Source organism: Nymphaea colorata, chromosome 8 (assembly GCF_008831285.2).
Source record: "Nymphaea colorata isolate Beijing-Zhang1983 chromosome 8, ASM883128v2, whole genome shotgun sequence".
NCBI classification, from domain to species: domain Eukaryota; kingdom Viridiplantae; phylum Streptophyta; class Magnoliopsida; order Nymphaeales; family Nymphaeaceae; genus Nymphaea; species Nymphaea colorata.
The window spans coordinates 18,979,438-19,040,385 of NC_045145.1; the positions used below are offsets into that span (position 1 = coordinate 18,979,438).

General features: G+C 39.3%; 5 protein-coding genes across 13 annotated transcripts; 2 read left to right on the forward strand and 3 right to left on the reverse strand.

Annotated features, from left to right (window-relative positions):
• Positions 1-7,374: 7,374 nt before the first annotated feature.
• On the reverse strand, positions 7,375-8,468 carry LOC116259582 (transcription factor WER-like). The gene is made up of 3 exons (XM_031637437.1): positions 8,324-8,468; positions 7,970-8,099; positions 7,375-7,867 (listed from the first exon to the last, which is right to left on the reverse strand). Exons 1-3 carry the CDS (start codon positions 8,466-8,468, stop codon positions 7,375-7,377), a joined length of 768 nt encoding a protein of 255 aa, XP_031493297.1.
• Positions 8,469-15,282: 6,814 nt separating this feature from the next.
• LOC116259583 (transcription factor MYB114-like) lies at positions 15,283-16,347 on the reverse strand. The gene is made up of 3 exons (XM_031637438.1): positions 16,197-16,347; positions 15,865-15,994; positions 15,283-15,775 (listed from the first exon to the last, which is right to left on the reverse strand). The coding sequence occupies exons 1-3, from the start codon at positions 16,345-16,347 to the stop codon at positions 15,283-15,285; spliced, it is 774 nt and encodes a 257-aa protein (XP_031493298.1).
• A 9,030-nt stretch (positions 16,348-25,377) lies between these two features.
• On the forward strand, positions 25,378-28,710 carry LOC116258331 (transcription factor MYB1-like). Its single transcript, XM_031635426.2, has 3 exons — positions 25,378-25,541; positions 25,616-25,745; positions 27,848-28,710. The coding sequence occupies exons 1-3, from the start codon at positions 25,406-25,408 to the stop codon at positions 28,356-28,358; spliced, it is 777 nt and encodes a 258-aa protein (XP_031491286.1). The 5' UTR covers positions 25,378-25,405; the 3' UTR covers positions 28,359-28,710.
• A 2,601-nt stretch (positions 28,711-31,311) lies between these two features.
• LOC116258646 (protein CTR9 homolog) lies at positions 31,312-46,334 on the forward strand. Of its 4 annotated transcripts, none has more exons than XM_031635916.2 (25): positions 31,312-31,451; positions 31,582-31,800; positions 32,678-32,744; positions 32,922-33,116; positions 33,693-33,793; positions 34,323-34,376; positions 34,527-34,643; positions 34,763-34,826; positions 35,083-35,297; positions 35,437-35,521; positions 37,048-37,148; positions 37,235-37,327; positions 38,447-38,515; positions 39,288-39,380; positions 39,676-39,942; positions 40,328-40,408; positions 40,500-40,658; positions 40,792-40,887; positions 41,522-41,623; positions 41,710-41,817; positions 41,894-42,118; positions 42,829-43,095; positions 43,202-43,273; positions 44,745-45,035; positions 45,823-46,334. In XM_031635916.2, exons 2-25 carry the CDS (start codon positions 31,660-31,662, stop codon positions 46,033-46,035), a joined length of 3,276 nt encoding a protein of 1,091 aa, XP_031491776.1. In that variant the 5' UTR covers positions 31,312-31,451; positions 31,582-31,659; the 3' UTR covers positions 46,036-46,334. The 4 variants fall into 4 exon arrangements, with proteins under 4 accessions (XP_031491776.1, XP_049935056.1, XP_031491777.1 ...); XM_031635915.2 differs by lacking the exon at positions 31,312-31,451 and adding an exon at positions 31,465-31,480; XM_050079099.1 differs by lacking the exon at positions 31,312-31,451 and having other exon boundaries at positions 31,458-31,800.
• An 8,002-nt stretch (positions 46,335-54,336) lies between these two features.
• LOC116258593 (growth-regulating factor 4-like) lies at positions 54,337-58,053 on the reverse strand. Of its 6 annotated transcripts, none has more exons than XM_031635792.2 (6): positions 57,844-58,053; positions 56,931-57,163; positions 56,341-56,848; positions 55,724-56,111; positions 55,072-55,545; positions 54,337-54,603 (listed from the first exon to the last, which is right to left on the reverse strand). In XM_031635792.2, exons 3-5 carry the CDS (start codon positions 56,513-56,515, stop codon positions 55,092-55,094), a joined length of 1,017 nt encoding a protein of 338 aa, XP_031491652.1. In that variant the 5' UTR covers positions 56,516-56,848; positions 56,931-57,163; positions 57,844-58,053; the 3' UTR covers positions 54,337-54,603; positions 55,072-55,091. The 6 variants fall into 6 exon arrangements, with proteins under 6 accessions (XP_031491652.1, XP_031491653.1, XP_031491655.1 ...); XM_031635793.2 differs by lacking the exon at positions 57,844-58,053 and adding an exon at positions 57,268-57,744; XM_031635795.2 differs by lacking the exon at positions 57,844-58,053 and having other exon boundaries at positions 55,724-56,108; positions 56,931-57,744.
• Between the last annotated feature and the right edge of the window lie 2,895 nt (positions 58,054-60,948).

Consider the following 60,948-nt stretch of genomic DNA (forward strand, 5'->3'; position numbering starts at 1 on the left):
AGACAGCATCTACCCTCCCGGTTTTAATGAACCCAGGCCAACCTATCCGGCTGGGCAAGCAACTTTCTGTTTCTGTACGCATATAAATGAAATGTCGAATCTTTGTCAGATCTGGTAGGTGAATTTTGGTTCATATTTTACACTCGCCGAACAAATTTCAACTAATCCATTGCGTGGAATCAATAGTTTCAGTGGTTCCTTAATCAATTTGCCTTAGAAGAACAGAAGACGAAGAATATAAAACCCCCCATATAATGACAAACATGTGAAGGTGAAAAAAATTCACATATTTCCAACGGTAAAACTGGTTTTAAAGAACAATAAAAATGCCCTATGAGAAGGCCATGTGATGGCCTTGTGAGGGATCGACAATCGAAGTCGGTGGTTGGCCGCGACTAGTGCAGGGTACATATCACGTTGGAAGGATTCAGGAGCATTCTTCTTTGTATTTTCCTTTTTTATCGAAAGTAGTTTCGTTTTTTTATAAATTTTTTTATTATTTTTATTCTCCAATCACTGCCCCTGCTTTACTACTGCGTTCCAGTCTCATTCTCTGCAAAAAAAATTTCCATTGACATGAATTCATAAAACACCCGCATAATATTTCAACTACAAACTACCTGATAAAATTATCTTTTAAACGTCATATAACTACAGATGTCACGTAGAAATGCACAGGGATTTAGGTCGTGAATAATCTTTTTCATTGTAAAATTCCGAAATCTGCTGTCATGAACTAAGATTGGGACGAGTTATGGGTATGATAATCTATTATCGTAGCTGGACCACTCTTCTTCCCTTCCCCACTTATAAAAATAGGCATCAAACCTCTGCGCGTCGATCTTACGATACCTGGTCCGGAAGATTTTAACAGAAGCACTTTATTACTGTATTTTCCATTTGTGGTAGAATATTCTGAACCAATGAGCCTATGCATTCAAAATGATGACAAAGATACGAAACTCTCCTGTAGTTCTTTACCCCATAAGGTAGGAGAATAAGGAAATTTTTTTTACCTTGAGATAGAGACAAAACAGAGAATAGGGAATCTGCATCTCTTCATCAATCAATAATTCAAACACGTCGACAAAAAAGCACGGCACCTCGGCGCTGTGATTGGAAAAGCGAATGAGGACAAACTCTATTATTTTCTTTGCATGTCGACATTTCTTTTTTTTAAGTTTTAAAGTCGACAAAAGAACTTCATTAGAGTTGGTTTTCTTCCTTTGAGGATGGCATGCCTTATTCTAGAACACCATCTCTCTCGTTTTTTTCTTCTTTGCTCGATGCACGTCAATAATACATGCAAAATGGGCTAATGCGTGTAGGGGTGCTAGAGCCCGTGTGAGAAGCAGGTCCAAAATCATTCCATTTCCTTCTCTTCGTGTAGCTATTCGCGGGATCACTGTTCTTGTTAAATCTACTCAACTGCTCACCATCTGCGGCTTTTCTCATGAAGAACATGGTTTCATGAAAGTGGCAAGATGAAGTGCGGAAGATTTTCAGAGGTGGGCAGCAGAATCAGAACTTTGTTTCATAGGCTGGGTTCACTATCAATGTGAAATTGTTATTTACAACTCAAAGATAAACATGACCATATCAATGGTCCTATTTGGCTGTGCATGCGAATTGTTCACAAGGCCGCCGTCAAGGAGCCAACAGACTGTGGTTTCACAACATAAACGAATGAAAATCTCTGGCTCCAAGAATAACAGAAAGAGACGAAACCATGTCCTGGACGTAGACTTGATATGACCGAACCAGGTAAAAGCCAGTTTCTTGCGTCTTCGATCGGATGATTTTCTTCGTTTGGTTCTATTAGAACCAACCTGCATGCAGAACAATGAAATTAACAAAGTAAAAAGTTAAATCGATTTGTATATTTTCAGAAAATTATAGTACTGATGGATATGAAAATTGTGTGGGAGATCTGATTCCACGGCAACCCATTAACATCCTGACAGTTCATTGCCTTTGCCCTCTGCGCGAATCTTCTCCCATTCAGTAGCAGTCATGCGGCGGCTTATACAGTGGGCACCATGAAAGATTTTGGCTTGGGGCGAGTCTCTTACCACGTGCATGTAGATTACAAGTCAAGCTTTGAAGTTTAGGTAGGAGAGTGTGTGTGTATTATATATATATATATATATATATATATATATATATATATATATATATATATATATATATATATATATATATATATATATATATATATATATATATAAAGTAACTAAATTATGGGCTTCTGCCAACTAATTAAAGTCACTCCCTGGCGAAGGTCAAGAGTCCATTCAATCAGAGTTAATGACCCTAAAATCTTACTTGCCCGCAAACGTTTCAACGTGATATAATATAGTTTCTTCTCGTGCAGTTGAGCTCAATTATCTGACGCAGCTACAGAAAGTTTGAGCTCATGTTTGGAACTCACTGCGAAGTAGTTGACATGACGCTTTCCTGTATACGATATATGATGGAAGACTATTTATCTGTCCAGTCAGCAAAAAATTATATTACTATATATATCTATCTGTATGCGTGTGTGGGAAAGCAATATGACGAGGGAGTGACAGCAACCAATCAACTTGAAATCTAAGGGACCTCTTTTCATAAAGCTTGTATCGGTTCGCCCTGCAAGTGATATCCACAAGGTACGCACAGTTGGTAGACGTACTCAATATGTAATTGGGATATTGTACTTTGAATGAATTCAGACAGGAGTCGCTTCTTGTCCATTCGCTAAACGTATACTACTCAATCGGACTCGAGATTACAGCGATTCGGATTTGGTGGAGTTCGGAAGTTCTAGGAGCGATGCTTCTATCTTACTGCAAATGCAATCAAGCGTGAGTCCAACCATGGATTTCTCCAGCGGCATCACACATATGATAGGCCGGAGCATCGAAGATTTTTGTTCTTTGTATATGGATTTATGTGTGTGTACAAGAACAGATCTTGTAGCTTCACGAATGCATGCTTTTTTTTTTCTAATTTATTGTGAATTGTGAAGAATTACATAAGGAATGGAAGGTTGGCTGCAGGAATCTTGCCATCTTTATCAAAGCTGACAAAAGGCACGTGCACCGTCTCCAAGTATTGCGAAAAGCTAGGCAAAAATGAAAGAAGAAAAAGACGCGCACAAGACAAAGGAAAAGAGGAGGAAGGGGGCGGAGAGAAAAAGTTAGCGACTTGTTTGGGTTTTGTGTCGATCGGAGTCGGACAGGTTACATGCACAGCCTCACGCATAACGCACAAGAGCGTGTGATGACTAAAAGAAAAGAAAATTATAAAAATATTAGAAGACAAACGTGGATACCTTTATACGAAAAATTTAAGACGCCCTCGTCTCCCTTCTTTCTTTTTTATGTGCACAGAAGTGTGCAAACAACTCAATTTTCGATCGGACATGCAAAGTAGCTAAAGAAAAATTACGGGATTTCATACTGGACTCTTGATCTTAGCAAAGTTTATCGTGCATGAAGTGTACGCGAACTAAAAGTTATCGCATCGTGTAGGGCCTTTCAATGCAAAGCACTAGGATTGTCTCCCCTACAGATGTGGCGATGAAAGGATTTTGGGTCAGCCAACTAACCTGGCTCAAGACCAGTTGTTGGTAGTCGTCAAAATGAAAGAAGTCCTATCGTCAGTGGCGGAGATATAGGATTTTTCAACTGACAAGCATCTGAATTAAACATTTTAGTTTGGTGTGAGCACCATATATAATTTTTGACTCATCTCAACTAAAATTTAAGTCGTCCCAATGAAATTTTTGATAAGGCTGGTGTAGAACACCAGCCCACATGTAGCTCTACCATTGTCTATCCTATGTATATAAGGGGTTCTATTTATCATTAATAGAGTCTAATCATTCAGATTGCGCCACCATCATTTAGGTTGCATTTGATTACAGCGGATTTGACCACGGTGATCTCAGATCACTGCAGATTTGAAACCAGCGGTTTTCAAATCCGACCCCTCTATCAATCAAATTTCAAATCCAGACTTTTCACATTAAAGTGTGGATTTGAAATCCATGTTGAGGGTATAAACTGAAATCCTTGAGATACAACGGTAGATTTTGGATATTTGAGATTCCCTCGGATCTGAGATCTGCAGGGAATCAAACACACCCTTAGATTTTGTGGATGCATGACTTATAAGACTAAGTCCTCCAGCCGTGGAGACCTGAGAGATATTTCATAGTGCACCGTCAATTGATTTTTCAAGAGGGAGCTGGTCTTCCGGTGGGGAAAGCAGATGCAATTACCTGCTAAATTTGGCTTTTTTGCAGGTATGTATATAAATTATACGCTCACCGATTGTCCCATCCAATTTCTTATTGACAGAAATTCAACGGAATTGATAGATTGTTGGATGAGCACGAGAATTAAAGAAATTGATAGATTAGTTACACGATCTGATCGGTGAATTAAAAAACTATGTCGCACTGATTGGATCGGCTATACTTCGACGTTCCTTCTCCACCACCTTACTGTAAGACCTATCAACTTCACAATGTTCTGAAGAGCAGTGAAAATACTAAATAATATTAGTTAGATCCTCTATGCATTTTAGGTCTTTTGTTTTCAATTAATAGTAGGCTATATACTCCTGGCAGATGCACTAACATACACACACACATTATATATATAACTTGAAGGTCATATGGCTGGGAAATCGTCTAAAAAATATAAGATGCTTCTCAGTACGTGAACCTCTTAGATCCAATAAATTGTCACCACGGCTTGGAATGGATGAGGGGAGACACCATCAAACAAGGTGAACTTTGTCCGAAAATAAAATTTATCTCCACACTATCGGACCTTTATCGGATCTGCTGCTGCATCTCTCTCTGTCTTTGCTAGTGGCTACAGTTTTAAGATCTAAGTACAATTTCAGCGCAAGAGTGGCTGAGCGTCATAAGAAGGTTGGTATTAATGTATTCACAAAAAGGGAGACCCCAAGTTCAAATTCAACTGCACATCCAGTTGCCACAGGACACTGGGTTTGTTTCATTGGCGGACCTCCATTAATCGGATCCGGGTTTGCAACTGTTGGTCGGATGAATCTGACTTGCTGGATCCAGATCCGTTTGCGACCCATGGAAGGGAGTCAGTGGTCAGCAAGAAGATTCCCCTTGCAGGAACTTTGCTAGGAGAAATATTTCTTTTCTTTTTTTAATTTGTATGGCATGAAAAAAATGAATTGAAAAAGAAACTTCAAGGCGACCTTATCAGAAGACACTAATACAATACAGCGAAACAAGATTCCGCTGAGAAAACTTCAATTTTTCTAGCATTTAAGATACTTGTTTAGAACCCTTACCAAAATACAAGTGGCATAGTTAAAAATTTTTAGCTGAGATTGAGAGGCACCACATATCTAAGCAAGTAAATGACTAAGGTCTAAGGGACATTAATATAACAATTAATCAGTAAATTATTCGGCCGACTATAAAAATCGACGTTCTATGAAACCAAGTTTTGTGATAACCTAGTTTGATTGTTCATCTGTAAACTTAGATTCTCACAAACTCAGTTTGATTGTGATCCAAACATCTGAAAATGACATTTTACCTTCAAAACCCCATTTATGGGTGTCATCCAAACACGTCGTAATATCTAGAAATAGGAAGAGTTCTATTGCACCACAGTACTGTCTGAAAGAGTTTGTCCGAGTCTGAAGGAGGCAGTCTGGGGTTTCATGAGTGCCAATGATAGGGGGTCATGTGCTGCCAGGAAATCCAGGAAGGCTTTATGGATCTAGTGCTCACTGTAGTGTGTAGCGGCCAAGCTCATCATCAAGCATCCAATGCATTTAAAACAGGCACTCAACCTTTTTTAACAAAAAGGATGAGCGCCGGTGGGGCCTCGCCGGCAGACCAAATAGCCGGTGACGCCCACCGAGACCTTGCTGGCGGACCTGGACCACCGGTGAGGCTCTGGCAGACATCACCAGTGCTGCAGAGGGGAGGCGACACCAGTCGGCCGGCCCGGCAGGGGCGGCAGATCGCTTACATAGGCTAGCCTCAGAAATATTCCCTCGAGATTGGCGTTGAAAGAAGCTCGATGGCTGGGCCCCAAAGAATATCATGTATTGGCACATATCAACTTGTTGTTTGCTAAGCACACCATAAACAGGTGGAATCACCTTCTTCTTCTTTTTTTTTTTTTAATTTGTACATAAGTGCTGGCTGATGCAAAATACAGAGACGAGACCCAATCTTGCTTTTGTTAGTATAGTCAAAAGAAAGATTGCAATTTTATATTTAAAATTAGAAGTACAACTCCTTGGCTGAAATATATAAAGAATGAAATGTATACGTAATCGTAATGCATTGATTTATGTGTTCCGTCGAATAAGAAATCTGTTTCTCGAACTTTATATGTGCTTATTATAATTAGTCATCATCCCTCTTGAAGCTGGAGGCCTACGGAACAATTATATTTGTTTAGAACATCAGGAGTGATTATAATGGTGTATCAGTACTTCTCTTTTTACGTCTATAAGGCTTACAAACTAAGCTTGTTCTTAAGGAGTTGAGTTCAAACTCTGGCCAAGGATTACAAGCTCGGTCACAATTTAATTAGAATTTAGATCACACAAATAGTCCTAAAACTAACAACACAGAGTGGTTTGCAATGGTGTATCAGCTTGTGATGTAAAATGAAGGTAAGTCCTGATCTAAGCACTCAGAGATTAGGAGGGATGAGTACGACTAGGGCAGACTTAGGCCACATCTGGTATCATGAGTCTCTCTTTGTTGTATAATGACGAATAAGGAAATTCCGAGGGAAAGGATTAACATGTTCTACACAAGTGCAAAGTACATGCTCATGACGGAGAAAGAAGTTCATGGTGCGGAACCGTAGGACTAAGAATTGCAACGCCAATCTTGCTATAAGCTCATTAAAGCAAATTGAGCAATGAGATAAATTAAATTTTTTAAAATTGCCCATTTTTATGATAAGTTGCCAGTATGAGCGCCCGTGCAGCCTTTTCATGCTGCGTCCAGTTCTCGCTTGAACATGTGACTGAATCAGAACATCGAATCAACCAGGGCCAGTCTTCTTATTATAAGATGTAATTTGGCAGCTCTGTCATGTGATCAGAAGAAACCTGCAGATATTTCGTAGGTAACACCGGAAGCTCTCATACATTTGAATCTGACATTAATTTAATTTTATTAGCATCATCAGACAGTAGGAAAAGAGAAGTAATATATATAGTATACAAAAGGTTATTTTCTTCGAAAAACGATGAAAGCAGAGTTGTTGATTGGTTTCTGTCCGTAGATCGTCGCCGTCAAGAAGGCCTATCAGGTCCTGTCATTTACTCCTCCACAGTAGCCAATGCTCAGGAGCTCGAGTACCATCATGTGTCCTCCCAGCACAATGAACGGAGGAACGATTGGAAGTCCAGATCAGAATCCAAGTTCATCTCCATGCAAAAATCGTAATCGTTCAAAGAGGTATAATCGAATCTGTAGATACCATCTTCATTTGAAGGCGTGTCTTGCTTGATGCAGCCGCACTTTGTCGATCCTCCCTCGGCTCCTGAGTTCCAGAAGCAGCAGTCGGTGGTGGTGCCCTCCTGACTCAGAATCTGTTCTACGTTGAACGCGTTTGAGGATACGGCAGCTTCGGCTGTTGTCCTTGGCTTAGCTGTTAATTCATAATTAGAACCACCTCCACCACTGATTTCTGTTAGTTCTTTCCTCTCTTCGACGACTTCAGGCTTGCAAGGGAACACTGCCTTTTTCTGCTGGGGTTGCTGTGGTCTGATCTTCCTGGATAGATGAGTCTTCCAGTAGTTCTTAATTTCATTATCTGTCCTTCCAGGGAGTCTTCCTGCAATCAGGGCCCATCTGTAGCATGCAACGAGCAAGATTAGTTTTAAGTAAAATTTCTTCGGTTGAGAACATTGCAGAAGTAATGGGTAGGTGAAAAAAGACTTAATTTCAAGCGACCTGTTGCCCAGGAGCTTGTGAAGTCTGAGTATCAAATCTTCTTCCTCCTCTGTAATATTTCCCCGCTTGATGGTTGGCCTCAAGTAGTTCAGCCATCTCATTCTGCAACTCCTTGGGGGCCGGTTGAGTCCTGTAGCCACAAAGATACGCAGGTTATATCAATCACCATAGTGGAATTCAAATCCGGAATCAAAACTCATTCTTAGCACAACTAAGTGTTTTTTACTCGCCTTATTGATCACGCAATTTAGTATCTAATTGAAGATGGGCAAAATCCAAAAAGAAATTAATATAGATTTACAATACAGATGAAACCAACTGCTTGTGATCAGAAGAACTAGAGAAGGTTTGCACCTGCTTTAGCAGGGACCAATCTCCATCTTGTTTCTCCATGGAATTTGACACAGTGGGCCAGCCGTTCATCTTCTTCTCTCGTCCAAGCTCCCCTTTTCAGATTGTTCTTGGCAGCCAACCCGGTTTCCCTTTCAGTGGCGCACATTTCCACAACTTGTGCTTACTGGTTTGAAGTGCGAATGAGAATGTGTGTATGAGAGAGAGTGAGTGAGTGAGTTTGGAACTATGAAGCTTCAAAGGGAGAGGCCATGAGTATGGCGATTTCCTGCAATGGTTTCGGTCTCCCAACAGTCAAATTTATAGGGATGAATTCTATGGCCATGTGCTCCATTGGCAGCTAGCCTTGGCGTCAACGTGGTGATAAGCATGTGACGTTGATTTAAAATGTTAGAGTAACTGCATTTCCATTGGCTACACCAATTCGGCCTGTCCATTCTGCTTCTTCTCGGATCGCGTACAGAACGCTCGAACGCATTAAATTACCGCAGAGCAGAATCCTCTTGGTGTCAGCGTGACTTTGATCTTGATTGTATATATTGGTCTGATCTCCCCGCTTCTTTCTTTTTGTTGCTCGTGGATGGTTTTCAGCCTTACAAAAAATTACAGATTTTCCTCCTATTGGCAAATAAAGGAGGTTACGCAAAGAGAGAGAGAGAGAGAGAGAATCCATAAATGCTTGATCTTCTAGGCCAATCGAAACATGTTGCTTGGAAAAAAAAAACTCGCTTGCAGGTCTTCTTGGGAGGGCAACGTTGAACGATGGTCGGGGTGAATTTCTGAGATTGTTTTTTCAAAAATGCTGACCCTCTGAATCTGATCTATATGACTAAGCACCTACCAGCACTCATGTTCTTATGAAGATGTATGCATATATTACCTTTCACGACTTGCAATGTTTCAGATATTTTAGATTGTAGAGACTGGTATCCTTGCAAAACTCAATTGAAGCCTCAAATTTAACTTGTTTAAGAATCCCCTGATTTCGGAATCATGGGATATATGAACTTTTCTTTTCTTGAAGGAACCGTCCAAAGACCAGTGGCAGTTCGCATGTTCGGTATGATCAATGCAGCCGTGAACTTCTCCAACCTTGCATCTTCTTCGATCGGAGAGAAATTCTTTAGCCTCTTGGTAGCATGGGTTCTTGTTTGTTATCTTGTTACTTGTGCAGTGTGCATCTAAGTGTCCAAGCAATGAGCCATTGTGGCAGAAGACCCCGAGACAGGCGCGCTCGTCGTTAGAGCTCTTGCACACTTTTTCTCAGATATTCGAGTCTGTGTTCAGGAGAGAAAGAGAGAGAGAGAGAAGCTTCTACTTTTTTCTTTTTTTGGTGTGTGTCACTAGTTCAGGTTGAAAGCAAAGGAGGAAATACTGAAACATGATTAAATTAGGGGCATAACTTAGTTGGTCAGTTGGTTGGTGGTATAAGAAATGATGCATCTCCATTTGATCTTCATGTGTGCTATGTCGTATATATACCTTATGGATCAGAGGCAGCATGAACTTGAAGATGCAAGGGATGCTAAGGGACCTGAACTACTATTTCCCACTAAAATTACAAGCATATACTATGATGGGCTGGCATCCACAGAGAGCAAAGGTTAATGAAAAAAATATATATATTAATCAATATGTAAATCCATGAGTCCCCAAAGCTGGTTATGTGCACAATCGATGGGCACAAAAAAAAAAATTCTTTTTAAGGATAAAAAAGGTAAAAAAAGTTTAAATGGGAGAAGGATATTTCTTTTTAAAAAATTTGTTAAACTATTCCAACTCTCACTTACGTTTTGAAGGGTGCATTTATATGTGCATGCAACGGATGGAATACCCAACTCACTCTTCTGAATCCCATGCACGCAGAATTTCGATTGGAATTTGGACAAAGACCAGTCGTCGTTGGTGGTCAAAATTTAAGGTCACTTGCACATAAGGAAGCTGCCAGGTCCACTTTGTAGTACTCAAGTATGTGAATATTTCTGACGCTAGGTGGACTGGAATATTCTTTTGATTTTAATACAACTTGTCTGCCTAGGTAAACTAAAGAAATCAAAACCTCTCGCATATTCGATAATCGAGCATCAAGTGGACAATAATACAACGGGCAAAGAAGCCATCTACTGAATACATAATGAAATAAGGCTGGTTGAAGGACAGAAGATTTATTGGGTCAAGACAACTTGATCTTTATTGGAGATTCGAAATTTGGTGAATAGTTTGTCATTGGTTGCAACATGCGAAGTTGTAGACATTGGAACTAGCGCCCCAACAGCGTATTGACTGATCCATATCATTACATGTCCCCTCATTTTGCTGTATTTTTCAATTCGAAAAACAAATTAATTTTTTTTAAATATAAAACAGGAATATACAAACCCGTATCCGGGCCTTCGATACGATAAGAATGGTAGCATTATTAAACATTGGCATGATGTTTCGTTGTTTGGAAAAAAAAAAAATAATGTTTTTCTCTGCGTTTCCAATGAAGAATGAAATTGGTACAAGGGCTTTTAACTAGAAGTTACTTAAATACAAAAAAAGCAGGTCTAAAGTTTCATGGGGCATTAATTGGATGGCTCCCCAGAACCAGGTTTTGATGACAAAACTTGGTTCGGCGTCCAAAACAGGTTCTAGAGTGCTTGGTCTTTATTTAGATTTGAGGAAAACTCAATTTTGAGAAGACCTAGTTTTGTAGAAGGGAGTTAAGAAGCTAACCCCCTCATGTTATTCACAAAAACTGGGTTTTGGATGTATCATCCACACAATTCAATCAAGTTTTCAAAACACATTAAAAAGGTTTGGTTTTCATAAAACCAAGGTTTAACATCTTCTTTGAATGCAGATTGGCAACAAAATGTGGCGCATCATTGGGAGAAAATATGGGTCAATCGAACTCCGGATTCAAGCACATGGGGCGATTGAAATTGAAACGGTGGTTGAGTCATAGTTTTTTGTGACGTTGGCAAATGACTAGGTCTGGGCATCGGGCCGGCCTGACTCGGAAAACCTGAGCTCGAGCCCGGTTCGGGCCAGACCCAATTACATTAAAAAATATTTTTTAATATAAAATAATACATAAAAATAATTAATTGTAATAAAATATTATATATATTTTAATAAATTAATAAAAAAAATGATCATCGGGTTCGATCCGAACTTATTGGGCCCACTCGGGCCGGCTCGGGTCTCGTTTTTCTAGGCTCAAGCTCGAGTCAGACTGAATATCAGGTATCCAACGACGGCCTAACCTGGTGCCCAGACTTACAAATGAGAAGTCTTTGGGCCTTGAAGCTTGGTATGTTTGGTCAGATGTGTTTGGAGGGTTTTTTCTTCCTCACAAATGACTGCAAATCCGGATTAATGTGACGGAAGGCTGGGGTCCTGCTGCTACTGGGGGCGGGAGAGAGAGAGTCTGCAAATCGGAATCCAATTAATGGGCCTCGGCAACGAAGACAGCGAAACCTTATGCGGGATTCTATGTGCAGTTCATGCATGAACCCAATCTGCGTGCAAAATATTGGCCTTGAAATGCATGCAGACAGATCCAAATGTCTCAAAGGCCAAAGCACAAGCTGGACTTCGAGTTGGTTAAAATATGATCCAAAGCCAATTACACTGGATCCGACAAAACCAGGAAAAAGCTGATCCGGTCAGCCCCGCTTCATGAGGAGTCAGGCTTGAGCCTGCATCTAATCTGACTACCCCACACCCGAGCCCAACACAACCCTGGTCAGCCAAATTAAATTAAAAAATATATCTTTAATGTAAAATAATGTATAAATATCATTAATCACAATATATAATAATAATAATAATAATAACAACAATAATAATAATAAAATATTAAAAGTGAGTTACCAAGCCAAGTCAAGTCAACCTGGCCCGACAACTTATTGGGACTGCTTAGGTGCCCAATTTTGGGCCTGGGCTAAGGCTGGGTACCGAGTGTCCGTTGGGTACCCAACCTTATTCCCCCTTCCTTTTGTCTCTGTAAACACATGCCACAGTTGAAAGAATAGTTGAATATGTTTGTGTAGTATTACAAATGAGTTTCTTAAGTCTCTTCGGACACTATGATGTATTCAAAGGGGGAATAATGTCTTTTGTATTTGTGTCTCGAGGGGTATAACATAGTTGATCATACTGTTAAATTGGTGAAAGTCTGGTTGTCAGTTTAATTCTTACAAGTATTACTCTTCTGAACCACCACTAACATTGTGGTTGATGGGTGTCTTATTTTTCCAATTAAGTTGGAAGCAACCTTGAACTTTGGGGATGAGGGGAAGGGAGAACAACAGGCTTCCGTCTTTTCAAGATACCTTCATCCATCCAATCCCATGGTGGAAATTAATACTCTTATAGAAACGGAAAAAAATGAAAAGAAAGAGAGAGAGATGTGCATACCCGGATCTAAAGTCCAACCCTCGAGCAAGTAGAGGGAGCTCTTGTTGAAAAACCAAACAAAAGTTGGACGCCCAATCTTACTTTCTATTCTCATATATCTACAAGGTCAAACCAAAACCAGACTAAAGGCAGAGTTCGATATATAAAGCTTATGGGCCAAACTGAGTTTTTAATTCATGACCCGACCGAAGCTAAGGTGTTGGACTTGGATGTATCGATCACGACCGATTTAGATAACTCATGAAACTTTGAAAAATCGTACAACAGTAACAATGCACTAGCAACCTCATGCAAGCAACAAATATACACCTTTACACCACAAATATGCAAAAAAAAAAAATTCCGGCGGCTAACATTTAAAAAAAAAAAAGACATTTTTTACAATCTCATTTTCTCCACCTTCCGTTCTTTTGTCCCTACACAGCAGGGGATTTACTTTTGATAAATAAGGGCATATTGGTCATTTCACACCCCGGGGAAATTAAATAATATTAGAGATTGAGATGATCTCCTTAATTTTGTGAATATATTAATGTCATGCTTGTTTTGATGCCCAGCCATTCTTGCGCTGAATCTGTGCCTTGTTCATGTTTCAAACAAGAATATGCGTATATAACCATGTGCCTGGCTGCTTAATTCGTTTTATAGTTTATCTGGAGTCAAATCATGCATGCGATATAGTCCAATTAATTATATATAGATTCAGTGAGTGGGCAGATCATACAATAAATCTACCAATTCGAATGCATGAGATATAGTCGAATTACTTATATACGATTCAGTGAGTGATCAGACCATACAATAAATCTCGAATGTCGTGATAGAGCCGGGCCCCAATGAGATGAACCATTCCAGGTTGGTTAGACTTCTCTGGAACTAGCGAATGAGCATCATGGTTGATGTTGGTTCATAAAATATAAAGATAAGAACAAAATATTCCTCTTGTTCGTAGTGCTCAAAAGATTAAAGATTGCAATTTATATTGAAAATGAGAATTACAATAATACGGATAAAATGAAGAACTAATTATTTATACCTGCATATGATTAATAATTGCTTTTCATGAGGACTTACACCTTATATATATTTCTTTCATTTCTTATTGATCATTTTTACTCTTGAATCTGGAGGTTGTTTTTAGGAGTTGTTTGGCATTAAGAACAACACGAGAGTATTTCATGAATATACATAAAATTTGTGATAGGTTCATGGGATACATGTTCAAATGTTTTTATCAATTTACTCTACTCTAATTTTGGAGCATTCATGATATGCTTACCCTTTGTTCTTAATGTCAGACAGTCCCTTAGGAAACAAAAACAAGTGATCTGTATACTTGGGCAGAAGTTGAACTTTAAAGTGAACGATCGAGGTAGTGAATCCCTTGGCATGACAGAATCATAAGGCACCGAACCTCAGCTTCCTTATATAACAAGGAATTCGTCTCTGCATGTTTTCACTTGACTTTGCGGTCGTAATGGGAATTTGATTTGATCGGTTTACGTTTATTATTTTAGTAATGGAGATCACAGATAGGTTGTTTCAACCTTGATCTGCTGTTGTTTTATTTTATGCATACAATCACCGCATAGCATCAAGAGCGCAATTAGATCCATTGCCATCGTTTACATTCTAGCTTCGATTTGCCAAGCGGTCACAGTGTGCTTCTGTCAGTTGATAATGATCTAGAGATGATCTTGCTTGCCAAGGTTTAAAGTTAAACATTCTTGTTCCAAATAGAATCGGGATAGAGTCCTTTCCTGTGAAACACATTCGACAATATAGACCAGACAGAAGCCGCTTGAGGCAATACTTTGGAGCTTGTTGGGTGTAATGGCCGCTGTTTCATCTGCCAAATGAAAATACAACAGATCTGTAACCAAACCTCATATAGATATTTGTATTTTTATTGCAAGTATTCTTAGTTTGTTAACAAAAGTCGGTCCTATATTTCTTGATCTAAGTTAGAGCAAATTCTTAAACATGTTAAACCAAATTTTAGAAAGAGGTGTTGTGTGCCGCAAAAGAAGGGTCACCAATGTATAAGGAAGTAGCTTTGGGACATAAACTGCAGCACCTGAGGCACCAAAAGCGAGCCTTGTATTTTATGGGGGTAAGGGGTTGGATTAGCTACTTAGAAAAATGGTTAGAATGTGAGCACTAATTATCGGTCACCTTTTTAACTTTTTCCTATTAATGGTAGTATTAAGAACATCTGATGATGATGGAGATGAAAAATGAAAGGTCTCTTTGAAAATGTAATCTGCCATGCAGCAATAGCCATTTGATAAGAAGAAACCTTCAGACCTTTCATTGTTTACGATGAAATCCCTTACACAAATCGTACAAATCTGATATTTGTCTCATTGGCTTCACTCTGGCAGTAACAAAAGTTCAAACAACATACAATGATTATTGTCTCTAGAAGCAGAAGAAAAAAAAGCTGAAGTTCGCGTCCATTGGTCTCTCTCAATAGATCTTCGCCGTCAGCAGGTCCTGTTAATTATTTCTGCATGTGCAGTAGCCAAATCAATGCTCTGAAGTTCGCTCCATCATCATGCTTCCTCACAGCACATTGAACGGATGAACGATTGAAAATCAATATCAGAATCCAAGTTCATCTCCATGCTTATATCGTAATCGTTCAAGGACCTATAATCGAATCTGTTCATGCCATATTCATTTGCAGGCGTGCCTTGCTTGATGCAGCCGCACCCTGTCGATCCTTCCTCGGCTCTCGAGTTCCAAAAGCAGCAGTCGGTGGTGGTGTCCCCCACACTCCGAATCTCTTCTATGTTGAACGCGTTTGAAGATACGCCACCTTCAGCTGTCATCGTTGGTTCAACTGTTAATTCACAATTAGAACCACCAGCACCACTGATTTCTGTTAGTCCCTTCTTCTCTTCGACGGTGTCAGGCTTGCAAAGGAACACTGCCTTTTTCTGCTGGGGTTGCTGTGGTTTGATCTTCTTGGATAGACGATTCTTCCAGTAGTTCTTGATTTCATTGTCTGTCCTTCCAGGGAGTCTTCCTGCAATCAGGGCCCATCTGTAGCATGCAGAAAGTAAGACTAACTAGTTTTAAGTAAAACATGCAGAAGCAATGAGCAGAAGAAAGAAGACTTAATTTCAAGCGACCTGTTGCCGAGGAGCTTGTGAAGTCTGATAATCAAATCTTCCTCCCCCTCTGTAATATTTCCTCGCTTGATGTTTGGCCTCAAGTAGTTCAACCATCTCAACCTGCAGCTCCTCGGGCACCGGTTGAGTCCTGTAGCCACCACAGGTGCGAGTTATATCAACCACAAAAATGGAATTCAAAAAACTGTCTCGGCCTTACGGATTAATGATTCTACTCTCATTAATCTTAAGTAACAAGTGCCCAATCGGCGCATGTGGAAACTAGAAAACAATTTTGGGGAAATAACGCCGACGAAGCTTGCTGCTGTTTGTGAACAGAGAAGGTTTAGCACCTGCTTCAGCAGGGACCGATCTCCATCTTGCTTCTCCATGAAATTTGACACACTGGGACAACCGATCATCTTCTTCTCTTGTCCAAGCTCTCTTTTTCAGACTCTTCTTGGCGACCAACCAGGCTTTCCTTTGAGTGGCGTATGTTTCCATAACTTGCGCTTCCGTTTGTGGAGAAAGGATGTTCGGAACTATGAAGCTTAGAGGAAGGGAGCGGCCTCGTATATAGGGATTTCCTCTGTCAAATGGGGATGAAATCGATGGCCATGTGCTCCATTGGCAGCCTCGACATATAAAATTGAGTGTTGCAGTGGCATTCGCTAACTATTTGGCTGTGTCCACACTATCTATTGCTCTTCTCGAGTAGCGCACCGAATTAACGACGTCAGCGTGGGAAAGGCCCCGTTTTATTGGTCAGCCAACTTCTTACTTCTTATAGTGACGTCATTTTTATAGATTTAAATAGTTAATGGGTATACCATGTGTCCAATTATGTCTGACGGCCAAAAGGAGGAGTTGGAGTATTTTTTGAAATTATTTTAAAAAATAACTTTTTAATTTTTTTTGTGTTACCTGTTTATGTTTACAAAAGTTTTCTTATCTCTTTATTAATGTAGGCATTTTGATCAGAATGAAAAAAATGGGGGGAAAAAAAAAACTCATGCGCAGGTCATCTCTCCAGAGGGCAGCTTTGAACAATGGGCTGGTGAAATCTAGTGATCATTTTGGTAATAAAGTTTGGAATTTTTTTTTAATAGAATGCTGACCCTATGAATCTGATATATGCGACTAAGAACCTATACATTCATGATTTTCAGATGTATAGATTACCAAGTAGTTGGGGAGCTCGAATCAAAAACCTGTGGGAAATCAAATCAAGTGTCTTCTCCCTTGTGTGCACTGATGCTTCCATCTAGTCCTTTACCGTAGAAGGATCGATCCCCCGGAAAAATTCAGTAGTTAGAGTTACCTAATAATATTATTTAATGTATTTGGATATATATATATATATATATCTCGCAAGTGGTATTTACAACAAAAAGGAAAGAAACAAAGTAGATGAGTTTATTAAATGAGATCCGTTTATAAAGAATGATGGCGTCTAACTGTGTGCTCTTGAAACAGGGCGCTGATGCACCATGCAAATTTTTTTAAATTGAAAATTAAACATCCCCTAACTTTTATGCCTTTGAATTAGCTGCGATTCAGGGTAGCTGGACGGGAGTTTCCCGAGGGGATCGAACCCGAAGGTAGGCAGGCACCCGGGAGCTGCGGCGCATTCTTGAATTCCAGTACTCCAACATGTGATTATTTCTGACGCTACCTGCGCGCCGTGGACTATTCATTCTCCAGTTTTTAGTAGCACGTTTGTCTACATTATTATATAGTACACCAAAGAAGACAAAATCTTTTGCGTTTTCCATACTCAGGCTGCTTAAGAGAATCAGCTCTTCCCTCATTTGGATTTTAAAATTTTTTGCTTACTTTTTTTGTTTGTCGAGGCTCTCCTTTCAATTGATTAGGAATATTATGGTCAAAGGAATATTTTAATCATTAACAAATTTTTTTATTTATTTTTACAAAATATTTTAGAATTATTTAGTTACTTATATATGTTGTACCTCTTTAAAAATGAGAATTTTTACGTAATGCTCCATAACAAAAAATTTCTAGCTTCGTCACCAACCATGCCCACCATTGGGGTAGGGTGCATTTGGGATCGAGGCGGCAATACAGTTAACCATTGGCCGCAGAGCTGCCAGCTGGTTTCTTTAATTCCACTACTCCAAAATGTGATTATTTCTGAGGTTATCTGCCCTGGACTATTCTCTTCTTGATTTTAATAGCACCTTTGTTCAGATTCAACAATATATCAAAGAAAACAGATTCTTTTGCATTTTCCATTGCTCAAGAGAATCAGCTTCTTCCTTCCTGTCATTCATGGACCCCCAATTATGCATGGGGGTGTGCACATAATGGGGAGCTCAACCCAACAAGCACCCTCCCCCTAATATGGCACATGCCCACTGCTTGGTTGAAGGCCGAAGCCCCAATCTAACCATTTGTCCTTTAAGTGGTCGTTTGATAAGTGTTCCTCGCAAAAGAACGGACAGATGTGTTCTGTTTTGTGAAATTCCTACACAAACACGGAACAGCATGAACAAGAGGGACACTGGAACAAGTGCTATATATTCTTCTTCTGTTCCGTGCTGTTCCGTGGTTACCTACGAAACTCATCACCTAAGACAAAGTCTCTCTCGCTTTCTCTGTCTGTCTTCCACTCCGACATCTACGCTTTCCGGCAGCCTTTATCAACGGTGCCTGTTGACCAACGTTCCGTCTCCCGGCTGCTCACCGGCTCCAAAATTAGCACTTTAATTGGGGTCCAGGTTGGACAGACATTGTCGATCATGGATTCAATAGAGCTGTGGGAATGGACGTGTCAATTCCTTATCATGAGATATGGATGAATCTGCAGGAGAATCATTTAATTAACAATAAGCGATGACGCTAGCTAGAAAGAAAAATTTTGAGGGGAGCCAGGGAGCTGACAAACTGGAAATTTGCTCAAGAAAAAAACAAGTTCAGGAAGAGCCAGAGAGAGAGCTGACAAAATGGAAATTCATTCAAAACAGAATGTAGTGACAAGGCATCACCAATCAACAAATTCAAAAGAAGATGATAAAAGTGCCATAAGAAAAAAAATTAGAAAAAAAAAACAGAAACAATTAACAGTGAAGAACAAAAGCCTGTGCATGAACAAAACTAAGAGTTGGAGGGGGGAAGAGAGAGCTAATAAGAAAGCGAGAGAGAGAGAGAGAGATTAGATAAAATACAAAATGCATTAATAAACCAGTAAAGAAGGAAAGGAAAAGGGAAGAGACAAGAGAAACGGTTAGGTTGCAGGTTTCGCAGGGACGAAATCAGGGAAGGCCTGCAAATGCTTTTAAATGATAAATAAAGTATGAACAAATAAGCCCACCAAAGCAAACCCCATACCTGATTTACCTGTGACGCTGCTCCCCATTACATATTTAATTGGTTCAGATCGATGCTGGTCAAACCTGGTGTTTGTCTCGTTCAATTCAATCGGATTTTAGCCAGAGTTGGACTCCAAAGGTTTGATTTTTCAAATTCAAATTCGGGTACATGAATCATATGCCAAATTGGAGTTTCAAAACAATTTGGATTAATTTTGCCCTACCAATCTGTTATTAATGGGACCTTATACCCATTAATTTGCATTCAGTTGCCCAAATGAATCGAATTGATTTCAGTTTTTCTTTAGTTTGTTTATTCATTGTTTTTAAGGGGGTTGGCGTAACGGTTAGGGCACGAGTTGGTAGGCAGTCGGTTGTTATTTCGAATCCTCGGTGCATCAACCATTTGTGTTGTAGAAAAGATAGTTAGTGGTATACAAGTTGGAACATGGCAGAGGTGGCATCTCTAGATAAAAAAAAATAAACCTTGTACCCTCGGAACAAGGGGATGAGTGGAACTTCGGTTCTTCTCTAGGCCTTAAGACCTTAAGATGAAGTACTTCTCCTATGTACCCATGATTTTTTTTCATTTTTGGAAGTAAAAGATGGAGGCCTAACATCGAGCAGGGAGTTTTCGGAATATGAACGTGAAATTTACGTGCTAAGGATCAAAACTTAAAACATTGTCTATCCATATGATTTTAGCATTCCGTATTCTGAAAATACAAAAAAACGTCTACTAAAACGAGCCTCGAACCATTTCACATGTTTTGTTGTTTAATATTTTGTGAAATTTTCTATTTTTGTCATATTAGGTAAACCGCCTTACGAGTTCTTCTGTAGTTTACTTCCATCATTTTTAGAAACATGGTGATTTTCTTTTCATCTTTTTCTCATTCACTATATAATTAATAGTTTATTTTTAATTCCAAAAACAGTTTGATTCCGACAATTCTCTAAATCTCTGAGAAATGGGTCAATTCAAACAATCTTCATTATATAAGAACAAGACTGTTTCATGGTCCTTTTTGCCTAAGTCAGTCATGTACGTCCCTTTTATATGGTCACATGTGAAGGAAAACAGACTAACATAAACACTAGGTCAAAGAGTGTGTGTGTGTGCGCACACACACACACAGATACATATAAATATAATAAGTCTCCAACCCTAACAAGGCCCCACACACACACATATAAATATAATAAGTCTCCAACCCTAACAAGGCCCCCCACACACACATATAAATATAATGTCTCCAACCCTAACAAGGCCCCACACACACACATATAAATATAATATGTCTCCAACCCTAACAAGGCCCCACACACACACACACACATATATTTTGATAGTCTGTCCTAAAGTACAAAGAGACATCAAGCACAAGTGAAGTTACTTTATGGTTCTCTTTTTTTTTTAAGACCTCAAGGGGTCCTTTGGTAGTTAAAACATTTTGTGAATATTTCATAAATCTATTCCAAATTTTATAATAGATTTGTAGAACACTAAAACTAATCCGGCGTCCATCATAAATCTACCCTAAGCTTTGAGGTAGATTTAAATGTTTCATTTACTAAACGACCTCCAAGGGATTCCCCACTCTCTACATCTGATTTTGTGTGTGCGTGCGTGTGCGTGTGCGTGTGTGTATATATATATATATATATATATATATACAAAGACAAGTCGTTCTTATCAGGTAGATTATGATCAGTCCAGAGTTTTAATTTAGAAAAAAAAAATGTCACGAGATCAGGCAGAGAACTGGACATCAAGGTCCGGATTTATAATTAAATGAAAGTAGCTCATCAGGTGTGTATGGCAGGACGCGTTCAGACCATATACAGGCCAAAGCCATGCACATATTTTCCTCAGAGGACAACAAGCCTGCGGCCTAACTTTGGAATCATATCCAAACCAGTCCAAAATTGTTCTTCTTGGCAGTTCAGGTGGCATTATACAATCCATATATCGGCACATTATGGCCGTTAATAATGCTTCAAGTATGTCCTGTTAACAGCTCAAAAAAAAAAACTTAGACTTGCTTTATTGACCTGAGCGGCCACAGTCACTTCCTTGTCCTCAAATTCCACTTGTAAAGTAACTCATCATATGCTTGAGGAATTTTTTCAGATTCTTACTTGCTTGTTCGATAAAAGGTTTTACTATTGCGTCTAACCTTGTAAAGAACGTTTAATAAGAAGAACATCGTGTTTTTGAACATATATTTTCCAAATCACATGATACATGATCATATTCTTGTGATAAGAAACATGAAATGACTATGGATGTTAGATCTAATGATTGAATGGTGGAATGATCATATCATGTTTTTTAGAACAAAAATGTGTTGTATTAGAAACTTGTCTTTCGGAAGCACATGTTCTAATGACACATAAATCTTCTTATCAAATCCCTCATATATCCAATCTCAATTTTCACGCTTAGAAAGGAACAATTTGAATTCTGATTGGTCATTTGTAAGGGTGGGCAACAAGCCGGGTACCTGGCTAGTTGGGTATCTGGCCCATGATGGGCTGGACTTGGGTTGGTCATTTGACACATGGGTCGGTTTCATTAAACAAACTTGCAAGGTCAAGTTGGCCCGAGTTAGGTATTTGTAGGGGCGGAGGGAGGGGGAGGGCCACCATGTATTGTTTATATTCGAATTCAGTTTGGCCCCACCCGGATTAAGAGATTGGATTGTTCGGCCAGCCCCTAAAAAAAATCCTAGCTCTGCCCCTTTCAAATATGGGTAGACATCACACCGGTTACCAACAAGCATAAAGTTGACGGTCGGGCACGACCCGATAACTAAGCAGGTCATGGTTGAGCAGCTAGCAAGAGCTTTGAACCAGCTTGAGCCTGCCTTTGCCGAGCATGGCCAAATGCCCAACCTTAGTCATTTGATAACCATGAACTGGTCTAGAGATGGAGCTAGGGTTCTTTTTTCTTGTAAAGCTACTTCATAGTTTGCAAATTTTAGGAGGGCTAAATTAATTTTTTTTTTATAAATTAGCCAGTAAAATTTTATTTTTCAAAGACTTAGTGAGGGGCAATGGCCCCTTCAACTACACCAACTTTAATTTATTGAAAATTCCATAATAAATGAAGCCATCATTGCATTTGAATTATGGGTTAGGATTAGGTCCTTCATCAGAAAAATTAGATAAAATATGTGGACGTTCGTTCCTCCATCACACGTCAAGGGGTCTTGCTCGAAACTAAAAAACAATGTCCTCGCATTTTTATGTGCTTAATTAATGAAAACATGACTGCCCACTTACCGATTCTCACAAGTGTTCAAGATCGGGGGTTCGTCATCTTTCTTTGCATTGCATCAAGTGGGAAGCCAACTCTCTGTGTACTCCAACGACTCACATCAAATAAATCCGCAACCTGGCAAACTGACTAATTTGATATGATGAACTTTGCTTCCTTTTCATTTTAATGTCTTGGGGAATGTTTTAATATAACACAGTCAAATGTTTAGTCTCGCATCTAAAATTAAGAAGAAACTTAGCGAATTAACAAAAGTGGTTGTTAATTAAAATTGAAACTGTTGAAGAGTAGAACAGGATCCATCGAACCAATAACCTGAGTCACATCAATAAGCAATAGAATGGCATTGCATTGATCCATCATTCACTATTTTTGTAAGTCACAATAAAATATTGTTTTATGGCTCTAATAAGAAATAGATGCAGGTGTATATTGTGGCCACGTATCTTATTAGTACCCAAATCAAGAGTATCTTGGATGGGTCCATGCTTTGTTACATGTGGAGCCGAGCAACAGCATTTGCAATATTGTTCATTGGATCAATAATTGATTACATTGATTGCAAGGACCCCATTTCATCCCATGGCCACCACGTGGGATGCTGGGAAAATTTTTGGAAATCGCGATCACTTAAAAAAAAAAAGCATAGATGGAACAGATTTTCATTTTTTTTATAAGTCTACCATTTACATACATATAACTTCAATGAAAGTTTCGTCCAATTTTGTGGTTTTATGAACATGGACTACACTTTTCATGAAACTGTCAAATGAAACATTTGAACAAGTGTTCCATTGACAGAATGGTGTTTCTAATGTCAAATGCCCCCAAAGAAAACATGTAACTGCGTTCATCATTCATACAATCAAGTCTTAATCGTATGCTTCCGGAAGCTACACCATCTGGCCTTTAAATCCTTATACTTGGATTCATAATTGTGAGTTCATACAATAGGTCTTTAAATCATGAGTTGGAACAGCCGTCTATTTGTGATTAATGAAAAACCAAATGAATGAACCATGACATATCTGAGTCTGAGCTGTTGATATCAGATCACAAAATCTTGGCCAATCTTCCCTATCTAATCTAATGAATGGAGGAGGCTGTTTTTGAAATAGTATACCCTGCACCAACCTTCAAGTATATATATATATATATATATATATATATATATATATATATATATATATATATATATATATATATATATATATATATATATATATATTATATATATATATATATATATATATATATATATATATATATATATATATATATATATATATATATATATATATATATATATATATATATATATATATATAGGGGTGCACACGGGTTGCACGTGGGTTAGGGGTAATTTTCTCAATGGACGCATATGTTGCGTCCACAATCGCATTGAGTCACGCGGGGATGAGCAAGTGAATGCTCATTGAAAAGTAGGGCGATGGTCGACCGCCTTGCTTAATGACATAAAATCGTCAACTGGCTTTGACTGGAAACTTCCTCTCAAAGGAAGTCTACCCTCACCCAGATTTCGTATGAATGTATATAGGTACTTGAAGAAATGACGATGTTCTGACAGGGCTTATGACCACGGCTTGCCGATGGTTTACAATTGGATAAACATGTATGATGGTGTACCAAGTACGTAGTACTTCTCGTCTAGTCTGCAGTCTTAAAAGATTGATGAAGGCTTCCATTACATTGAGAATGAGTCAGGCTGACCAAACCTTCGACGCTGCGTCAAATAGGCTTGAAACAGTCTGTATACATTTAGATGCTTCAACACAAATCACACATGGTAGATTGATCGATAAAATAGAATAGAAATTTCACCTATAACGTAGCAGATAATGTTGCTAAGGTCGCACTCAGTGTAAGGTTTTGAATTTATAAGTTAGATATTTGGGTCCAATTATATAGGACTGCACCACAAGATCCGAGTCACTACTACCTTAAGGTCAACTGTATTCAGTGTATTGTGGGAACAATTTCTAACTCTGCTTCTAAATGTGCCTCGATAAGATCGAATGTGCATTTGACGGACTTTGTTAGAACGTAGCCGATAAAATTGTGTTTACATTTTTTACTTTCTCAATTCTTTTTTTATTTTAAAATACGAAATTTTAGTTTGACCGATTCCATGTTATCGTAAATATTATATTGACAGCTCACGGATCCAATAGGCGGGATATGAGTTTATAACAATTTTTTAACTTTGCATATTTAAATATTTTGAACTGTTTTTAAAATTATAACGTGAAAAAAATAAAATAATCGTACACGTTGGGCACGCCATGTTTGTCTTTTTTGGGCTAACTTGCCGCCTCCACTACTTGACAAAAATTTTCATTTAAACCACACACTTTTTGTCCTAATCCTAAATGCAAGCTTCATTTTTCTTCAACGAAGGCGTTCATGCGTTTGTTTTCTCGCGTTGTTCCTATAAGAAAAACTTGTGCACCAACTTATTCAGCTTCGTCATTCTGATGCGGTTCTCAGCTTCACTAATAATTATCGATTAAAAGCTTATTTTTACAGTTCCCCTCTTTAGCTCCATTAATTTGAATGTCGTTTAAGTAATATAACTTTTTAACTCAAAAAGAACAGTGCTGGAAAATGTAAATCTTTATAATTTTTCAAGATGCCATGATTTGACAGCAAAAGTAAGCCCTGTATAACAGCAAAAAAATCGTGATACTAATAGCAAATACTAAATCGTGTAGGCCCTTCAGGGAGAAGATTCCTCACAATCTGGTCTTTTCATTGTCGTGAAGAGGCGGCGTCAACTTCCATGGTCAGCAATTGCCATAGTTGGAAAATTATAGGAATTGCCACGACGCTGAGCTGTGAATCTCCCATATTAAAATTGGTTTCTCGAGGTCTATTTAATTGGATGAAGAGAGGCGAGAAGAAAGAAGAAGATCAGAGGAATAAACCAATGGGGAGAAGCCCTTCCTCCTCCAAGGAGGAACGGATCAACAGAGGAGCATGGTCTGCGCAAGAAGATAAAGTGCTTGTTGATTACATCACTACCCATGGCGAAGGTCGATGGAGAAGCGTCCCCAAGAAAGCAGGTAATTGAGAGAGAGAGAGACAGAGTTCCAGTTTTAGCAGAACAAAGATTGATTCATGGTTTTCTTTTGAATAGGCCTAAATAGATGCGGAAGGAGCTGCAGACTTCGATGGCTGAACTATTTGCGACCGAACATCAAAAGAGGCAATATATCTGCGGATGAGGAGGACCTTATCATCAGACTCCACAGACTACTGGGAAACAGGTGTGCTTTCTCTTGCTTTTCAGTCTACTGCATGGTAGCCACGAATCCATAGTGATGGAAAGAATGGTAGCGAAGCTAGCCATGGCTGTGAACGCCGCTTTTTAGCAGCAGTAGGCATTTGAGCTTCTGTAGATGTAGAGTTTCATTGTTCAACAGCTTAAGATTAGGAGAGGAGTGTCTGATCGAGTTGGAAGAAAACCATTGCATCGAAAAAGTTTCAACTCTGAAGCGCGCCGTCTGAAACAGAAGGGAACATGTTCTACCCAGAGGACAAGCTTCTGGCCCTGACCCCATGAACGGGATCTCAGGTTCCGAGTTTCTTGATTAGATCAAAGATTCAGAAAGTGGTTTCTTTCTCTGGAAACCCCCAAACAATTCCTTGGAAAACATGGCTCCTCATTATTTCTAAGTTTTTTTGCTTTTAGTGAATTCAATTTATTTGTTTATTTTGGTAAGAAAGATGGAGGGCAATAGCAGGGACGGGGGACAGGTCTCTGACTGCAGTCGGCCGCTTTGAAGTTCAGTTACCTCTAAGCAACTATATGTTACTGCAACTGTAAACATACAATCGGGGATCGTGTTACTCCACTGTAACATCACGTTATTGGCCTGTGGTATTGCTGGTTCGTAAGACTTTAAGAGGACGAAGGCTGTACTGTACTCGAAGTTACTGCACCGTTATATATATATATATATATATATATATATATATATATATATATATATACATTAATAATAGCGGTATCAGTTGAATTCAATAATAATATGGCAGCATAGCAGACTATGGGTGTGTTTGCCTGAGGTATGCTTTTCCATGTAGGCCTGCTAGGCTGCTACTGCCATTAATAGTAGCAGTATCAATTTTCATTCAGGAATAATATTGCATAGCGGGTCTATAGGTGTGTTTGCCTTAGTTATGCTTTTCCATAATCTTTTTCCTTTGTGGGGTTTCCACAAAACAGTGGATGTCTAGCTAACAAATATAAAAATTCCAGAAAGCTGTCTTCACTTGCCATTTTTTTAGATCATTCTCATATTTTTCCATCAACAATGCAAAAATGATTCCAGTTATGTTAGGATCACGACTATCTGACAATGGTCGGTAGCTGCTGAAACACAATAAAGGGATGGCTCCCTGCAATTATTGTTACAGGTTAATCTGTAAAGAAATGCCTCTGAATGTGAAACACTCAATATATAGGCAGCAGTTATCTCTAAATTCAGCAGCTGGGGTTCATCGTTAACCCCAAGAATGGCTTGACAATGGGACAAATAAACGGAGGAACCGCTCTGCGAGATGGGATAAGGTTCCGCGTCTTCTGCAAATCCGCCCTCATGCAGGGACAGTTTGCTTCTGTGTGCTTTCCCGAGTTCAATTCTCTTTAACAGTAAACCACTGGTCCCTCGTATTTCTTAGTGCCAGTTTTTTATAATTTTCTGCCTCATCCTTTCGCGTTGGAATTGCAGATATAAATTTAAATACACAATTTTCTTTTGTCGTCTTAAATCACATTCTTTATTGCTGACCATACCCTGCACCAACCAACCAACGAACTTGATTTTCTATCTAGGCACAGTGCCCGGTGGATCCATTCCAGTTCTTTCTCACGGATCTCGTTCTTGAACATGCTGTGTGGTGCCAGACTTGGTAGCTAGCGCCTTTCAATTGTTGACTAATATGAATTTGACTCAAGCCTTCTCATATCAGTGGGTATATGCTTACATGTGTTCATATTGACCGACTTGTTATTGAATCTTTGGATGAAAACGTAAAATGATATTAACAATTTTTTTTTCTACCCCAAAACTGAAGAAGATCCACCCTACCAACACTGTCCTTTGCTTTCGAGGATCCTTCTTCCACAGTAACGATCAGAATCAACTGTAGGCCCACTGCAGCGGTAGCCATCTCTGCGGGACATTTGTAAAGCCTGCTGTACCAGTCGCTTTCTAAATTATTAAACCCAATCTTTTCGAAAGACAGCTAAAAAGTATCGTCTGGTTAGGTGCAGTGGCACAAGTTCTGTGATCTGTTCTCGTTCAAGCATCGGTTGATTCGCTATACACGTAGATGAAGTAACAAATGGGTGATGGTGATGCAGATGGTCTCTAATAGCAGGAAGACTGCCAGGGCGAACAGACAATGAAATCAAGAACTACTGGAACACCAAACTGTCCAAGAAGTTACAGCAAGTACCAAATACTCCATCGATTCAGAGGAACGACCGCAACCCAATCAAACCGCAAAACCCATCGGAAAACCTTCGGGAGAATGGCACAGGATTAATGTCCCCGCCGCCTCTTCAATCCAAGGCCCTTCCGCCGACAGAGAGCTGCAGCGTGGAGGTATCTGCCCCCAAGGAAAGGCACGACGAGACTACAGGCCAGAATCACGGGTGGCCACCACCGGAAAGCCATCGAGAAGATGAAGACGGGAGGAAATCGGAGAAGGAATTCATGGACGTCGTCAGTGGGGAGCGGAGTTGTTTGCTGTCTGATCCTTTGGACTCCCGGCTCTTCTGGGGGCGGACAAGGAAGAGGAAGACGGGAAGAACGAGGGCCGCCGTGAAGTGGACGGTGATGGTGTCAGGGGTTACGTCTCCGTCACGGTGAACGAGGGTTCCCGGTTTGGATGGGAAGCGGCAACGAACGAGTTGACGTGGGACGAGGACTTGGCTGGCCTCGGCTTGGATTCGGACTTGGCTGTTTTCCTGGACAATGGATATGGATATTGGGATAGTGCACTGGGATGGATTTGAATGCATCTCTCTCTCTCTCTCTCTCATATATATATATATATATATATATATATATATATATATATAAAGAGAGAGAAAGATGTGTGTGAGTGTGTTTTACTAATATTCACTTTTCGTGGATCTTTAATATGTGTGGCATGCACTGGAAGGATTGAGCATTTTCTACTATTTGGTAATAAAATTGAGACCAATATCGTTGCTTATAATGACCGGATGAAGATCGTCATTTCAGCCTTCCTTAGATGATGACAGAAAAAGAAAGTTTTCAGTTTGGATCTTTCTAACTTTGAGCTTGCAGTCTGTTTAAGCTCATTGTCGAGAAAGTTGGTATGAATGGATTTATTATGGTCGAACTTGTACGGTTAGGTCGCGTTGTTCTTAAATGTACAGTTCCCAAATCATAGGTCGGATTTTATTAAGGCCACTTTACATCCATAGTTCTAACAAATTCTGGATTTTAAAACCATAAATTCAAGATAACCATTATCCCTCAAATCTATAGATCTCAATTCAGATGGGAGGGAGTTTGACTTGAGATACATATATCTTAAGATGCGAGGTTCATGAATTCATTCTCTAATTGATTTCCTTATTGGAGATTATGAATATAAAAATCTTAAAATAAAGATCTCAGGTTCCGAGGTAATCGAGTGTATCTAGAGTGTTATGTTCTAACTAAATTCAACTTTCATGAGTACTCAATCATTTGAAGTTTTGTTTTCTAGTTAACTCAAAGTTTGTGTTTATATAAATTCAGAATCCAGTAAGCTTCTTATTTAGAGACATTTACATTTACACTTAAATATATATGTATTCTCTCTCTCTGTCTCCTCTCTCTTGTTTTTTACATTTTTCTGGCTTCAAATTTTGTTAGTTTCTAACAAAGTGGATGCATAGTTAATGGTAAACCCATAAGTCGTCTGGGCGACTCGACTAGCTTAGGTCATAAATTTTATAGTGCATTTTTCTGTAAATAGACCAAGAAGGAAAGTCTGTTGGGACTTCAATATTTTAAAATTTTTTTTTCAACTAAAACTGAATAACATATAATATGAATATTTGTGTATAGTTAGTAAAATTTGTAATATGCAATTCAAAAGATAACAAAATTTAGTATTCAACAATGCGTGACAAAAAGAACATTTTAATTAGTTGATGACACCAGTTGACTCAGTAACCCCTGACTCCTGACCCAATAAATGGATGATCCTAGCGGACTCGGGCAACTCGCGACTTGGATCAACAAGTTTGCCCACTATGATTGCTTGACATTAGAAGCTAGACTTCAACTCGAGCTGAGTTGGGCTTTGGTTGCCAAGTTGGCCAAGCTAGATTTTGTGAGCATTCGCTAATCAGACGGTCACGAGTAGAACGATCAGGTTGGAAGAGGCTAATTGTTACAGAGCCATCTTATTGGAAATAATAAGAGCATTTTGAAAAATCAAAGTGTCATACATCATTTGAATCTCTAACATTTTCAATAATTACATATCCGATTTGACCTATGGACGAATATGCAAGCATACACTTCATGCTTGTTTGCAATGAGATTCTCCAGTATCATGCTAATAATAGCTAGGATTTTCAGAAGAAGATGTCATCGGTTCAATGAGAAATAAAAAGGAATATTTTCAGTAGCTACTACTTTTGAAGTAACTGAAAGAAAAGCAATGACTGGAGTGGGAGAGTGAGAGTGGAAAAGAGGATTCCTCACTTTAGTTTCCAGGAAATTTATCTAGTTCTAGCAAAAAGCCGCTCGAGAGGGTTGCATTGAAAGGTCTGAAAGATCCATCGCTATCAGGTTCAGACGACTGGTTCACCGCTCAAGGCAGGACAAGAACATTCCATCTGGAAATGGTGGATATTTGGAGAGGCATCGCAAATCAAAGGCAAGGAATCAAATATTTGTTCAAACCAAAAGATACGATTGAGATGCTCAAAGCGTAGCTAGCATAATTGGTTGGGAAATGAATTACACATTATGAAAATGAAGTTTATAAAAGGAATGTGGGACGTCCTATGATTATTATGCCCATATACATGTTGTTGACCCTAAACATTCAAGAATCAAGAGTCCAGACTTGATTCAAATTACTGTCTTCATTTGTAAGAGGGAAGGTGTTTGTTTGCTGTATAGCGGCTCGATCATGTTCGGATCCTGACGTCCACGGGAACAGGAAGAACAAGCACAGCCCTTGAATTGGAACCAATGCTTAAGGTGTTTGTTCTCATGCTTCACGTGTTTGTTCTGCAGAACTCCACATTCCCAGGTATGGCTTGACTTTCTTTTGGAGACATGGATAAAATTGGAATGATGCAGAGAGATGAGACAAAGACATTGACTTGCCGGAATTCGCTCCGGTCAGGCTGTATTTATTAAAAGAGTTCCATAAGCAAACTAGTTGCTGCATTTTGAGTGCGTTTGATTGCCTCAGACTCTAAACCCGAGGTGATACAAAGATTTTTACAACGTCTATTTCTAACGATAATTTGAGATCTTACATTTGAATGACTCGAGGATCAGCTCTTGGGATTTGTAAAGTTTACATTTGAAATTCTGAAATTCATGGACCTCCTTTCTCTTTGATATGAGATCTACGAATTTATGATTCTTAAAAACTATGAATTTAGGGTGGGCAAATCGTTAAGTTAGATATTCAAATCTAAGATATGAGGTTAGCAAACGCCCGACAGAAGAGTGTTCTGGGCGTTCCCAAAGTTACACATCAAGGCAAACATGGAAAACGTTATTTTGATATTCAGGAGGGAGGAAAGCTACAGGACGTCCAAAAACGGCAGTCCAGGTTCCGTGGAGCAAAGTAAAAGGCGGCTAAGCTGTTCTTGTTTTTCAGGTCACTTGCCCGGAGGCCTGGACAAAGGGTCTGTCGGGCTAAGCTGGGGCGGCGGGCTCGGGTCAAACACGGCCGTGTTGTGAAGCCTTGGACAAGTACAACGGCTGGGGGACACTGGAGAAGGGTTCGAAGCCGGCCCTCCCCGTGTTCCTCTTCTTTCCCTCCTCTGATCCTTCCTGGGTTCTTGTTCATCGTCTTCAATCTTCGTCCTCCTCTTCTGTCCAGGTACATACGAGTCTTGATTGCTGATCGATTCGAGGGAAAGGGAGGGAAGAGGGAGGAAGGAAGGAGGGAAGGGCCGCCATGGCGTGCGTCTACATCCCCGTCCAGAACTCGGAGGAGGAGGTTAGGGTGGCGCTGGACCAGCTTCCCCGGGATGCAGCCGACATACTCGATATCCTCAAGGCCGAGCAAGCGCCCCTCGACCTCTGGCTCATCATTGCGGTCTCTCTCTCTCTCTCTGTCTCTCTCTCTTTCTCTCTCGCTCGCTCGCTCATTGAATGGATGGTGGTGGTGGCTTTTGCCTTGGGATTGGTTGCAAGCGGCGTATTTCATCAATTGGGATACGCCCATTTGGAGCCTCAACACTTCAGCTGTTACAGAAGAAAGCCTCTGAGTTCTGACTCGTCGAGTGTGGCTATCGTCTAGGCATAGTTGCGAGATTGTGCTACAAAGTGGAATTAGAAAACGTTCTTCACATGCATACTTATCCAGACAAACAGGACATGTGAAAGCAACAAATTAGAATTAGTTCCTCCAATACTTACTATTCGTCCTAAGAAATCCATTCCTATACCAATAGGTAGTCCAGCTATCCTGTAACTTCAAACGATTTTATGTGTAAGGCGAGGAACTCCCATGGTACATCTTGTTTATACCTTGTAGGTGGTATTACTTGGTAGCTTCCTAGTAAGGTGTGCATAGCAATGAGAAATTGGACAAAATAGAGGAAAGAGTTCGAAAAGCAGAACATATGAACTGCAATGTAGCTTGAAATGAGGAAAAAGAGTTATCTGCTTAACATATGAAACCTTGCAATGCAACACAATGAGGTAGAATGCAGGTTGATCCGATTATATCTAGTTAAAAGTAACGGCTGATTTGCAATGTACTTGTTGCCAGTAAGTTATGCAACTTTAGCAATAATCCTGCATCCATTAATCAACCGGCTTATCTAATGTATCCACAATTTCATGACACGACATTTCTTGCTTTTCCTTGATTAATCTCCATATGTTAATAATCTTCAAATTTTTGTCTGTTCTGGTTTAATATATATATATAAGTGACACAGAACATGTTGTCCCTGGCCTTTTTGCAGAGGGAGTACTTCAAACAGGGGAAATTGGAACAATTTAGACAAATTTTGGAGGAAGGATCGAGTCCTGGTATATGTTATTGTTTATTCACATGCAAATTCTCCCCTGCCAACCTGTTGTGTTGTAGTCATTCCCGATGCTATACTGTGCAAAGTGACATGACAGTTATTATGCATCCTTTTGTTGGACATGGTAGCCTTAGCCGTCGGTATGTGATATGCAATAATCTTTTGTTTGTCTTTGCAGAAATTGATGAATACTATGCTGATGTGCGATATGAAAGAATTGCCATCTTGAATGCCCTAGGGGCTTATTATAGTTATCTTGGGAAGATTGAGTCTAAACAAAGAGAGAAAGAAGATCACTTTAGTTTGGCAACTCAGTACTACAACAAAGCATCAAGAATAGACATGCATGAGCCTTCAACATGGGTTGGAAAAGGTCAATACTCGATCATGGTTAGCTTGTTGTATTATTTCTCTTGCAAAGCATGTTTGCGAAAATATTACCTGAAGTAATCCTTCTTTATTTGGCTTGGTGTTGTTGTTGGGCTCGAGTGATTTTCATGAACAGTTGTTGGAGTTTGGTGAGTTTCAATTTAGTCATCAAAGTTTTTTATGACCTTCTAACCTTCTTTATTTAGGTTGAACTCTTGTTGGACTTGGGTGCATTTTAATGCCTAGCTGCTTGCACTTGAGTTGTGTGTTCAAGTGCTTTGGATTGTATCAAAGTGGCATCAGGATAATATTTGTATTCTTTCTGATATGCCTTGGAAGTTCTAGCCTTAACTGTTTCTCCTCTAATATTTCCAGGCAACAGATGTTACTTTTACATATTAACTCTCAATCTTCCGATACCCGTGTTTGCTTTATGCATATCTATTGATTCTGATTGCTATGAAATAATGTCGATATAGGTTGACCATATTTAGTTTCTTCCTGAATACATTGCAACTTGCAAGTGATCTTGTCTATGACTGTAACATGTGTCTTCGAAACTTTTTTGCCGATGACACAGGTCAGCTTTTATTGGCAAAAGGAGACTTGGATCTGGCCTTCTCAGCATTTAAGATTGTATTGGATGGGCAACCTGATAATGTTCCTGCCCTGCTTGGTCAGGTATTCTTAGGGCATCTGTGGCCTCTGCTTCAAATAATTCTCTCTCTCTCTCTCTCTCGCACAGCACACATCTACACCCTATGTTGTGTGTGCATGGAGGGGCTTCCAGCATGCACATAGAGGGTGTATGATTTGGCATCAAAAGATTTATGATCCTCCCATGCTTCAGCTGAGTGTTCTATAGTGAGTTGTTAAACTTATACATGTTTTGGACATCTCCTATAGTGAGTTGTTGTTCCTCAGATTCTCATTTTCACAATCAAAATGATATGATACTTATTTAAAATTTATGCTACTCTTTCATATATTATGGCTCGAAATAATGTGTTTAGTTAATTTTTGTTGCTATAATATTTCTATGCCTGAACTAATAATTGCACTGCTTTTGCACAAATAGAACATAGTACTACTATTATTGCCATCATTACCAATATATCCATTGGTTCTACGTCTACTGCTGCTATTACTATTACTTCTGCCATTTCTCTCTCTTGCTGTTGGTAAATGGTAACTGATTTACTCCTCACAGGCATGTATTCTCTACAAGCGTGAAAGATACTCAGAGTCCTTGGAGCTATATAAGGTGAAACCTTGAAGTACTAACTGCTTTACTTGATTTTACTAATGAATAAATGACATTTTTTTCTCTTGAATGAGTGGTAGATATTGCTGTTTGTGGTTATTGGATAGAACAGTTATCACTTACATGATCCATTATTCTGTTTTTACTAAGAGGGCTTTGCAAGCATATCCTAACTGCCCTGGAGCAGTAAGACTGGGCATAGGATATTGTCGCTACAACATGGGTCAGTTTGATAAAGCTCGACAAGCTTTTCAACGAGTTTTGCAGGTATTTTGGACATGAAACAATGTTCCACATGTATTCATTTCAAATTTTACCGTTCATATTCAATATCAACGGCATCAAATTTTTTATTTTACTTGTCTTTTAATGGTTTCTAATTTTAGTTGGATCCTGGAAACGTGGATGCTCTTGTGGCTCTGGGAATTATGGATCTGCAAACAAATCAAGGTATGACTGCAGGGGTAGCCAATGGTTATCCTTTAAAATTAAACAACGGTATCTGTAAGAGTACATTTATGCATGTAAATGCAGAGTTGGTCTTTATGCATGTACGTTCATACTTTAAATGATAGTGACCATAAGAGTACTGCTATGCTATGTACATGTGTGCAGAAACTGCTGTGGAATGCTTCCACTCATCGTTGATCTTGTATAGTTGTGTTTTTTAAAGACTAATTACTGTTCCAACAACTGGATGTTGTAGCTCGTGGTATACGTGAAGGGATGGAGAAGATGCGAAGGGCTTTTGAGATGTATCCTTATTGTCCCATGGCACTGAACTATTTAGCAAATCATTTCTTCTTCACTGGGCAACATTTTCTTGTGGAGCAGCTAACAGAAACTTCACTTGCTGTGAGCGACCATGGTCTAATGAAATCCCATTCCTATTACAACCTAGCAAGATCTTATCATAGCAAGGTGCTGCAATGAGCCTGTCTTCTTGATGATTCTCTAACTTGCAATTTTTTCTATTTTAATGTGGTTAGGAACCATAACTGACACCGACCACATTTTGTTTCAATTCTGGTTGTTAACGCTCAATATTTCATGTATGTAGGGTGATTATGAAAAAGCTGGTTTCTATTATTTGGCATCTGTCAAGGAAATCAGTAAGCCACAAGATTTTGTTTTACCATACTATGGTTAGTAATTCTTCAATTCTCTATGAAGGTTCTCTTTATTGTGATGATTCACTTATTGTCTTTAACTTTCTTTCTATAGATATACCTTTATTTTGCCTATTAAAAATCATTTGACTCTCCATTTCTCATTGATTATTTGAGTTCATTTGTTATTTTAGTCTCGTGCTTAAGATTTTCAGAGTTGTACTATATTCTCTCCTAATTCTAGCAAACTAAATTTGGCTATCATGTGTGTTGGATATTGCAGATTGGACACTTGTGTTAGTTTTGAATCAGTCATTACAATGTTGGTAATCAAGCTACATTCTTTGCTTGGACCTAGGTTGCAACACAAGGATGCATGTGCATTAAGATTGGGTATATTGTAATACTGAAGCATGAGAGTCGGTTGAAACAGCCTCCTGTCTAAGGTTTCAAGAGATAATGATGAATTCCAATACTTGGGTTTCATAATACCTTGTGCCTTGCTCTGTAATCCTTCTTGGGATGCAAACTGAAGTTGGCCACTGGGTGGGATAAGGCATATCAGTTTGGGTCAGGTAGTTACGGGTTTGCAATTGAAAGGTCAACTGAATATACCTAATGTTCAAGATATTGAAAATTAGTTTCTGTTTTCCACTGTTGTTCCAAAGGAGCAAAACCAAACCCAAAACCTTCTTTGCTACTTTCATTTACATTCCAAGAGTCCAGCGACTTGCTACAAACAACTTACCTCCTAGCTTTTAGGCGTTTTTATGGAGGACATTGCTTAGCTATTCCTCACCAGCAACTCTAACCGGGAATTACCCAAAAAGGAGAACCTAGGGTTTCTGATTTCTTCCATAAATGTGTCAGTCCCTCCATAATGAACCTGTACTCCATGCTTGATTTCCCAAAAACACCTAAGAAACATCTCATTGCAATCCAGATGAAAGGTTGCTTCACTGTGGCCTTCCATTTGCCACTTTCACTCTAGTGGTGGCTCTGGGTCATCTTCCTCCACAGGTTCCTTCCACCACCATGACATCCCAGGAATGAACCCAAAGAAGCTTTTCCTATATCCCTATTCAGATCATCTCTCGACAGATTTCGTCTCGTTTTCAAGAGGCTTCCTTCTCTGCTGAGAGTGTTGAGGCCATGTTGCAGGTCCTTCCAACTGTGTTAGGGTCAAACTTTGCTCCCAGATCCTCCTTGAGCCATGATAAGCCAAATGCTTCCTCATGATTCTTGCAAAACCCTTTCCCCAATGGTGGAACCCTCATTGCTCCCCCCATTAGTGGGAAACTTTCTCTCTCAAGCTTCTGACTCTGATGGGCACCTTTAGTAGCAATGATTTACACTTTCCCAAAATGTCAAAAAAGTTAAAGTAGCAGCAAATGGGAATACTGTTTAGTTTTTCAATGATGAAGATCAACATTCTATTTTATTAGCTAATAATTGAGGAGCCTGCTGGATGTCATTTTGCTGATATTTCTGTGGAAACATGCCTTCTTTGGTTGCATTCTTCCATAGGATACTTGACTTGTTGCTTTTAATATTTTGAGTAGGCCTGGGACAAGTCCAGCTGAAGTTGGGAGATTTTAGAAGTTCCCTTTCAAATTTTGAAAAGGTGTTGGAGGTCTATCCTGAAAATTGTGAAAGTTTAAAAGTAAGCAAAATTCTGACTTGGGTAGACATTAGCTTTCTGTTCCTGTATTTTTTTTTTTCGCTGAATTGATTATTGATGAACACCAGGCAGTTGGACACATTTATATGCAGCTGGGACAGACAGAGAAGGCTTTAGAATCATTTCGAAAGGCTACGAGAATTGATCCACGTGATCCACAGGTTGTCCTTTTTGTTTTCATGCTCTTGCGCTGGTTCCTTTTTCTCCTTTTGTAGTATGGCAGTATGTAGGAGAATGCCCCTCAACTTATCAAAAAAAGAAAAAATTGTGAGAATGTAGTTATAGCTTCTTCTGTTGGTAAGTGAGAAGCATGAATTCATAAGTAAGACGTTGGAGTCTTCATGATTTTCGTATATGCTACCAATGTCCAATAGTTTTGGCTGCTTCGGAAATCAAATATTTAATGGAAAGGCCAAACTTTCAAGAAATTGCTTGTATTACTTATTTTCTCTACTACATTGCAAGAAATGAGGAACTGGCATTCAACAATTTAACTAAAAGAAAATTAAGAATTTCACTTTGAACAAGTAAGTAAACTTACCTAGGCAATCACTTTAGCAATTTATTGGAAACATATGCATTTGTTTTTTGAATATTTTCCCGTAGATTAGGAACCTATATGTAAATTATGTTTGATTTTGTTTATGTTGTTCATTTTGTTTATATAGTTATGTTGTGTTGTTTCCACTTTCCAAGGGTATTTTGCATCTTTTGGTTTATTGTTGATTATTATGATTTCTGTGATGGGTATTTTCATAATTTTCAAATGATATATATGCTTAAGGTGTTATATTTATTAAGGATAAAAACTTTATTTTTTTTTATATTATCTACAGAACACTAAATTTTTATTGTCGTTATCGTAAACTCTTTTTTTTTTGTATCCATTGTTTTGAAATTTGCTGCAGGTTACATGCCTGTGTAAATTATGATAGATTTGTTATATAAGTATGTTACTTGTTTTTGTGAGGGTATTACTGACATTTTTTATTTTTGTTATTATGATTTCTGTGATGGGCTGTTTTGGTCAGTGCCACATGTTTATATCTTTACAGTTTACACACACATCTGTGTGTGCATGGATATACTTTGTGTATGTGTGTGTGCATGTGCATGACATCTTTAGTACTAATTGAAGCTACAGAACTGTTCAGATGAAAAGCACAAGTGCAAGTTGTATTTTCTCTATCTGGGCACAGAGATGTGCTTAACATGGTTTGCTTAGTAGGGATCATGACACAAAATACTATACAGAATGCTAAATTTCCCATGTCACCCAGGCCTTTTTGGAGCTGGGAGAACTGCTAATATCAACTGATGCTGGAAGTGCTCTGGATGCCTTTAAAACTGTAAGTACCTTATTGTTGGTTTCCTTTCTTTTATGTTGCCTAGTTTCATGGAATAGAACTGTATGCAGGTGCTGCCATTATTATGAAATATTCATACATTTAATATTGTCGATTATGTGCACAAATATGTATAAGTCAGCATAATGCCTATATTAGAAAGCTTTTGAAACTTTGGGCGATCTCAAACTCATTATATTTGTTTCATGAAAAATAGCTGTCAACTATGTTACATTGTATGAAAACAGGCATCGGTCAGTGTCAGGCAATTTACCAAGCATCAGAGGCAGCAATATTTCTAAAAGCACGCTTGGGTACTGCTGGATATAAACATATGTGCATTTGTGAGTCCGTATATTTTGGAACTTTCAAAAAACAGAATTCTTTGTTAACATTTTGGAAAAAAAAAAAAAGATGATTCGCTGTTTCATGCTCATCTACTTTTTTGGAAAATGAAGTGGGTCAGGTGTCATCTTCTCCTCCATTACCCCGTCCAAGACCTTGGGCAGAGAGATGGAGGAGAGGGTAACATATAAATCTCTCCATTTGGGATGGAGATTTTTGTTTTTGTTTTTGGGTGGTGCGAGAGAGAGAGAGAGAGAGAGAGAGGGCATAGGTTTAGAATCTGCAGAGAAATTTGGCTTGTTATGTGCCAGATTAAGCATGACCATCTTCGCATTGTTTGTCAGAAATGCATTTGCTTTCATGATGGTTTTACTCATCTTGTTCACTGTTCTTTGATAATAGGGCTTACTATGTTACAATTTTTCAACAGGCTCGAAGCCTTCTGAAAAGAACAGGTGAAGAAGTACCAATTGATTTGCTAAACAACATTGGCGTGTTACATTTTGAAAAGGGAGAGTTTGAGGTTTGACAAGCTAAACTTGCTAATTTTCTAATAAAGAAAGAGAAACCACTATCAAAGTACCATTTGACTGACTAGTTTAACCTGCTATACTTATAGTTGCCTCTTCTGGATTGTGCTGTCCTCTTGGATTCACAAATTTGTCCTTCTGCTTCTTTTATCAATTGTTGTAGAGTTGATGTTTATTGCATTAGAAATCTAGAACATTTCTTAGAAAGACAATCTTGCTGTCTCTGTTTGTCATTTGTTCTCCTAAACTGGCTTGAAAATTGAAGCTCAAAGGTTGCTTTTGGGTTAGTTGGCTGAACGAACATTTCGAGATGCACTTGGGGAAGGAATTTGGCTTTCTTTCATGGATGGCAAAATACAATCTCCCAGTACAGATCCAGCAACTTCTGTTGTACAGTACAAGGACATGAAGATTTTTCACCAACTTGAACAAGATGGTGTTCGTATTGATCTACCTTGGGACAAAGTGACAACTTTGTTTAATCAGGCAAGATTATATGAACAATTGCATGACACAGAGAAAGCGAGCTTCTTGTACAGGCTTATCATCTTCAAGGTCTCTCTCTCTCTCTCTCTCTCTCTCTCTCTCTCTCTCTCTCCAGTGTTTTCTCTCAGTGTGCAAGAAGAAGCTCTTTCTTGGAAACATGTGCGCTGCAAAAAATGTTGTACATCTGTTTAGAAACCTGTCTGAACCTTTCTATGAGAAGTAAAAAAAAAAAAGCCTTATTTTTCCCTATTCAAGTGACCTAGCTGCTTCAAAGTTATCCCTAATTTGTTTCCTAATCAACTATATCTCATAGTTGTGTTGGATAATTCCTTTTATCCCTTTACAGTGTTATTAATTATTTTCATGCTGTGCGTAGAATGAAATGCAATTATTGGTAATTATTTCCAATGGCTTATCATTCCATCATATTCCTGGTTTTCTCTCTTCTTTCCAGTATCCTGATTATGTTGATGCTTATATACGGCTTGCTGCTATGTGCAAAGCACGTAACAATCTTCAACTTAGTATTGAAATGGTATGTCTTCATTAATTGATTTCCTTGAATTGCTATTTCAGTCGTCCATGTTATTTATCGTATACTCAGTTCCATGTTCAATTTTTTCAAGGCAAGAGAAGCACTGAAGGTGAATGGTAAATGCCCTAATGCTTTATCCATGCTCGGCAACTTAGAGCTTAAGGGTGATGACTGGTTTAAAGCAAAGGATACATTCCGAGCTGCACGGGAAGCAACTGATGGAAAAGATTCATATGCTGCAATTTCTTTGGTACGCCATGCTAGGGATGTTTGTACTTGTAAAATGTGTGAGATTTTCATGCATTTTTCTGTTGATGGTTCATGGCTGTTCATCTTCTTCAATTGAAATTCATTCCTCCCCTGACTGATTTCTCTTTCTTCAGGGAAACTGGAACTATTTTGCTGCTGTTCGCACTGAGAAAAGGGACCCAAAAATTGAAGCGATGCACCTTGAGAAGGCTAAAGAACTATACACCAAGGTGTGCCGTTCCTGTCAACATAGGACCTTTGTACTGAGATGGGATGAAATTGTTCAAGAGCAAAGCAGTACTGTGCTGTTGTTGTCCAGCCATTATTGTTCAAATGAGAAAAGTATCAGTGGTTTCTCACATCAATTTTAAATTCATAGCTTAAGCTGTTCTCTTTTTCTTGAAAGATAAACACTCAATATAAATCTTTTCCAGATTCCACATTATTAGCTCACTGACATGTGCAACTTTATATTACAAAATGATAAATTTAATCCTTAGATGGATGCATGTATAAGTGCATGTTTACATATGTATATCTGTCTGAGAATGCATACCCCTGTCTGTATATCCATGAGAGAGGAAGAGTGTGCATTTCTGACCTAGAAGCTCAAGAAAATATTGATAGTATGAGGTTATAAAAAATGCTGTTCTTTGGTTTTTTTCCACTATCTGAACAACAGCATTGTGCTCGCGATAATACAGGAGATGTTAATTGTTTGCAACTGTCTGACCAATAGGGTTTTGCTTCCTAGAGTAAAGGAAACATGAAACAGTTTTATATAGTATATACTGTATCAGCGATGCTATTCACATTGTTGTGTTATTTTCAGTGCATGTATTTATGTCTATCCAATTTGTGCAGGTTCTAATACAGAAACCTGGTAACCTTTATGCTGCCAATGGTGCTGGGATTATTTTGGCAGAGAAAGGGCATTTTGATGTCTCAAAAGATATATTTACACAGGTCTATACATGACGATTTTAGTGCTTTTATTGCAAGTTAACTAGACTGGATAGATTGTGGTAAGTTGGTAACCATTTGAAGTGTAGGTACAAGAAGCAACAAGTGGAAGCATTTTCGTTCAGATGCCAGATGTCTGGATAAACCTGGGTCATGTGTATTTTGCACAAGGCCAATTTGCTTTGGCTGTGAAAATGGCAAGTTCACATATGCTAATCTTTGATTATGTCATTGCGTATGTGCTTCTTTCTGAGTTTCCTTCCTCTTTTACAGTACCGAAATTGCTTGAGGAAGTTTCATTATGGCACAGATACTCAAGTTCTCCTTTATCTTGCTCGTACTCATTATGAGGCAGAACAATGGCAAGATTGCAAGAAAACATTGTTGAGAGCTATCCACTTGGCACCATCCAATTACACTCTAAGGTTCGATGCTGGTGTTGCAATGCAGAAGTTCTCCTCATCAACACTGCAAAAGCCAAAGAGATCTGCCGATGAGGTCTGTGATTAGGCTCTGTAATGGAACCTTGTTTTATTGCCTTCATGCATATGCCTTTCCAACTGTATGTTACTCATGATGAAGACCATGCCATGATCCATGGTCTGGGCTTTATATATATATATATAAGAAAAGTTATGATGTCAGATTTCATTATTATAGTCAGCAAAAAGAATATTTATTTATGTTCTAATAGTAAGAATTTATCTTAGATGGAAAATAATTACAAGTTCAAAAAATCAGCAAAAGTTATAGCGCTAGTGTCATGGGTTGGTCACAGAATTCATGTGCAATGGTGCCCACCTGTGTTATTGGAGGCACATAGAACTTAGCCTCATGTTGCCTGTGTAACTGCCAATTGTTTTAGCCTTTTAGGTGGCAAATTTTACTTGTAGGACAAGTTTGTTCTAGCAGCCTTTTACTGATAACTATGTTTTTTTAGCTCTTATCCTGAGCCTGTGCTCCTTAGGTCTGTCAAACGTTTCCTCCTTGTATTTACTAGCTCTGCTTGCAAGACATAGACATACAAATATCTGCATTATTACCTCCAGATATTAATAGAAACTATTTGAAAATTTGGATTTGTAACCTGATAATATTACAAGAGCCAAGACTTGCCTTGCAAAGCATATCACCTGTTTCCTTTGTCAATCTTTATTTCTGTACTCTTGTCTTTTGTGGTTGCAAAACTAATGTTTGTTCCCTTATAGATTCGCTCAGCAGTTGCAGAACTGAAAAATGCTGTCCGAATCTTCAGCCAGTTGTCAGCAGTGACTAGCTATCATGCTCATGGGTTTGATGAGAAGAAGATTGAGACACATGTAGGATATTGCAAGCATTTACTTGAGGCTGCCAAGGTTCACTGTGAAGCAGCTGAACGTGAGGAGCAACAAGCTCGTCAAAAAATAGAAGTTGCACGACAGCTTGTACTGGCTGAGGAAGCCCGTCGTAAAGCTGAAGAGCAGAGGAAATTTCAGGTCAATATTTTCTGCCTTACAAGCTGTTTTCTGTGACCAGATATTTCTGTATAAGATTCCAATGATGTTAGAAGGTTTATGTTTTCTGACGTTTATTTTGCAACAGATTGAGAAGAGAAAGCAAGAAGATGAGTGGAAACAAGTGAGACAGCAGGAAGAACATTTTGAGCGCGTAAAGGTTTGTTTTAGTCATTCGTTTCTTTCATGTAAGGTTTGTAAGAATGATGATATAGTTATCTCAGAAACACAGCTTATTACTGTTAACAATATTACAATTTAGTCTAAATTCCATACACAATATCCTATACAATTTGAAGTGGGAACTATTGATTTCTGGCAGTAGTGATGCCATCCCAGAAAGCAGTGAGAGCAGTGTGTGCTTGAGCATCAGTCTGTAGGCTCGAGACACAGACACACACATATACAGTACATATTCTTTTTTAAATTTAACAAAAACATTGATTTATTTTTGTTTGTTTGTTCTTCTAATATATTTACTTAAGTTGTGCTCAGAGTGTGTGAAATCATGATTTTAATTTTGATTTGAGATTGTAAATTGGCACCTGTATATGGCTTTAGAAATCTCTCTCTAATATTGTCCATGAATGTATGTATTTAATTATAAAACTTATTGGGTTAAAGGATCTTTAGGTGTGTGGTCTGTATTATATATGTCGGCTACCTCTAGTTGCAGATTTTTATTTATTTTCCATTACCAAAAACCAATGCAAAAGGTGCATTAGCGATTGTTTTTGTTTGGTCATAGTTTTTCAAGGCTTTTACCAACGATTTTTTGGTGTTTTTAGTGACAAAAAAATTAAAAACATCTATCCAACAATCGAGGTATCCAGCAGGCTTCTATCTATCTGTCTGTCTCTCTCTATCATCTCTCTCTGTCTCTGTCTCTCTCTCTCTCTCTTTCCCTCCCTCTCTCTCTCTCTCTCTCTCTCTCTTTCCCTCCCCCTCTCTCTCTCTCTCTCTCTCTCTCTCTCTCTCTCTCTCTATATATATATATATATATATATATATATATATATATATAGGGTGAAAATACGACATCCAGGGTGGTTTGGGCTTTTCCAACTACTTGAAGCTATTTTCTTATTGAATCCAGCTATATAGATGATCATCATTTCCAATACTGTAAGCCGCGAAGAAAAAAAATTCACAAAAACCTGATAGCAGGTTGGACGTTTATGAGGAGCAAAGCTAACACCATTGATTAAACTCATTTTGAAAAATCTGATCTGCAGTGGGTGTTTGTGCACGTGTGTTTGAATCTATATGTTTGGGCATTTGAAGTTCACTTGTGTGGGTAGGGTTCATCAGAAACAATTTTAAGTCGCTGGGAAAGATGAACATTATTCTTAAAAGCACATTTGTTGGGGACATCATATTATATATATATATATATATATATATATATATATAAAGAAAAACAGAAACATAGAACGGGGAGAGAGAGAGAGAGAGTTGCAAAACCAGTTGCAAAGAGGGACTGGTTAAACCCCATTCCATATAAGCATACATATTTTTAGCATTATCCTTGTAAAACTTATTTTTGGAGTTGCATTATATTAGTTTTACATGATCGGCTATGCCAATATCTGTGGTTTAGCAACTTATTTAGAGGTCATCTGTTCTTTCAGGAGCTATGGAAGAGCAAACGTAAGGACAGGAGCCATGCTGATGATGAAGAGGATGGTGGACATTCGGATAGGAAGAAGAAGAGAGAAAAGAAGCGGAGGAAGAAAGATAAGCAGAGTAAGACATATAATGAGATTGAGGACCCAGATGCTGACATGGTTGAAGAAACTGAAGAGATGATGGAGGAGGATGACGGAGAGCTGAGACATGGCAAGGAGGAAGATGGTGCTGAGAATGCCCAAGATCTTCTTGTAGCAGCAGGTCTTGAAGATTTTGAAGATGAAGATGCCACTGTAAGTAGTAGTGTTGATAATTTTTGCTTAATGGGTCACAAAATTATCCTAGATTTCTGTCTAACTTAACGAGTTAATTCCGAGGCATGTGTAAAATTCTAGACATGCATTAGATACCAACAAGCCAATCAAGTAACGCATTCAGCTGCCACCTAGTTTGCCAATTCAGCTCCAGCTTATTATGTGAATGAGTAGTAATTCCTTTCTTTCCAACACGAAGATGACAATTTCCTGTATTTGTTGTTCAGGAGTGTTTTTCAAGCATATTTCTTGCGATGCTGACATGGCAGTTGAATTGCCAGACAAACTTGTATTTTCAGAACATGGTTATTATATGCCATGTAGCAGTGATCTTGATTTGGTTGTCATTTTAATATTGTTGGTTGCCAGGTCACAAAACCGTCTTATTTTTCCTTTGTTTTTTCTTACTAATTTTAACATGATTCTTTTGGTGCTCAAGGGCACCAATTCTCATTGACTACCTTCGAGGTTAGGTGTTTGTGTTGTTCTAAGGTTGACTTGTGTACTTGAGAAGATGAAGAAATCAATTCTCATTGACTATCTTTGAGGAGGGTGGTTTGTCTTGTTCTAAGTTCAAATTATGTTACAAGCTGATAGATAAAGACGAGAATAATTTGTTCCTTGGGCATCTTGAAAATTGGATATCCCGTCGATTATTGTGCTTTCTGAAATGAAAAATTGATTGGGGTGCTAAGTTATCATGCTTCTCTAAATGAAGTCTGAAGAATTAGATGCTAAGCTGATGAAATTTATTTGTATTTCTTAGGATGCACCTGCATCAACCATTTCTAGACGCAGACGCGCTTGGTCAGAATCTGATGAAGAAGACATGGGGGAATTGCCGACACAAGCCAGCCCTGGAGCAGCTGGTGAAGAAAATTTTGCCCACCTTCAAGAAAGTGATGTTGAAAACCAACACAGGCGGCGTGGGAGGAGTAATGGTGCTAATGAAGTTGATGAAGATGAAGATGACTCTTGACGATGTTTTTGTATCTTTCGATGACGTGGAACCGTTGTACAAATTTTGGTTGTACAAGTTTTGGAGGTAATCTGCTTCTCATTTTCGTTCCATCCTGTACAGTTGTTGGAGGTGTACCGTAGAAGGTGATCATAGGTTTATGTTGGCCTCGAAGTTCAGCCACCTTGTCGATGGAGATACATCATACAGGCTTCCTGACACAATTCCTGTGTACAAGTTTCATTCCCAAGGTACATTTATCTAATTGTTTTCATTTTTTTTCATAATATTACTTGTCTGTATTGCTTGGCGAAGGGATAGATGGACTGCAGGACATATATATATATATATATATATATATATATATATATATATATATATATAGAAGCTGGCCGTCTGAGTCTTGGGCAACAATTATGCTCAGGCAGTTAAAGTCAGACCTTATACAATCAGACCTTAACTCTAAACCAAAAAAGACCATCGGCTTGCAGGGCTCGCAAATATCGTTTGTGTTTCTTTTCTACTTCAAAAATAATTATTAAAATAGTAAAAGCTATATGTATATATGTGTATACTTTTTAAAAAATTGCGATCGTGTTTGAGTTGGTTGTATTTTCAAAATATGGCTATAAATTTTCATTTTTCACATTTAACTCATTTTTTGGCGATATTATTGCAGTACTTTGAAAATATCACAGATGTTTATGGCAATGGTACGTCTACGTTAGGATTCTTAAGAAACCAATGAACTACTACCAGGCTGCAGTAATCCGTGAGAAATACTGCCAGTCCAGTTTAATTTCCTCCTCTTTATTTGGAAATATTCAATGATCTAGAGTTACCACTTAGCCACTTCGTTTTTGTGGCTAGTTCTCAAAGAGCTCCGCTGCCTACAAGAATTAGGAAGTCGAATCAGCCGTGAGTGGAAGGGACTGAGAGGTGGGTGAACATTAAAGTCAGTAGGTTGGAGGGATGCAGGAACATTTGAACCATGTGGAGGAAAATAAGTGAATTGCCTGTAACGTCGTTATGAGGCCAATTAGTATGCACCGACAAAGAACGACAAAGAACGGCAAGAAATTTCCAAGGAAACTAACGTCGACTTGAATGATGGAGATAATAAGAGTCTGTCCACAGTGCAAAATTTCACCTCAGGCCCTTCCGTTGTCCTCATGTTCTTGGCGTCGAGGACTGCTTGGCACCAAGGTAGAGGGTGTTCGTCAACTAGAGTATCATATATAGAGGATATATAGAGGGTGTTCGTCAATTAGAGTATCATATATTTACCATTTTTTGTTTAGAAAAATGATGCCTATAAAATAGAACGGCTGGACTTTCACTAGCCTCTAATCATCTGCGTTAAGCTCCTCGAGCCCATAAAACACTGAGGAACAAACAAAATAATCTTGAAAAAACGCTTCAGTACTATTGATCTGCAAGTTGAAAACACGATTAGGCAAGGCATGACGACTTTTAGTTTCTGTTTATGGATTTGTGACCAAACGGCAAGTCCAGAAAAGCCCCAAAACTTCTCTCCACGTTGACGCACTTGATTTTATATTAATTCAACGCTTTCGGAGCTCAAGCGTATGTAAGGTGAAATCTTCCAATTCTTGTGAGGCCCACGAATTGCGTAAGTACGTGAACTCATTAATGAGGTGGTATACTTTTCTTCAAGAATTGGACTAAAGGACCCAACAGATCTTGTACCACGACGAGCTAATGATTTCCAATTTTCGTCTCCCTTCGAGGAAACTACCTTTCAAAGGACGGTTCATTGCCGTCAGAAATTTTATAGATTGCACGAGTAGTAGTACTGCGTCAGAGGATAGAACAGGAAATTACAGGAATCTTCACCGACCGACCATGTTAGTTTCTGCCCGACATGAAGCTGCAAACAGTGCCATGGACTCCGAGTGACAGTATCATGAAGTTTTAACTCATAAATAGCTGCCTAATGACAAGAACGCTCCCTGCCTGTACTAAACTTCCAGGTTCTTGACTGTATTAGTTTGATCGATTCATCATGATATGTCTTCTAAAACAGTTGACATTAGTTCTAAGATACATGTGGCTGTGACTCTCTCTCTCTCTCTTCCCTCTCTCCAAGATCTGTTGGCAGAAAAGAAGACAGCAGGTTTGTCATTTTCTTCTTTGATCTGATCCACTCACTGCTTGTGTAATCCTCTCAAGGGTAAATAGGATTGGATTAACCCGGCGAACTTTCAAAACCTACAAAGGAGACAACAATTAAAAAAACAAAGTTTAATAAAGCCTTGGGACGTTTTCATAAGGTATAAGCGCCCGGGAGCTTGACCGATTCAAAGAGAAAACCAAAGGGAAATTAATGATCTATCTAAAAAATAAAAGCAAATGAGACCGCAGAGCGAATTGGAACCATATATCAGTAAAGGTAGGATGCTCCAAGGCAGGAAGTCAACTGGTAGAAGGGATGGGATTGATGACTGCGGCTTCCCCTCGATCGATGTCATCTTCCTCCTCTGTGAGACACCATCGCCACCACCCACGTCTCCTTTTGTCCTCCAGAGTCCCCGTCCTTCCTGCACGAAACCATTGAATCTCTCTGTGCCTTCCATCTTGCACTGATGCACATGGCCATGGGGGAAGGTAAGACTTGGTGAGCGGCAGGACAAGGAGGCACAGAGGAAGCCACATGACAGAGAAGTATGCTGATTTAGGCATCCCCACTGTGGCCGCCACCGGCATCTGCAAAGGAGCAGGAAGCGGCGCCCGTCCAAGTGCAAGATCGGTACGATAAGCGGTTCCCATGAGACGCCAACCGATGCAATATTCGTTCATCTTCCTGATTATGGTGGTGTCAATAATCCTGAAGTTTTCCTCTTCGTCCAGTAATGCTCACGCAGAGCAAAACATTGGTCCTCCTCGAGGGGGTACTAAGCAGCAGCCGGGCAATTCCTCGGGGAAACACACAGCGCCTACTCCTCAACCAATGCCTCCTGTGCATACCCCAACGCCTACCCCTCACCCAACGCCTACTCCGCCTACCCCAACGCCTCCTCCTCCCCCAACGCTTCCTCCGCCTTCCCCAGAGCCTGTCGCGAATGAAATGGCTTCTCAAAAAAAGGTGGGGAAATTCGTCGGGCTCCTGTTCTTGGGAATAGCCGGAGTACTGCAAGTTGGAGCTGTTTCTTTCCTAGTCTTCAAGAGATGGCAAATACCTCGGATTCAGGATGAAACTGGAGTTCGTCTCGTCAGTTGATTCTGCACTTGCCTTGGTGCGCGTGCAAGTCGGTTGCTTTTTCATCGCCAAGGCGTGTTGTAGATGGGTAAAACCAACATAATTAATTGTCTACTTTTGTTCTACTTTTGTACGTCTTTCTTGTTGGATTTCTTTTATGTACCATTGTGTGTTGATAAGTGGCCGTTTTTTGCCTCATCGTTTTTGTGATGTTTACTTTTACCGAACTTAATTGCAAACAATGATTTAGAAACTTGTGGAATTTGAAATGCAACACATCAATGGACATCGGATCAGATAGATGAATCCGTAATTAAATGTCCAGAGGGAGGAATCATATGAGAGTGGATGCATAAGAGTCCTCTTGAAGGATGAATCAGACTGTTCTGTGCCACTGGTGACTTGAACAGTGACGGTAAATTATTTCCTCAAAATATTTCTTCCAATTCTTTCATCAAAGAAGAAAAGGTATCTTGTTTCTCAATTTGGCAGCGGGAAGAAAATCAGGTTCATGATCAAATATATGGGCAGGCATGGCACTGCTTGATAAGTTTAATGCGTTAACACATATCATCCGTATCTCAAATCAAATGAAGAAACTCACAAGTTTGGTTGAAAGATTGTCATTTATATAAGCGAGCTGTGGTCTGACCATAACTCCAGTTGGTTGCTGTAGAAACTAGTGCCTTAACTCCCATTCGGAGTAACTTGATTGTTCAAGGTGGCAGTGCCTTTTCTTCTCTTCTGTATGCTAGACATTGAATATCATTGCCTCTTGAAATTTGTAGGAAGACTAAATGAATTCTTCGATGCGAAATAATTGGAAACAATTACTTGGTTTCTACGAAACCTGTATTTTCTAACTAATCTAATTCTTTGATGCACAAACAACCAACAGCTCGTTATAGAGTTTGAAATGTTTCTGCAGAAAATCTTTCAAAATCAGTTGAGTTTTCGTGTAGATAGCATTGTTACGGATTTGAAGGCACTGCTTGATGGGCCAAGCGCGGATAATGTCCATAAACGAATTACCCAATTGATTATGTAAAAAAAAATTATCAAGCTGCCGTGAAGTGTCAAAATTAGCAGCTCTGGGAGTATTGACGCGATTCAAACCATATAAAAGCATTACGAGATTTTCTCCTTCAACCATTCTCTCACAGGAAAAGAGTTTGCCGCCATGTGTTAATCTTATAGCAGACATTTAGTTTGGGTTTTTCATCTGCCACCCTTCAATTGGTTCTAAATATCTGCTCGGAATTGTCTATGGAAGGATGAAATTCTTTGTTTTTCACGCATTGACTTGAAACCAGAGCTGTGCAACTATATACCTTGTAGGAAGCTGGGATGTTTAGCAGTTACGTGTTAATTTTTAAGAGTTGGGCCGTAATTTGCTATGTGCTCCAACATTAGGAGGCCTTTTATAATCTTTTCTGTTTTGGAGTAAGGGCAAGCTTGTAGGGTTGTTTCCTTACACCATTCAAATGCATATGTTCAAACCATTGTTATAATTGTTATCGGATTTCTATCAGTAAGATTTTTTCTTAGGTATTCATCAAATTATTGATGAAATTTCAAACAATTATTATAATGTTGAAAGAAAACTCAGAAATTTTGAATACATTAAAAGTTCCTGAAAATTGCAATGCTTTTATTTTGACATGTTTTTAGAATTGTTCTTCACATTTTCCTTTTCTCCATCAGTCCCCATTTTTCATATTTTAATTTTGAACGCCGATATTTGTGACCACGGTTCAAACACAGTCGAAGGATGCAATTAATTGCTTGCAGAAGATAATCTTGCGTCTATGAACCATTTCGATTAATCATTTGGACTCAAGTGTTCGTTAATGGCAATGCATCTAACTTGGGTCTCTGTTTCTGGGCATTGCATACATGGCCTAAAGCAAGGGGACGTTCTTGCATTTTCTGTTGAATATCTTTGGTTCTTTGTCGCTGCAGAATTAGAGGCAGTTCTTGCATTTTATGTGAATAACTTTGATTCCTTGTCGCTGCAGAATTCCATACATTTACCGTGTATAACTCAGATCCTCGTGATATATTTCCTTTTCTAGTTTGCGAACGCGTGTGGGTTTGCATGTGTGTGCGTGCGCACCCATAGGGAGAAAGAGTGTGTGTGTCTATGGTTTCATGCTTAGTTTAGCTTGTAATTTTGAGATTGGTTCAGAAACTGTTCATCCACAAGCCCGAGCCGAAGGAAGTTGGCAATGTTCAAAGACAGAGTTCTATGATTTCTGTCTCAAGAAATAATTGGATAATAGCTAATATTAGCAATTTATATCGGCTCCTGCGTATGTCATATTCGCTTATTACGGCTTAGGTTCAACTGATCAGTTGGTGAGCCTCAAAAAAGAAAAAGAGGAAAACAGATGACAAGAGGCCAAGGAATGCAATTATGCAGTCGCATAAATGTTTGATGAACCAACAGATCCTAGATGACACGCAGCCGTGGGAAGAAGCATGTGTGGGCAATTGCCCACATAGAGCTACAAAAAGTACTTATTTTTGTTTTGGCATCTTAGGGCAATTTTTTTCATTTCCATGTTGATGCTCTTTAAAAAATTTTAAAGTTATTACTAGTGCCCTTCAACCAGAAATTTCTGGTTCGGCCCCTGCGTGCAGCCGGATGTTCACTTATGTTGTTTGCCCTGCCAATGCATGCTTCATTTGAAGCTGCTACGAGAAAGGGTGTTTTCTCTGCAGTTGCCTGGCTTTGTATTGATGTCCTCTTCTTCTGAACTGCCATAGGCAAAGAAGCTGAACCAAGAAGTATGGAGTTGCAGATTTGAGGACAGACTACTCCCAGCCTTTAGTCTGCTGTGCACTATTCCCTTGCAAAAATTGATGGGGTATTATTGATAATCCAAAAAATGCTAATTTATTAGCATTAGTGAGATTGCAAAGCTTTTTCATGTCAACCGATGAAAAAGGCTCTTTTCAAGTGGTTGTATCAAATCAACATGACAATCTATATTGGCCTGGCTACAGGAAAAAGATTAGCCTCCTAAAAGGCTGCAATTCTCGGATGTTAAACAATAAATTTCTTATTCTTTTGATCTCCAAACACGATGCAAGTTAACTCATGTTTTTGTCTTTCAACCTTCTCCTTCGATGCAGAATTCAATTTTAAAGCAAGGGAAGAGGGCTTCACTGTCGGCCCTTTCATTTTAAAAGTATCTTAACAAGAGAGGTTTTCATTTGACACTTGTTAACAAAAGAAGGCCCGCATCAAAAGAATGCAAATTTAAGGCTGAAATTTGAGGTTACAGGCAAAAGGGGTCCATTAAGGCTGACATTGTGGAGAACGAAGAGAAGGGAGTTGGGGAGAAGCTAGTTTGCCTTCACTGTTACATGAGTATGCATCCTGCGGGGTGCGGACTCTTCTTTTTGTTGTTCAAAGTCAGGCAGAGGCCATGGTCTTTGTAAATATCCTCCGCAAGCTCTTATATGGGAAAGGGAACCCGCACATTGAAAAGCTTGCAAAAGAGGAGTCAGTAAACACTGACAGTGCTGCAAGAACAGCCCCCACTCTTTTCAATGCGCTCTCCAAAGAGAGCCCCTTTCTACCTTTCTTAATCTATAAAACTACTTTCAAATTTAAGGCCATGGCTGCCTTTGTTTTGCTCCCTTTTTTCGGAAGAAGCTCCAAACTCATGGACCCCACCCTTCCACCTTTCTGCTAAGATTTCTGTCTCACTTTCCTCTTTCTGCTAAAAATTTCTGTCACAGAGCCATTCATCTCTACCAACATCCATTTTCACCACCATCCTTTTTTTTTTCCTTTTGTTTGTATATAATTTTCCTTCTCTTTTCCTTCGCCTGCAAATGGTGCCACTGCCAATAAGTCGGACTGGTAACCGACGAGTCCCAGATGCTCAACCCGGAAAAAAAAAAAAGGCACAGGCCGGCCCGGGTCCCCAGGCGCCCGTCTTTCCGCATTCAATCTGTCTCTGCCCAACTCATAAAGCAATCCTCCGATTTTGTTCTCGGGTCTTCTTCAAATCGATAAATACACGGCCAGCATATTCAAAGAAGCGACTAGATATCATTTTAGAAGTTCTAATAAATGACTTCCACTTTGTTGCTGCCGATACTGTTGCTATCATTTTATAAAACCGAACCTTGAATATTACTTTTACAAGTATTGCCGCTGAAACGCGCACAGAGTTGCACATTAGATTAGACCACGACGGGAAGACAGCCAACCTGCAACTATCCGATTCATAATCATCAAAGTTCTGACAGAAAAAATGGATGCTATTTTATAGGTTCATAGTGGCTGCCAATGGCTTTAGCCTTTCTTGGAGCCTGAAGAACTTTAAACCTCCGGCACATATATTACAATAAACATGTTCAGTTTCGTTTTTTCAGGTCTGCCAGTTTACCGTTCACTACCCTGCCTCATATATTACAGTACTCGATCGTTGGTAGCCAAAAACATATTATTCTATGTGCGTGTGTTGCTAATAAGAGAACCATTCATTACTGTTCTTGAGAATGCAAGAACAGAACTTTCTTTTCTTGGTTTTCTTGTGTCCTACCAATAGGAAGGACACTAGAGGAGTGTGTGTGTGTATGTGTGTGAGAGGGAGAGCGAGAGAGAAAGAGAGAAACGGCGATGGGGGAGTGCGTCTCATTCGTGTTTAATTGGAGTATACTCGTTCTGACTTGCCTATCAAAAAGAAATTACAGAACTAAAAATCGAATACCAAATGTAGGATCCAGAGCTCTTCCGGTTTTGTGTCTACAGAAGCTCCGATCTAAAGATCAGTTGAGGCCGTGATCTTAAATATGGGGATTTCAAATATGTGGGATGAAAGGAACCTTCTGTTGCTAATTATCCGTCCATTGTTTAAACTATTCATGGTCATAGCAGATGAGGCATATCATCTCAACCTTTCGAATCGGTTGGTCCTCTGAAAATGGTAGTCAAGGTAGGAGGACCTCTGCATTCTGTTGTAATTAGGTGACGGAAACTTTTATACAGATTAAAATAAGAGCATCACTTGGTCCTCCTTAGCAGTGAGGGTGCACTCCCAAGTCAAACAGACAAAAACCCAACAACCCAGAGAGAGATGGAGTAGTAGCCAGTTGTTGCACATGCACATTATTCAAAACTCACTACGCATCAGTTCTCAAACATAGTAAAGTGGGGCAAGATAAAGAAAGGCGAGGGAGGAAGAAAGAGGAAAAGGAAAAAAAAAACAGGAGCAATGAATCGTTGCAGAAAGCAAAAAAGTAAATATGCTTGCACATCAGTTGACTGACTGGACCTGTGTAGCTCCACAGCTGTTGCAAACTCATATTTTTCAGTACTGAAATCTGACTGTCTAGCAGAATTCCATCATCTGCACAAAAAAAGGCAGCAGGTCGGATTCCGAAAAATTGTAGAATTTTTTTGAGAAGAAAAGTTTCAATAGGCAGTTGGGCAGGACTCCCCACAGTACCAGCAGACTGGAAAAGTAAGACCACAGAATTAAGAGAAAGAGGCCTTCTGTATAAAACAATTTCGAAAAAAAAAAACTAAAAGGATAACCATGAACAACAAGCAGAAAATGAAAAACCAATTCAAGGATATGGAGCAAGTGGTTGAATCTTAGCCTATTCAAAAATAGATGAAACGCCCACATGTAAGCCTCCATATTTGCATAAAACGAAGACCTTAGGCCTGCTGAGGGGTGTGTGTGTGTGTGTGTGTGTGTGTGAGAGAGAGAGAGAGAGAGAGAGAGAGAGACGTTGCACTTCCGAAGATCAAAATAGGAAGATAAACCACATAAAAGAAGATAAAATCTTAGGAATTGGTTGCAGATTATAACCCTTATGTTGCCTATGAGGATCACGAATTAGTGGAAGAAAAATCTGAAGACGCCATGGGGATGGAAATCGAGAGCTGGGTGGTTGAGAAAGACTTGTCATTGGATCGATCTTCACCGAAGCCAGACCAAGAATCCCTGTCTTTAGGCCAATCATCGAAGAAGCACCGAAGTGGCTGAACTTCTTGCGCTCTCTGGTCTTCTCTCATGCTCCTAGATTGTTCTGCCATGAAATCGTTGCCTAAAAAACAATGCTGCGGCTGCTGCCTTGAAAGATCTTCAATTGTCACAAACTGTGAGAAGTCATTCTGCAAGATAGAGTCATTTGTCTCCTTCTTCTGGTCATGAATGCCAAGTTTGAGCGGCATTAAACTCCACTGATTCTCTTGAGAAGTAGCTTCGGCGCTTCTCGAACTGCCCGAACCTCTTGAGAGGAAAGACTGCTCATCTACATCCTCTTTCAATGCATGAAAATATCTACAAGAAAAAAAAATGCAGATTAAATGAACATATCACTTGCATCATTCAAAATAGACTACGCAATCTATGTGCATATGTATGGGATCAAATAAAAGAGATGAACGAATATATGAAATTAAGTTCAATGTAATTGCTGTGATTGGTTCTAAACAGCAAAACAGACGGAGATGCACACCTGTAGTCCTTGTCCGAAGAAGAATATGAACCCGAGTCAAGTTGTAGAGGGATACCGCTTGGCTGGTGTGAGAATCCAATGTTGAAGGCTGTGGAAGAGGAGGAACGGGAGCCATGCAACGGAAGGAATGGAACAGCCTGGTGATTGGCAGCCAGTAAAGATTTGGATGAAGATGAGGATGAAGAGGATGGTTGAGTCGTTGGGGATGGGTTCACTTCCACATGCTTTCTTGAACGGTTCCGGCCTCTGTGCATGTGCCGCTCACAGTACTTCGAGTCCGGAAATGCATCCTTGGAGCATCTCCATTTTTTCCCATCTGTTCTCCTGCATCTGCCAGGCTCAGGGTCTGCTTTCCTACCGAAACCCATCTGCAAGCAACCCCATCCTACTGAAAAAGAAAAAAAGTGACAAAGCAAAAAACTGGGGATAATTACACAAGGCAACACAAAAAGGCAAAATATTCCACTGATTTTATTTTGTTCAATATGATACAAAAGCACGACATCACTGAACCACAAAATGGACCAAAATGAAAGGCACTTGAACAATCGTTGAGAACACGAGGACCGAAAAAGGGAAATGAGAACGGGTTAATAGTTAGAAAAGAAGAGCATTACCAGTTGGTTGATGAAGAAGCGATGCGGAGATGGAATCAAAACTTCTTCTTAGGGGCAGTACAAGGTCAGGAGGAACAGGGACTCCGGCCACCATGTACTTAAAGATGAGAGCTTGGTGTTCAAGTTCTTGCCATTGTGATGCAGTAAAAGGGGGCCTGTTCCTTGTGTTGATCATGTCCCTCTATTGAGCCAATACCCACGTAGAAGGAACGGAAAAAAATGGAAAAAAAAAAACAAAAAAAAGAGGGAAAATGGAGGAGAAGAAAAGGATGGTGCAAGAATGGTAGCAGTCCTCAGCAGCAGCAACAGCAGAAGTAGGGAACGAAACAATCAGTCTGCCTTCTCTTTTTCTCTTCAATCTCTGCGGAAATGCAGAGATTTCAAGCAGGAGGGTGCCTGAACATTTTCTCGGTAGCAGAATCTTTGATACATGGATAAAAATAAGACTAAGACTCTGCTCTGCAGTTTGCTGCTGCCATTATGACTGCGACGCTCTGGCCTTGTCTCTCTGCCATGTTTACGGAAACCCATAAACATGGGGTCAAGCGAAGTGATGAAAGAAAAAATTAAAAATGAGAGGAGGGAATTACCACTTCTACCATATACCATCTTTTCTCTTGCCTTTTCTTTTCCTGTCCTTTTTAAATACTTCCAGCCGGGTGCATTCTCCTCCAGTTTTCCACCTGAAGCCACTTGCAGCAACTTGACTTGTTTAATCATGAAAGGAGTTCTTGTGGTAAGCAAACTTCTGCCAGCAGACTATAAAGTGTCTTGTCAGAAATGAAGTAGGACTTTAAATAACGTCAAGTCTGAACGTTTAGACCTGCACCAAAGAACACGATCGATTAATGTTAAAATACTAGAACCATGTAAAAAAGTTGGAAACTCCAACACCATTTATCAGCATCTTCCTTCCCGCTTTCCCACCTTCAAAAAATACCACGAGTTCCTGGCTCCATTTTACCACAAACACCCCTCTCTTCACTCAAGAACTGTGAACCATCACCGATCCCATAATGATCACAACGCCTCCTTCTCCGTGACATTTCTGTAAATGCACACTGTCTGAGGTCTAGGTCTGCAGCATTAGCACTCTTGCCGAAATGTTCATTTATGCACCCCTACAGTGTATGCCTCCAATCTCCGGATGTTTATTGGAGAACATATACTGGTGCATTCTGGAGGTAAGAATGCTTATGGATCCCAAACAATAAATAAGCCAAGGTTTCAATTGTGTCTCCCTGCGCTATTGCTCCCTACCGTTTGTTCACCTTCTCTTAGTACAAAGTAAGCATGCTTAGTACAGGTCGGTGGCCCAGAAGCCATTTCTACAGCCACCATGCTGGAAGATAAAAGTCCTTTATTCTGTGCTACTTGACAGATCTAGTTTTAGAAGAGAACCTCCTTTACATCAAAGAGATCTGTTATATACCGTGAAAGAGGACTAAAGAAAACGGAGAAAGACAAAAAAAAAAAAAAAAAAAAAAAAAAAAATAGACAAACCAGAGGAGGAAGAACTGGAGTTGGTTGTCAATGGAGGATGTTGTCATGCTGGAGGGCAGGCATGTTGAACTCTTGCATGCATGTCTCTGCGTCTTCGCAACCTGGTGGTTACTGTTCATGCTCAGCGAGAAAAGCCAAGAGATGATAGCAAAGATTCTCTTGGGGCGGGGGAGGAGGAGGAGAAGGAGGGGGCACGACTTACAAAGCGGCCACCGTATGTTTCCCATTCAAAAGCTAACAGTAAGTAGCAGAAGATGCGCTGCTTGGGTGGGACCGACTGCTATTTCTGATTGGTGTCAAGGACGCACAGCACCCTGTCACTGTGTCATATAGCATAAAGCAAAGCGCTTCTCTCTCATTCTCTTTCTCTCTGTCTCTGCGTTCCTTCTGCTTTGGCACGGTTCGCAACCACTTGGTGTATAAAGAAAGAAGTTGATTAAACTGAAACGATCTCAAGGATATCATCACTCATCAGGTCGTTTAAAAGGAGTACCACGCGTACTGGTTTAAGAAAACAAGAGTTCATGACCGACCGCTTCAAACGGGGCTTCTGAGACAGCGAAAGAGAGAGAGGACTGGCGTACACCAGACATGAACAGTGAAGAACAAGGGAAAACTCCAAAATACGGCCTTTAGTGATAGTTTGAAAGTGCTGCTAAAGGGTTTTCCGATGCGATTTTCAGCATGTTTTCTCCCCTTTTTCACTGTCGGGTTCGTCAAGGCTTCTTGTGGCCCTCAGTTCCTTAGTTCTTCACAGAAAGCATCTGCTGAAGGCCCCTTCCCTTTATTAACAACAACAATTACCCAAAAAAATTACTGTAGTTCTTCATTTTGATTGGTCTAAGGCATTTTAGCAATGTTATTACTGCCCTCTCTCTCAGTCTCTCTCTCTCGCACACAGGGTAAAATGGTTAGATCTTTCTCTGTAAATATGCACATTTACTTTTTTTTTATGTAAACTGCAACTTTCATTTAAATGCATGATCCTTTGATATTTTAAAATCTTCAAATACCCAACTTATTTGACGTAATAAATGATCATACTAAAAGGCAAATGCCTTAGAATTCTTTCATGTGGTCAAGTTCAAATAAGAAAATTGGAAAATTCAGAATGGTCACACTCACACCTCCTTACACCAGGAGGAACAAATGAGAGAGAGGGGAAAGGGGGGGGGGGGATCAGTAAGTGATTGAACTCCACTGTGGAAGTGCAACAAGTACTTGACATAAAGTACTTTGTAGAGTGTAAAGAAACAGAGCAAAGTAAAAGTGAAGGGAGATAAAGTTCCAAGATGGGGTAACTATAGTACAATATACAAGAACGACATCCATGGCCCCAGAAGGTTGATAGCAATCAGTTCAGAACAGTGCAAGGCGTGCGAGTTAAAACTGTAAAACCTAGCACTAATGTATTACCCGGCGGACGCAGAAGCATACTGGTGATACCGTTCACCGAAACGGTGCTCAAAAGAGTGAGACGTAAGGTCGAAGACTTTCCATCCTTCAATTGTTCGACCTTTCCCTTGTTCTTCTTCAGTTTAATGAGGAAAGAATAAAAACAAAAGCGATGTCGTTTCTGCAACAGTGATGAAGCCAAGTGAACCATCATCTTCAGGTTTTTTAAGAACATGAGTGAAATCTTATGGTCCACCTTTCAATTAAAATATTGTAAAGTGTTGTAAGGTCTCCATGCAACCCTAACTCAAGAGCTAGGAGAGGAAAGGGAGGGAGTTTGGGCTTCTTGAACATTGGCCCTAAAGGCTGGACACTCAACTAGGCGGTCGCCGGGTATCCGGAACCCAGCTCGACTCGGACCCAGGCTCGGGCCTAAAAAAAAGGTATTTGGGCGGCTTGACTCGTTATCGGTCGGCCCGAATGGGTCCGATAAGCCTGATTCAGGCTCGATAATTTATTTTTAAATTATATATATATATATATATATATATATATAATAGTTTATTATAATTAATTCTATTTATATATTATTTTATATTTTTTAAATTTAATCAGATAAGGCTTGGGCTTGGGTTTTCCGAGTCGGTTCAAGTTTGACCTGTTTTTTTGGATGTCGGGCTGAGCCGGGTCGAGCCAACTGGATGCCCAGGCTTAATTGCCCCAAAATAACAAATCAAATGTCAGCGGGTATGCACGGCATCAAAAAACAAAAAGCAAGATCAATGAACATAAGTCTTGCCAACAATACTTTTTTAATACTAAAATAAGAGATAGGCTCATCCGCACCTGCCTGATTCAGCATGGAAAATGACCAGTCCATGTTTGGCCTCTAGATCTAGATCCGCCTCCACTACTAGGAAAATCTTTAATCATGAGGATGAGGTGGGCAAAAAGGATCCACACTTGACTCTCCAAACTCTAATTCCAAAATCTCTACATAGATATTAATGTGTTTACATGTTAGTGACCCTCTCAACTTGCGGCCACCAAACTTATCCTTCTTTTTCTTGCACACAAAGTAAGTTATCTTGTAGGAACACTAGGAGACAAGCGGCATAGATCGGATGGATTCACAAGTTGAGATATCAAAGACAACATTGTGAAGCTAAACTGCTTTTGTTTGCTTTTTTGAAAAGTTAGTTACTCTTGACATAGTAGCCTATGAGTTTATTAAAATGGCCCACTCTGTCTTCATTGTCATCATATTTTCTTTCACATTCCTTGGAGCTTGCAAGTATAAAAGAACCCAATTTGTCATTTTCCAAAATGCCCCTCGACATTTATGTTTTTTTTTTATTATTATTGAAGATTAAAGGCGTGTTTGGATAACACCCTAAAGCGGCATTTTAGAGGCAAAAAGCTGTTTAAAAGTTAATAAGTGTTTGAGAGATTGCCAAAATTAGGTTTAAAAATCCTAGTTTGAGCAAAACAGTCTTGAATAACTTTTTCTCAAGTTTTTGGCAGAAAACTCTGTTTTGTATGCAGCGGGTGGAGTTAGGAATTTTATAGTTTCAAAATGTTAACAAGAGCCAAAATTGAATTTTTCAATTTTTTTACATACGTTAAACTAATTTTTTTAAATTTGCATATACATTTTTTATAAAATCTGAAAGGGGGCCAAGGCCCTTCCAGCCCCCTGCCTTTGCTGTT

Coding starts and splice junctions, on each gene's coding strand:
- LOC116259582 (XM_031637437.1), bottom strand. CDS start 8,468: ATGTGCGCCACTGAAAGGGAAACCGGGTTGGCTGCCAAGAACAATCTG. Junction 8,100..8,323: donor ATTGGTCCCTGCTAAAGCAG/GTGCAAACCTTC, acceptor TTGTGGCTACAG/GACTCAACCGGCCCCCAAGG. Junction 7,868..7,969: donor CACAAGCTCCTGGGCAACAG/GTCGCTTGAAAT, acceptor TGCATGCTACAG/ATGGGCCCTGATTGCAGGAA.
- LOC116259583 (XM_031637438.1), bottom strand. CDS start 16,347: ATGGAAACATACGCCACTCAAAGGAAAGCCTGGTTGGTCGCCAAGAAG. Junction 15,995..16,196: donor ATCGGTCCCTGCTGAAGCAG/GTGCTAAACCTT, acceptor TGGTGGCTACAG/GACTCAACCGGTGCCCGAGG. Junction 15,776..15,864: donor CACAAGCTCCTCGGCAACAG/GTCGCTTGAAAT, acceptor TGCATGCTACAG/ATGGGCCCTGATTGCAGGAA.
- LOC116258331 (XM_031635426.2), top strand. CDS start 25,406: ATGGGGAGAAGCCCTTCCTCCTCCAAGGAGGAACGGATCAACAGAGGA. Junction 25,542..25,615: donor AAGCGTCCCCAAGAAAGCAG/GTAATTGAGAGA, acceptor TCTTTTGAATAG/GCCTAAATAGATGCGGAAGG. Junction 25,746..27,847: donor CACAGACTACTGGGAAACAG/GTGTGCTTTCTC, acceptor ATGGTGATGCAG/ATGGTCTCTAATAGCAGGAA.
- LOC116258646 (XM_031635916.2), top strand. CDS start 31,660: ATGGCGTGCGTCTACATCCCCGTCCAGAACTCGGAGGAGGAGGTTAGG. Junction 34,827..35,082: donor GGATCTGCAAACAAATCAAG/GTATGACTGCAG, acceptor TGGATGTTGTAG/CTCGTGGTATACGTGAAGGG. Junction 42,119..42,828: donor CAAAGAGATCTGCCGATGAG/GTCTGTGATTAG, acceptor GTTCCCTTATAG/ATTCGCTCAGCAGTTGCAGA.
- LOC116258593 (XM_031635792.2), bottom strand. CDS start 56,515: ATGATCAACACAAGGAACAGGCCCCCTTTTACTGCATCACAATGGCAA. Junction 56,112..56,340: donor GCTTCTTCATCAACCAACTG/GTAATGCTCTTC, acceptor TTTCTTTTTCAG/TAGGATGGGGTTGCTTGCAG. Junction 55,546..55,723: donor TCTTCGGACAAGGACTACAG/GTGTGCATCTCC, acceptor TTTTTCTTGTAG/ATATTTTCATGCATTGAAAG.